This window comes from Schistocerca serialis, chromosome 3, assembly GCF_023864345.2.
Source record: "Schistocerca serialis cubense isolate TAMUIC-IGC-003099 chromosome 3, iqSchSeri2.2, whole genome shotgun sequence".
Lineage (NCBI taxonomy): Eukaryota > Metazoa > Arthropoda > Insecta > Orthoptera > Acrididae > Schistocerca > Schistocerca serialis.
Genome location: NC_064640.1, coordinates 585,954,125 through 586,026,213, shown reverse-complemented (window position 1 = coordinate 586,026,213; position 72,089 = coordinate 585,954,125).

Below are 72,089 nucleotides of genomic sequence, written 5' to 3'. Positions count from 1 at the left end.
TGATCTCGGGTAAGCTACTAGCTCGTCTTTTTGTTCTGCAGTAAACATATTTTTAATTTTCCCATCTTATTTGTCAACTCTGTATTTGGAATTATTCTCAAGTTTACGAAAATATCTTTTCAACGCTGATCTGGGTACATTTTACTCATTAATGCTTTCTTAACTCCCCTTAAAGAGAATAAATTGCCTGAAACTGTCATTTCCGTTGATTTAATATCCGATTGCTATTTATTTGTCTTTCTTAGGCAAGTTCACTTATAATGGAAAAGCTAGGTAAAGAATACATAGTTTGAAATGTACTTGTATCAAATGATGACACGGCAGAATGGGAGACAAACAAATTCTGCCTAATTCAGTTCCGCCCAGGATAACATTTCACGTTAACAGTTTTTATAAATCGTAATAACCGACGTAGTTAGACGTGTTATGTAAACAGCATGTAGTGAATGGCATGCACTTCAAGATTACATGACGTTTACGGGCGTAAATTAATAATTAACTTATTATCTCGCAGTGAAATGCACCAAAAGTTATAAAAACATTACTGGAAATGTAAACGACAATCTCCAAACCTAGTAAAAACGGCTCTCGTGCCTTTCCATAGATTTAGAGGCATAGTTATATGTCATTAAACTAGATTGCAGCACTCTCCAGTCTAGAAAACAGCACAGGCCCATTGTGCTCTGCTGTCTCATTCTGTCCTGAGTTCCCCTACAAAATAAAAATTACACTTTATGCTGTAGTGGTTGGAAACAGATCATAAGTATGAAAATACAGGATAGTGTAGATATCGAAGAAAACATTCTTATTTGAAATGATCATAAGAAGTCTACTGTTCGCCACGGTGTTCAAATGACTTGGAGTAGCTGACGTATCACAAGCTAGAACAAATGGATATTATCTTTGCCAAAAATTCTGGCCGTCTGCCGTCCACCATCTTCCGTAGAGACAAGGTTTTAGTAATTGACTTAATGCGACAAAGGAAACGGCCACTCGGTCGAAACTTGAGTCCGTCCATCTTCATGAACTGTCAACAATGCGAGATGTGAAACTTTCTGGATGACGTATTGCCTGTTGCTTGGGCTTCTGTGGTGCTGTATTTGTTTGTGATAAAGTGGTAACCTTTGCAGAGTGTAAATGCGAAGTCGAGAGTTTGGACCCATTACATCCCAAATTTTACGAATCGTCTTTCGTCTGTCTGCTAAAGCTAACAGTCTGATGAAAGCCCAAAGATAATTTACTTCACCTTCTAATCCCCAAGTAATAATAAGATCTTCCAAAAACATTTCTATGAAAGAGCTCGTGACTTGTGTCGAGATCAGAACAATTTTTGCTCGAGAATTTCCTCTCGATGCAGGGCTACCGACATCAAACATCGGCCACATGACGTCAACTGACGATGCATCGCACCTTGGCCTATGATATACAGCGTACTCGCATTGGCAAGCATAAAATTGTGGCTTATTTTAGTTTGATTTCCCGTACAAAATATCGTTGATGAGCCAAGTCAATGCTGTGCATTAGGTTTGTGAACATTGCTCGCACAGTATATGGAATACTTATGTGTGTAATCTACCACTGCTGACTAAATAAAACTGAAAAAAATTTGTTTGATTCATATATTAGTGGCGTTCTTGTCTAGTCTCTTGGCACACGGGTTTCTCTAAGCGTATTTATCAATCACCATTTTTTATTTAAATTTCTATTATAGTTCCTGTGGTGATGTATCGAGTGTAACATAATTGAAGGATAGAAGGTCTGTCGTTTAAGCATTAAGAAACTGAGTGCCAAATGTAAAAGTAGAATATATATGACGCTTTGTTCACCTTGGATTTGATAGCAACGGAGACAGCTCGAAACATTTGCGCCAAATATGGGGAAACTACCATAGAGAAATCATGTTAGAAATGTTTTTTTTTTCTTTTCATGTGAGTGCCTGACATTTGGCAGTTATGATGAACTGCTACTGTTTAACATGCATGTGACAATTTCATTCAATGTCCCAGGTTAAGAAGTATGGTGTAGGGATACTGCACGCTCTAATTCAAAGTAACTCAAATCAATGGGGTGGTTAAATCTGTATTATATCATTAGCGTCATCAGTTCGTTTATCGAACATCCCTATTCTATACCGTTAGTGGTGATGAGATATGATGCATTTCTGTTGATTCCATAAAAAATTAACAGATAACCTCTAATACAGAATATTTCCTCAAGCAAAGGGAAATGTGCGTTTATAATAAACATTAGTTTGCTGATTTTAGATTTGGCAGCTCGGTCAATAAATAGGTAAAAATCTGCCAAAGTATCTGCATCTACAGTGAGGTAGGAACTGACGGTAGAGGCAGCTTCCACATCAGAAAGGAACTTCGTTATAACAGAGTTAACGCACCAGAGCTTCATGAGCCCATTGAACATTGCGATAATGATAGATAACACATACGATTCAGAAACAGCCTGAAACAGTTGTTTGGTAATCCATTCCATACAATCAGCACCTCGTTACATCTGAAACTCTGCATTTTCGTTGCAGTAATTACGGTATGCATAGAATTCAATACCATGTGATTTGTACGAATGAATTTCGTTACTAACACCTGGTTCCAGCCATCATTCGATGTCTGCATATATGAGGAATTGGGCATGATACTTATGACTGGTTTGAGTTGTGAACAATCAACTAAATACGCATCTAGCTTAACTTTATAATAAAACATTATAAACATAAATTATATACCTCGATTAATTGTTTATAACATGTAACAGAAATACGTGCCAGTCTCGAAAGGTTTATATTGTAAGAGATATTATAAATTTCTGTGTCTTCAACAGACAGGATTACGAGATGCACATGTTTCTCGTGTTTTTACTGTTCTAAAACATGCAATGGAACCACTGAAACTTGTTTTCTTCTTGTTGCTCTTCTGTCCCACCTACACTGCGGGAAAAATGTTACTACACATAGCAAGACAACGTCGGGTTTGATCCGATTACGACATATGACGTCTGAGGAATAGTAGATGTACTGATAACAGTTTCACGTTTGTCCGAGACCAGATAGCATAATGGCATAGCTACCTGAGCACCATCTGAGTGTACTCTTTAATAATGCTCAAACCCAGAAGAATCAGTGAAGTGCAAACGTGTGAAGCAAGCAGGCAACCATGCCAAGGAGACTAATTCATACTTCCTACAGCCAAATAAGAGAGTCTAAAAGGCATCAAATTGCGACCTTCCCAATGGCGGGATGGTCCTTTGGGAAAATTACCAGACAAGTTGGAGGTGGTGCGTCCGTTGTGCAGCGATGCTGGTATCAGTGGTCACGTAAACATTCTCACACCAGCAGACGAGGCTCTGGACGTGCACGCAGCACAGATGCCTGTCAGGATAGTCGTATTGTAGGTGGCAGATCGTACAGCTACCACTGCACAGGTAAGAGGGCTTTTATTAGCAGTGACACTGCGGACACACACACCTCTAGCCCGTCTTTCACTCACGCTACAGCATTGACGGGCTAGGCTTGACTGGTGCCGTCAGAGGATCACTTGGAAGATGGAATGGCGAGCTGTGGTCTTCAGCGATGAAGGCAACAAATTCTGCCTGCAAGGAAGTGATGTTCGTTTGACATAGACCTGGTGAGAACTGTCCCAAGACGGAATGGCCCCACCCCAAGCCTTATGGTCTGGAGAACTATCAGCTACAATTCTCGTTCACCTTTGGTCCTTCTGGAGGGGACGCTAAGCTGCGCTCAGTACGGGCAGAATACTGTTGACACGTTCTTTTGCCGTTCTTGCAACAAGAATGTGACGTGTTGTTGCAAAGAATAACGCTCTCGTACACAGTACCGCCGAACTCAACGTGCTCTGCAAGAAGTGTAGAAACTTTCCTGGCCAGCACGACCTCCGGACTTGTCTCCAATCGAGCACGTGTGGTATATGATCAGACGAGATGTGACTCGTGCGACTCGTCAACCAACAACTCTTACGGAACTGGGTGAACAGGTCGAACAGGTGTGGTATAACGTATCCCAGGACAGTATTTGCCACGCGGACGGTCGACTGAATACCATTGTCAGATTCTACATTGCCACTTGTGGAAGCTACACCACGTTCTACTATGAATGTTTCACACAGATCGTTACCTAGTACCACTGAACCGTTTGTGCTATTTATCTGTAAATGTAACCATTTCTTGCACCCCATATGCACTGCTGCAACAATAATTTTGAGCGAAATTCAAACGTCTAAAAGGGTACACTAATTTTTTCCGGTAGTGTATAACCATCTCTTCATGCTTAGAGTACTGAATTCTGTACATATTAATAGATACATTCTCATTTTGGTTTGTCCGGTACTCCCACATGACTCAGTTCAGTTGTAGACGAAACGTTCGCAAAGTTTAATACATCTCAATAAGGAACATACTTAGAGATGCGGCTCATATTGTTATTTTCTTGATACAATCCAACTATAATTGATCATCTGAAGGAATAATCAGCGTTCTTTGAGTCAACATTTATGACAGCTAGATTGTCTGCATTTCCTTTTGTCAGTTTTCTGTGTGTTCACACATAAAATTCTGTGCTTATGTTAGCGATAATGTCAAGGTCCATGATTTCTTATTTCATCCGCCCAGAATCGTGAACTTGGAAAGCTTTCAGTTTTGTTTTAATTGGTAGAATACGATTCACTGATATCATCAGACAGTGAGAGACGTTGCGTTATTGGTGATCGTATGAATTTACCCAACCTCACCTGAATTGGACAATAGGAATTTACAGTCTAGACAGACATTATCTGAACTCGCTGATTCAGCTCCTGCACTCTCTTGATGAAAACCAGGAAGCATACAGTGTGAAATTGTTCGGGATCCTAAAGCGCATCATGAGTAACACGCCATTACATATACGATTTTCAAAAGCAGAATCCACACATACCCATTCTACATTATTATCATTGATTTTAATACACTTCGTAGACGGCTCATACATGTGTATAATCATACGAAATACTCCATTACCTAGACTCACGTTGACGATGATCGTCCTACCATAAGCATTAGGTCTTCCACTGCTCCAGTCCTCCAATCACTGCAGATGCTCCACTACTCAGTCGAGTGTGCTTGCAGATTCTGTACTGTAGAATGAAAAACACGAAAGAGTCGCATTTATAGATATGACAAGGAATGCGGTAGACTTCATAAGCAAAAGAATCAGGAGGTGAAATACCTCAGACTTACATATTTTTGGAGGAGGTAGCCACACCCGTCGAATTTTGACAATAGTTGCTGCTTTTCTTCGACTACATCTCTTATTGGGTTCTATACATACGCCAGCTGGTGTAGATACTACAACACACAATAAAAAGAATTTCTGCAAATAATTAGAAGGCAAAAAAATATTGAAATTGTTAACAGTAATATTCATGTAAAACTCACATTTCTGGAGAGTTGCTCACGTTTCCAAGAAGAAGGAGAAGAAAACAGTGAAATGACAACTATGAACCTTTGGCAACAAATAATTCACCACAAGTGTGTCATCCCCGATTTTATGACCCTCCTTCCAGACCAAACACTTCCAAAACTTCCGAGTGGTTCTGAACTTTGTCATTGAATCAGCAGCGAAAATTGTAGTTGATCAACATTGATGAAATTTCTTATTTCATCAGCATTACAAATCAGGACCAACTGAGACTTGAGAAATGTGTGGTCTGTGATTTCAGGCTTCTCAGTGCGTAAATTTCATATCCCACTGACTGGAGAAGTTCGAAAAAAGTTGGAGCTGGCAAAACGTTTTCTCAACGAGATCACGCTTGCTGCTATCTATCAACATCTATGTGTCTCGCATTACGGCAAAATGAGAGTCAAATTCAACGGAGAGGCTACAGAAACACCGTACTTAATGCTGTCTTGTTATAACGTCCTACAGATAGTTCACTAATTTATGCAAGCCTTTAACGGAACGTAAAACTATGAAGAGAAAGACACACGGGTAAGGGAATAGAGTTGTTACACTATTGTACTAGATTTTAATATATCATCTAGTCTCCGTTTCCATATATTTTCCTGTAGTGACGTTTACAGTACCTTACTAGTATGTGAAAGTAATCTCGAAAGTCAGTTTCATTTTGTCCATGATATTTAGTAAGATGTATTGCCTTTGTATCACGTAGTCAATTAACCATCAATGCCTCCCATCCCCTAAACTGTTTTTCTTCCTGCCTTCCCTATCATAGTATCCATCATGTGCCTGCAGGGTGATGTGGGTGTCTTTAGCGCGAAAAATTTGCGATCATTTGCGTAATGTAGGTAGTATGAGTTACAGATATGCGGGGATCCACCTCAAAGTATCCTCACCAGACAGCTTTGTTTTGAAGCTATTATACCCCAACAGACACTGTGCACCGTCCCCAGGCTTTAAAAGAACACCAACCGACAAATATCTCAAGCAACATGCAGTTCGTAGAAGACGCACACTGCACAGACAGAGTACACTTGCAGAAACTAAGTCTCACAAGACGTGCTGCCTGTTCCATCGGTTCTATAATGAAGTTTAGAATTTTTTCGTCGGATAAGCAATCATATAAGTATTAAGACACGATGCGCAGAATGTTCGATCACGTAAGTAACTTAGACAAGGTGGAGACGAAAGAGAATCGCTAAATTTGGTTGCTGAGGTGATAACTTAGAAGTTAGACGTCACTAACCATATGTGATATTATTTTGTAGCTCATGTGGATAAATATCAGCTCATAATTTCAACTGCGCGAGAATTTTAAAATGTGTGCAGCTATATGAATTTAATACTTCGCTGTTAACGATGGAAAGCTGTCGATATCAGCGATGTGTAAGTGAGCTGACACTTTGAGTGCTGCAGTAGATACAGATTACCAGCGACAGGGAACATTCTAGACTAGAGCATAAACATAAGGTGCTAGGTTATCGAATGCACTGTATGAGTGTCTTGATAAGATTCTATAAGCTGGTACTTATTTGTGCGATATTTCTCCATCCAACTCTTTGATACTTATCTTAAAAGCTTAAAATCCAGTAATTCTCACTCACCACACATACACGCTCTCAGCTTCTTCTATCGGGTTACTATTTAAGATGCAGTAACAGGCATCCATTGCAAAAAAACACTGTCAGCTTCTGACGATACAACACTATCTGAAATTCAGTTTGTGACATCCAACTGGTGTATCTAGCACCTACTGTCAGGTTTTGGAACACGAAGGCGTGGATAGTTAGCTTCACGGGTACAGTTTTTTTACAGCATATTCATGTAAGATGAAGGGTAGCATTCGACGGAAAGGTCCAGTTCAGCATTGACCATATTTCTCCACTGATCATAATTCTCCACAGACATCACTGACTCCGTTGACAACCATTATCTGATGAGCATCATTCTCCATTGACTGCCATTATCTATTGACCATCATTCTACAATGACCATCATTCACAGTTGACTTTGTTTCTTCATTGACCATAATACTCCATTCACTATCATTTTGCACTGAGCATAATTCTCCACTGAGCATCATTCTCTTCGTTAACCATTACTCCCTCCCTTCACGATAATTCCCCAATGAGCAAAATCCTCCATTGACAATCAGTTTCGATTGACCACCGTTCTCTATTGGCCATCAGTCTCCAGTGACCACCATTCTTTTCATCGCCCTCCAATTTCAAAGAATAGTGATTGCAACTGGTGATGGAGACCACTGGATTTGACTTTCTACTTAGCGTAATGTGTTAGGCATGACAGACATCAGCCGACTTGCCGACTATTCATTTTTTAAGCCTCAGCTAGTCCTGAGAAAAGCACACATTCATTTTGTACAGTCGGTGATACATGACAGGCTTCGACTCACAGGCTCGCAGACTTAGTACTTCTGCTTGTTAGAGGAAGTTGTCAGTTGATGCCTCACAAGGAAAATGTGCTATTCCATATGACTGTGTGACAGCAGAAGATAGAATTAACATAACATAGCGTTGGAATATGACATTTTATATAAATATCTTTGATTTTCACAGAAATAATACCTATATTTCACTTGGGTGTGTGTGTGACTGAGTACGTGGCTGATGTGTATGTGTCCCTGGAGGTAGGCAACGCAAAGGTCAAAAATTGGTATCCAGAAGCCCCATAGCCTTCCTACTCACACACTAAACAGAATCGTTGTTTCATTTTGCCCCCAAGCGAGTTTGTAGTATGGAATCGAGGCCATAGACGATATTAACTGAATATAAGCCCAGCACAGGGTAAGGCTGCGATCATAAACAGATGCACTAGGCAGACTCCATGAATCCGAATAAGGTCGAAGGTACAGCGGATATGCATCCAGTGTGCTTACTTCCATGAACATAGCGTCCTGACTGAATTGTATTCTTGACATTGTCTTTCTGCTGGACCTTGATTCAGACATGATTTGGACTCTCAGCGCTTTGCTCCAACGATTTCGGCTTGCGTGTAGAGATAGTTTGGCTCGCACCTTCCATTTGACGTACAAAGCCCTCTTATTCGAGTTTGTAGTAACTATGAATATTGTCGTATGGACTTAGACCCATATCAGCAGGCGCGGATCCAAATGCAGTTTTTAATATCTAACTTCCGTCTGAGTGCGTTGCTGCAGCGAAAATACAACGTAGTGCGACCCCGATGCGGGTGTACGAGCACTGACATCTAGATAAGAGATTAGTGTGGTATTCGTGTCATTCCGATGAGCGTGCGTAAAATGCAGACGCTTGAGCTACAGCGAAGCTATTAGTAAATGCATTCAAACAGTAACAGAGTGCTGTTATTCTTTTCTTGGCTGCCGAAGGACAAACACCGATATACATCCATCGAAGAATGACGAATGTATATGGGATATAATTTCTGTCGAAGGCCACCGTTGTGGAATGGTACACGATGTTCCTGGCTGGTCGCGACTCGACACAAGACGCCGATCTATTTGGGGGACCAGCCTCACCCACAACGGACAACGAGCGAGCGGTTGGTGCTACAACTGGGACGCACTACCGCAGAGCCACGAATGTACGTTATCAAAGGATCTAGACATCAGCTTCGGCAGCGTGCAACACATCATCTGGCAGGAGTTAGACTGCCGTTAGGTTTGCAGCCAGTGGATACACCGGGCGTGAAATGCCTAACAAAAGGCAAACCGGATGGCTGTTTGCTGAAGCACCTGATGCGATCTTCCAGCGCGCTGTTGCAGGCGACGAAAGCTGGTGCCTCCTCTGGGAAGCAGAGTTGAAGGTATCAAAAAATATTCAAATGTGTGTGAAACCTTATGGGACTTAACTGCTAAGATCATCAGTCCCTAAGCTTACACACTACTTAACCTAAATTATCCTAAGGACAAATATACACACCCATACCCGATGGAGGAGTCGAAACTCCGCCGGGATCAGCCGCACAGTCCATGACTGCAGCACCCTACAGCGCTCGGCTAATCTCGCGCGGCTTTTGTGACTATTCTGTGGACCAGTGGCTCGATAGTGAAAATATGACAAGAGAGATGTGGAACTGCACTGGAAGACCCCATAGCAGTAATAACGCCTCAGAAGGTTGGAACCGAAGAATAAATACATTAATATCAAAAGTTCATCCATATGTTTACCCATTACCAAAATTTTTTACAAAAGATGTAGAGAACCACAGTCACATGCTTGATCGACTAATTTTAAACTTGGGTGAGAAAAGAAGAAACAGTCACCAACGAAGAACGACGAAACGATTACAAAGCTTTAATGAAACTCCAAACTGATGGGAAGTTAAAATCATTTCTGACTTGTGCAGACTACGCACAGAAGTTACAGCGACAAGATGTGCTGCTGCTTCATGACAGCGTCGGCAAATGCCGTAACGCTGAATTTACCCCAACTAAATTGGGAGGCACTTAAGCACCCGCCTTCTAATCCAGATCAGCCCTCATGCAATTATCACACTTGCGGTCCCTAAGAAAGGCCTTGAAGTGTCCGCGGTTCCTGTAGGTCGATGACGTGCAACAGTCAGTTTCGCACTATTTCAAGTAGTAGGAAACCCAACTTCAATGCTAACGGCTCTTTCGCTGACTGCCTTACCAATTCTGGACTATACGGCCTTCGAATGGAAACTTTTTTGATCGGATCTTGTAGCCTACAATATCCTGCCACTTTCAGGATTCTTAGTTCCATACCAATTTATTCTTCGAAACTCAGCTCAAAATTTAGAAAATTACGTATGTAAAGACATAAGCGCGTTTACAAAAATCTTATAGAGATGGGGGTGTCATGCACCGCATTAACCCCTGTTCGCTCCTCCCATATCTCGGTGGATCCTCGTCTTAATACCCGCGATCCTGAAACAACGGAAATAACGGCTCCGTCAAATAGCCTGTCCACGTGAAGTGGTCAACGACTCTCGTTGCGAAATTCGGATACTCATTCTGTCTGCCCCATGCCCCAACTATTATCACACTTTCAAGCGAAGTTAATATTACGGACTGTTATTTGATTTTGACGCAGAACTAATGTCACTGTTTAAGTTTCGCACGGTAATTGCAGCTTAAGACACATTCACTGAAGGCAAGCAAAGCAGTAATTAGATCGATAAAATACTCTGACAGCCCCATACAACATACATGCTGCTCCAGATTTTGCAATCAAGATAGTGGAACAAGTTGACACTGCTCTAGTAAACACCACAGGTTTTTTTGAGAACAGTAATTTTAAATGTAGTTCTCATAGCAATATGGTCATCAAATTAGTATCATTTCTGATTCTTAGATTACATTTCATGTACCGTACAGGTCAGCAGTGATCAATGCATCACTGTAGCAATATTGATTCTTTCTACGTCGTTGTGAACTAAACAGAGTGCAGACTGAACTCAGCAACACACCACAATACAATAAATCATAAAATGCATAAAAAAGTTTTTTATATCCTTATGTGTGCTAGTGTAAAACGTTACTGGTTTATTTCACTTTAATCGCCACTATTTCAGTGTAGAAAAAAATTCAGTTTTTCCTTTTAAGGTATTATATTATGACGTAGTTTGAACATCTCCAAGAAGTTCCTCACGCTATTTCATTGTTAATTTCATTTCCAAAATACACTAGTAACTTCCAACATCGGGAGTTAATATGTTTCCATAAATGAAACAGTTAACTACAGATAAAAGCTTCAAATGTATTAAAAATGTCAGCCAATGACTAGGGAAACACTGGATTATTAAACACTAATTTGGTTTGAGTATTCATCTGCTACCGGCGAAGACAACACTAACATGCGTAACATCTGAGCGGGACTTTTTCTCTAAAGCCTTCGAGTGGAGATTAAGTGCCAGCATCGTGATGGAACAAGATCATGAGAGCTGTCTGAGCCTTTGCTCGCTCCATGAACCTACCCAACACACCGTGACCACGCCGTCGTCCGCTTGCGGCCACTTCACATCTCCCAGCTCCCAAGTGCCTATATTATGCAGCCCAACAACGCTACTTCTGTGCCTAACTTTTACAGTCGATTTTACTTTCATGTCCTGGCCAGTGCCTCTCACAAAACTGGTTTGAATCTTTTTAACATATTTTACAATAATAAATGACAAAAATTATTTCCCCAAAGATTAGCAATTTTTTAAATGTGAATGGATACTGAAGAAAGGGACAACATTTTATTGCTTGAATGTGGCTCAGTTATTCATTGTAGTCAGATTTCTGCTATATCACCAATATAAGTGAATTTATACACTTGAAATTGAGAGCGAAAGGAATTGCAAGAGCACTGACGATAAAAATAATACAACGAGCCAGAGTTAGACCTAGGAATGAAATTCCGGTTCCACACTGACACTAAGGATTATTTACATTGTCAAAACTTCGAGTGAAACATTGAAATATTTAAGTATTCCCGTTTTGCACTCCCTTATTGCTGTAATACCTTCATTTTTCATCAGCTTTTAATTAGGCACCCAAATAAACTTTCACTCTATACTCAGATTTGTTCCTTAGTTAGAGCTATATCTTCGCACATTATTTCCTCTTTAATAACCCAGACTATCTGTTAAACCGTAAAGAGCAGTACAGTTTGTAAACCAACCATATCTTCGAATACGATACCAGTTTCATACCAAAGTACCTAAGCAACTACCTTTCCTGTAATTACGTTCACACATTATGTTCTCATCTTGTGGCTGTAACGTAGTGTGATTTTATGCAGTTAAATACCTGATGATAACTTAAAAAGTGTGAAATCTTGTGTAACTAAGAAAAATTGTCAGTATACAAATATCGCCTTTATTTAGTAGTGGTGTAGAGCTTTTGATATTTTCAGTTCCTTCTTCAAATATTTTTGACGATAGACGTACGTTACCTCTGTTTTACAGCAGATTTATTAACTCCATAAACACCGTAGCCAATCATACTCGGCCTAGTCAGATGTATAACAGGCCTTAGTTAGCTGTTGAGCTATGTTTGTGAAAACTGTAAAATTTAGTATGCGAACTCGCTTATCGGAGAGTGAAGCAATACGAGCGGTGTGACCGCTATGTATGCATTAATCAAAGAACTACACATTTCATTGGATATCATATAGCCACAAGTTGCCAAGGGGCGGCTGGATCGGATAGATACTCAAGCAGTGAGGAGCACTCCGAGTCGTTGTAAAAAGCAGAGAGGAGGTGGGGTGAAGACCATCAGATAGCAGGGCGGGGGGGAAACCACTAGGAAATTCGGCAGCAGCAAAGCTATACTGTCTGACAAAGTGCTTACGGATGCTAAGCAGTAGGGCGAGGTTCTGACTGTGTTAAAATGTTCACCGGAAACACTAAAATTATCTCCAGAAGCGCTACAGAAAATCTGAAGATACCGTAGAAATAATGATAAACAGATGAGTCCGATAAAATTATTACCATATTTATGCAAAAAATGTTATGGAATTGTCAACTGATTTCAACCATAGTTACAAATGCTACAGACATGATACGAGTACGTACGGAACACCATCTGAAACGGACATTTAACGCAGTACAGAACAGACAGACTAACTATTATATATAAATTATTTAATATGTATTATCTGAGTGACAAAAGGCTCAGTTGTCCTCAAACAGACGATAGATTAACTTCAGCACGAAAGGTTTGTACTAATATTCCAATTTGTTTACGTTTGTTTTATAAGTAAACTTGAAGTCAGTGCTTAGAAGACATCTGATTGAGTAACATGGTGAAGAAGGGGCAAGCTGAATAATATAGTGTATTGAATTAGAACTCGCCATTCCGTTTCGTGCGAAGTGTAAAATTGTAATTTAAAGTTGATTGTCCTACAATGAATAAGGAGTAATGAAGTAACATCTATCTGCTCATTCTTTAAACATGTATATTACACATATCTGAAACATACAAAATTGTAAAAACTTGTATCCATTGAAACGGCGTTGGGACACACAGATACTCACTTGACTGTAATAGTTAGTCATGTAACGGAAGTTGTAAAGAAGAGATCATACCATGTTTATTGGCCTTTTGACTTTGATAGCTGGTTGGATGAGGTTTTTGGTAAGGGTGAGTGACCAGAAAACAGCACATGATCATGTATGTCTGATAGAAATATTTTGATGCGCATATATACGGGAACTTGGTTATTTTTCAGAGTATCAGTTTGTGATTAAGAGAACATTTGAACAGTTAGTGCCACTATAGGTAAAAGTGCCTGAATTTTGCTATGGTGTATTGGTTCCTGTACATAAACTAGGGTGAACTTGTTGAGCATTAGGAAGTTCTTCAATTTAATACATGTTGGTGCACTGCATTGTGCCCTTGGCTTACATTACTCATTCCCCGCGAGTGCTCAACTCGCTGTGCTAGGTCAGTTACTTCATGTTTCATTTACTTCACAGTGTATGGTACCCTGTGTAAGACCAAAATTCAAATTGACTTCTATTTGATCAGAATAATTTTGATAGTAAATGGTAATCCAATAGTTCTGCCACATTAATATCCTGAGGCACACTCTTTTATTTCCTTTATTAAAATAATTTTCATTTTCATTAATGAGTTCTGTAGGTTGTAAGACAAGAAAAGATACGTATTCGGACAGGAACCTCACTGACTGGAGCAGAATTATCTTCAGTGATGAGTCCTGCTTCGAACTGAGCCTCGGTGACAAGCGAAGATGTTTCTGGAGACGCCCCCAATAGCGGTGTGATACCAACCTGACTGTCGGCCGCCCTACGGCCCGAGGACAAGGAGTGATGGTGTGGGGTGCCTATTCTTTTCTTAGCAGGACCTCTTTGGTTGTCACCCGCTGCTCACTTACAGCACAGAAGTATGTTGACGATATTTTATGACCTGTTTTGTTGCCCTTCAAAAAAATGGTTCAAATGGCTCTGAGCACTATGGGACTCAACTGCTGAGGTTATTAGTCCCCTAGAACTTAGAACTAGTTAAACCTAACTAACCTAAGGACATTACAAACATCCATGCCCGAGGCAGGATTCGAACCTGCGACCGTAGCGGTCTTGCGGTTCCAGACTGCAGCGCCTTTAACCGCACGGCCACTTCGGCCGGCGTTGCCCTTCATGGCAAGCCATCCTTGTCTAGCGTATCAGCAAGATAATACCCGCCCCCACCCTGTGAGCCTTTCTATTTCTTGTCTTCCAGCTAGTCAAACCTATGGCCAGCAAGGTCGCTGGATCTCTCCCCAATTCATAACGTCTGGAACATTATGGGCAGGGCCCTCAAACCTGCTAGAGATTTTCACAATCTAACGCGCCAATTTGACAGTATTTGGCACGATATTCCTCAGGAGGACATCCAACAACTATATCATCCAATTCAAAGCCGAATAACTGCTTGCGTAAGGGCCAGAGGAGAGCCACTGCGTAACTGACTTTCTGAAATTGCGGAACTTTTTCTCTCATAAATATGACCTTTTTTTCAAATTCTACTACTTTATTTTTCTGTACATGTACAGCACAGATACCAATTTCCGTCCCATTAGTGCAGTTCCCTCGTGGTGCGCTACTTTTTCTTTTTGGTCATAGAGTGTGTATTATACTTAGATTGTTCTTTACACTTGCCATAGGATTATTTGAGGATTCTTTAACGGCACAATGCAACAGTTCACAGCAGAACCTCATTGTTGCCAAACGAGCCAATACACAGTTAAAGTTTGTAAAATGACTGTCACAACCTCTTAACGATTTTAGTTTCAATTCTGTGACGATTACATGACAGATGCTTGTGTGACCGTCTTATTTTTGATGAAAGTGGAAATTTATTTCATTTTTCGAAGTTTAAGAGTGAGTCTGGAATGCTCAGCAGTACACCATTTGGTCAGTTGAAGGTTTTCACTGTGTCTCAAAAGCAGGGAACAGTAGCCTGCTGGGACACGCCCAGTTTAAGCAAAAAGGTCATGTTTTCTGAAATATTTTGTGATCAGTTTCTGGCTCCAATCTGCTGCCTCAGGCGCGGTGCCTACGGCAGACACAGCGTTTTTCGTTGTGAAAGTTCCTCATATATACTGCAGACATAATCTTCGTACAAAAATGTGGGTCCGGCAGTTCAAGGGTAGCTTATGAAATGCCTGGACAATTCTGCCGAAGTAGGTTTATGAGCAGCCGTATCTGCAACGAAGTAATTGTGCGAGTTCTGCCAGTAACAAGAGACTCCAGAACGTTCGCAAAGTTCGAGACAAAAGTCACGAAGTTGTGCTGGAAACTGCGGAATGGAATCGAGTGCACTAGCATCTCAAGAGGGACACCACAGTCAGCAATGCGCTTTCAGGAGTACTCGGCGTACATTGTTGCTATCTTGAAAAGAAATCAGCATTTAGATCACCCCTAGGCATAACTGGGGTACTGATACACCTCTTCAACAATACAATGCTGACGGAACACAAGAGGTCGCGGCTTTGTGTATAGAAAGGTGATATAGAAGAATTCAGGTTTATTGTACTAGATCCGAGGGAGGGCAGAAGGGAAAGTTGTGTGACCGACAAACACCGGCACAGTAATATACGTGAGGCTGAGTACGTCAGTGAGAACTTTAAGGGAAGGAACAATGGCAACAGGTCCCTAAACCAGAAGCAATTGAGACAATAAGAAGCTAGGAAACAATGGTGATAGATACTGCCACCCAAATGCTGCACAAGGCCAGAGAAGGGAGTGGGAGAATGAATGAGCTCCAAACACAATCAGCAGGCTTGATCGAAACGTGAGCAGCAGAAAACGTATGCAGACGATATCCAAGCGTATCCTCTGAAAGTGCTGAAATATGAAGAGTTCAGGGACGACTTCTGGCCGAGATGGGTGACACGTAAATTAACGGCAGTGTGTCTCATCATAGCGATATGATTAGGTAATAGAGAATTTACTGCTTCTTTCGATTTGGATGGTCTTGTAAATGTAATATCGGAAGACGTGTTTCTCTACTGTACCTACAACATTTGGCGGATTTACCACTACAGAAACCGTGAGTGAGAGGACCAATAAAAGACAATAATATTGAAGTAAAGAAGCAAGTGAGGCTTTCCTTCAAATGTCAGGAGTTGGCCATTGACACAAACGCGATCGTAATTCGACAGTTGACTACAGAAATAATTTTGAGCTTGTAATTTATGCAACAATATGCTGCTGTGAGAGATATACGACAAGGTGAAAATCTTTTCAGTACATGAGAAAGGGAAGTCAGTCTTTGTTTCAACAGGACAGAGGCGACCGTAGGTGTTCTATCGCATTGTTTGGTGAACTCTGCACTGCCACAAAGAATGGTTCGCCACGTCACATCTGCTGCCATCCATGAGAAAATTGACAAGTGTGTTGGGGATATTCCAAAGTTTAATCAGACTCTACAACACAGAGGAAAGAAGAGAAGGTTTCTGAGATACAAGATATCCCTAAAGAGACGCAAGAAGTGCTCGAGAGTACTTTAATCGAGCATGTGTACGTTTTCTCGATAATTCAGTAAATTTCCGTTTGTTTGTGAAGCATTACTCATGAAAACTAAGCTATTTACATAGGTAATTTTAATTCAGTGGTCTTACACGAAAGTATTTACTTCTGAGCCATGTTTGGTATGGCATGACGAAGTTGGGTGCTGAAAATAAGTACACCTCCCATAGCATCTTTTTTAGTAATAACGACTCGAGTGATTTTGTGTGTAGGCAGAGCTACACACATCAAAAATGTTTTGCATCACCCCAGTTCCCAGAACTCCTTAAGATAGACGTCTACTGTGGATATTGTATCACAGACACAGTCCTTCTGACTGTTCAGAGATGTCTCTAAACCGGCCCAGAGATGTAAACAACCATGCATGAGCAGCATCTATTAGACGGAGGGGGTCGGACAGCCGATCAGTTCCAGTCATTTCACCAAGAAGGAGGTACAGGCCTCGTGTTGCTTGTAGTTCAACCATGCCTAGGCGGTCAATGCCGCGGTTAGATCGCGACCGCATTTTTAATTTGTGCCAGTAGGGCTCTCAACAAGGAAGTGTCCAGGCGTCTCGAAGTGAACAAAAGCCCAAGGGCTACTACTTCAGTGGATGACCGCTATCAACGGATTATGGCTAGGAGGAACCCCGACAGCAATGCCACCATGTTGAATAATTTCTTGATGCAATAATTTGAATAACGCTTTTCGTGCAGCCACAGAACGTCCTGTTGGGACTCAAACTGTGCAGTAGCTCGCATGATGCGCTACTTCACTCCCGACGTACATGGTGAGGTCCATCTTTGGAACCACGCCACCATGCAGCGTGGTATAGATGGGCCCAACACCACGCCGAATGGATCGCTCAGGATTGGCATCACGTTCTCTTCACCGGTGAGTGTCGCACATGCATGCAACCAGACAATCGTCGGAGACGTGTTTGGAGGCCACCCAGTCAGGCTGAACGCCTTCGACAAACTGTCCAGCAAGGTGGAGGTTCCCTGCTGTTTCGGGGTGGCATTATGTGGGGCCGACGTACTTCGCTGGTAGTCATGGAAGGTGCCGTAACGGCTGTACGATACGTGAATGCCATCCTCCGACCGATAGTGCAACCACAGCGGCAGCATATTGGCGAGGCATTCGTCTTCATGGACGACAATTCGCGCCCCCGTCGTGCACATGTTGTGAATGACTTCCTTTAGAATAACTATAGCGCTCTACTAGAGTGGCCAGCTTGTTCTCCAGACATGAGCCCCATCGAAAATGCCTGGGATAAATTGAAAAGGGCTGTTTATGGACGACGTGACGCATCATTCACTCAGAAGGATCTACGCCAAATCGCCGTTAAGGAGTGGGATAATCTTGACCAACAGCGCCTTGATGAACTTGTGCATAGTATGCCACGACGAATACAGACATACATCAATGCAAAAGGACGTGCTACTGGGTATTAGAGGTATCGGTGTGTACAGCAATCTGGACCACCACCTCTGAGGGTCTCCCTGTATGGTGTTGCAACATGCAATCTGTGGTTTTCATGAGCAATAAAACGGGTTAAAATGATGTTTATGTTGATCTCTACTCCAGTTTTCTGTACAGGTTCCGAAATTCTTGGAATAAAGGTGATAAAAAACTTTTTTTGATATCTCTATCTTTTTATTAATGGTTAAAAATTCTATGTGTTAACCGTTTCATGGGATAAATAATTTTCTTGCACAGTGCATCATAATCAGACGTACCTAACAAAGCCGTACAGTAAAAGGTCAGTGTCGGATTGCCCGAGTAATTTTTTATTAACCTGTAAAATTATACATAGTGAAAAAATAATGCTGCACTTGTAGGCTGGCATGTGAGTCCTCGTCCATATTCAAGACAGAAATTTATCTAGTAAAATCAGATCGAGTCCATTTTGAAATCACGTATATTAAAATAAGTATCTGGAGACCATGTTACATTGTGCAGCACATCGGAATGTACACTGGAACATATATCACGCCACACCACTACGCACCCATCGTAGCACACTGACTCATTAACGACGGATGGTTTGAATCCTCGTGATGTTCGTTTTTTATGTTTTAGACTTCCGTTCCCGAGTTCTCATTGTTTATAGGCGGGGCATTATTTTTTCACATGACAGTAGCCTATCACATGACAGTGAGATCCATTAATCTGCATGTATATGCCTACCTGGCCTTGTCAAGTTCATGTGGGGCGGCTTCCCGATGCAGCGCACAAACGATGAATACATCGATATGCTTTTGGTGATGGGTGCGTAAGATAACCAAGCTGCTGCTGCTGCTGCTATTGCGTATACTGCACAGTACCCTCAAAGACGCCATACCGATAATAACGTTTTTCTTCACCTGGAGCAACGCCTTCGGAAAAACTGCAATTTTCGTCTGTAAGTAGTGGATAGAGTTCGTCCAAGGACTAGACGTACTCTGCAAACAGAGGACGCCATTCTTGAAACCATTCACCAGTAAACTCGGCGGAGTGCTTATGTTATTACATTCAGTTCCTGATTTCTCAAAGACTGGTTGCTGAAACGTTGCACGATGAAGAGCAGCATCCTTACGTTAACTTTACACTAGCGGTCAGAAGGTCATTATCGACGAGTGCAGTTTTGTGAATGGCTTTTGCACCAAGTGGAAGACAACGAACATTTTATAAATTACCTGATATGGACTGACGAATCTAGCTTCTCTAGTGAAGTTATTTGCAATCTCCACAACAACCATTACTGGCCGGAATACTACCAACATGTCACTCATGAACGATGTTTTCTGGCACGCTTTGACATAAACCTGTGGGCTGGAACTGTGGGAGGAGTACTCTTGGGGGCCATACCTATTGCCAGAAAAGTTTAATGCACCTCTCTGTCATACTTTTCTTTGAAATACTTAGCCAGACGCAATAGGAAACGTTTCACTTGGTGTTCAGCGACAGCTACGGTTTCAGCATGAACCGTCAAACCTTGGAATGACTGTGCATAATTATTCAAATGAAGCGTCTCCAGGGAAATGTATTGGTCGTAGAGGTTCAGTTTGCTGACCCCCACGTTTCTGGGCCGTAATCCACAAGATTTTTATTTGTGAGGACACATAAGGAGCAAGTTTATACTACTCCACCCATGGACGCACACGACCTAATAAGTTGCGACCACTCTGCTTCGGCAGTTGTGGATGCAGGTGTTTTGCATAAATTCCTGCAAGGTATGATCCACAGGCTGCCGAAGTGTTTGCTAATGCAAGATGGTCGCTTTGAACATCTTCTGCAAAGTGGAATTTGCTGGTACATGTACGTACCGCCTCTGAGAAGATAAGCATGGACCTCAAACGGACGTAATGGAAGTATTGTGCGTAGCGTAATGCGTAGTCTAATGTAGCCTGCCTATGTGTTTTGGTACCTCAGCAGATTTATACGATGTTACTGTATCCACTATTTTTTCTGTTGGCTTCACTGATAAACGGTGAAAATACAATTTTTGTATACTTGTATACTGTCGAAGGTGATAAATTGTAGTTGTAAGTTTGATGCTTCCTTGAAGCTTTTAATAACAATTTTCATTCAAATTCTTTACATCTTGTTTTGATAATGTTAGCAGAAGTTTGACGAAGCTGGACAATGGTCCAGAACACTTATACGTTTTACTTAGATCTTTGTTTAATCACTCACACAAATTTGATTCATTTTAAATCATTTTGTAAAGTACCTTGGAAATCAAGCTAGCACTGTCAAAACGGGTTTAGAAGTTACCAACTTTCAGTTGGATTGTATATGGGACTTAAAATTTCTATATATTCCCATACTTGTGTTTTTTACCCTCCCTTTTTTAATTTTTCTTGCGTAAGTCATATAAACAATTAAGAAACTTACCAGTTCAGTTATCTTCTAGGAAGGCTGTTATGAGTCCTTAACTTCACTTCAATTTGGTGCTACGGGTCACTTTTGTTTTGGGGGATACCTAAACCAGGTGATGAACGAATGTTGCTATCTGAGGTTGGAATTTTATTCTCATTTTTGAAGATGGGCCAGGCGACGAAATAACGAAATAACATGAATGTTACATACTGATTCACAGTTCTTGCTTCAGATCTGTTACGATTACTTAATAATCAACTGTGTGAGTTTGGTGCTTTTACTCGAAGTGGAAAGTTTTCGATTTCTCATACCAAGGGAGTAACTCTGGAATGCTCGGTAGTGTACCGCTTCGTCAGCGGAAGGCTTCCCCAGTGCCTCAAAACCAGGGGATGACAACCTTCTGGGGCATATCTAGGTTTCGTGGAAAGGCCCTGTTTCCTGAAATGCTATTACGATCATTTGATGTCGCTGATTTGTTACAACTAGCATGATGCTACCAACTGCCACAGCGTTCCGTTGTGTGAAGTTTGCTTTTCGGTCTGCAAATCAAAAAGAGTCGCCTGCCGGCGCTACCCTTGGATACTTCTCCTCCAGTTTACTGAATCTCCAGCCCTAAGTATAACAGCCGCCACGAAATGTGGCAAGCAATGCTAACCAAATGAGAAAGACTGTTTGGTACCAGTACCAACCGAATGAATTATAATCTGCATTTTTGAGTGGAGTGTATCTGCCACATTCCCATGTTTGTACGTGGATAAAGGACATTCTCGTCGTCACATTGATAGTAGCATCCAGTCACCCCTCCAAATTTAGTTTGGGAACTCAGGGCAGCTAAGGAGAGAGAACTTAGATCTGGTATCTGTTTTCTTCGTAGCTATCTGCACGCCTTGACTGGCGCCCACTCGCTGTACTTGGAACATGAGTCACTCAGGTTGCAGTGCAATCCGTCCTCTCCGCACGTCGCAGTTAACTTACTTTGCTAGGTGTCTTCCATGTCCATTTGCGGTTGTAAACTTAGAAAGAGGCATTTAATTTTTACGCTGTAAACTCGCGCTCTGATGCTTAAGTAGCAACAAACTGATTTCATATCACGATCGGTCTTACAGTATTTATGTGTTTCTTTAGACTACCAGTTACATTACAGAATGTCATTGATCATTAGCTCCAGATCATGAAGCTCAAGCTAAGGTATTATGTACTTCCGAAACCCATCAAGATGAGGCTGTAAAAGAAACCCAGTCTTTTGAAGGAGCTGCGTCAGCGGAATAAACATTTGATGAATAGTCAGCCAAGTGTAAACGGATAAGAATCTGTCAATATCGTTTCCAAGGTGGAAACAGATTAGTGGTGGAGCAATGTAAAGTGTCATTACTGATAACTGCTTCAATATGAGAGCTGATAGAATTTCATCGCTTACACTCCACTAATATAGCATTACTGTGCAGAGTTAACGCCAAGAAAACTTAGCAATAAGTGGAGCTAATAGTGCACCAGTTGTTACATCAAACACGCCAGATGATTGCTGCGAGGGTGCACTATAGGCAGCCGTTTGTGTCACTCAGTAATCGACGACAGCAATGTACTTTCCATTTTACCGATGTTCTGTGTGATAGTTGGAACCTCAAATAAACTGATTCTCAGCCTGTGTAGTCTACATCAGCTTCAGTTCCTGGGATTCCAGGGGCCATCGTAATACACTGGCGCATAAGCTCCTCACTGTTACAGTAACAGCAGTAGTAAATTGTCACCTGCAGATGACCTCACTGAGGGGTCGAACTATCATGCAAGTAAGGAACGGAAACATAGGCCCTCCCTCAAATCGAATATTCTTTGTAGATGATCCCTGTGTATATACTAACACATTAGGCTGTAGTTCTTTTACGGTATATGGTTTCCCAATCTCACAACAAGCAATACTAGTTTCACTGGGTATTTCATATCGTGTTGACCCACCCTTAGATTAAATGACAGCTTCCACTCTCGCAGGTATACGTTCAGTCGGGTGCTGGAAGGTTTCTTGGGGAATCACGGAGTGCTGAACTGAGGAGAAGTATCGATGTCGGTCGGTGAGGCCTGGCACGAAGTCGGCGTTCCAAATCATCCAAAAGGTGTCCTATAGGATTCAAGTCAGGACTCTATGCAGGCGAGTCCATTACAGGGTTATTGTTGTCGTGTAACCACTTCGTCAGAGGCCATGCATTATGAACAGGTGCTCGATAGTGCTGAAAAATGAAATCACCATCCCCGAATTGTTCTTCAACAGTGGGAAGCAAGACAGTGCTTAAAACATCAATGTAGGCCTGTGCTGTGATAGTTCCAAGGAAAACAACAAGGAGTGCAAGCCCCCTCCATGAAAAACACGAATACAACATAACACCACAGCCGCCGAATTTCAATGTTGTACCTACACACGCTGGCACATGGCGTTCACCGAGGATTCGCCATACCCACACACTGCCATCGGATCGCCACAGTGTGTACCGTAACTCGTCACTCCACATTACGTTTTTCCACTGTTCAATCGTCCAATGTTTTCGCCCGTTACACAGGGCGTGGCGTCGTTTGGCATTTCTCAGCGTGATGTGTAGCTTATGAGCAGCCGCTCGACCATGAGATGCAAGTTTTCTCACCTCCCGCCTAACTGTCATAGTGCTTGCAGTGGATCCTGATGCAGTTGGAATTGTTGTGTGATGGTCTGGATAGATATCTGCCTATTGCTCAGTAGAGCCCTCTTCAACTGTCAGCGGTCTTCGTCAGCGAAGAGACGACGTCGGACTGTACGCTTTTGTGTTGTACGTGTCCCTTCACGTTTCCACTTGACTATCACATCGGAAGTAGTCGACCTAGGAGTGTGGAAATCTCTCGTACAGACGTATGACGTAAGTGAAACCCAATCACCTGAACGCATTTGAAGTCTGTGAGTTCCGCGGCGCCCCACACTGCTCTCTCACGATGTCTAATGACTACTGAACTCTCTGATGTGGAGTACCTGGAAGTAGGTGGCAGCACAATGCACCTAATATGAAAAACGTTTGTTTTTGAGGGTGCCGGGATACCTTTGATCACATAGTGTATGTGCGATAGTTGTGAGGCTACAAGCAGTAAATCAGATACATGTATAAATGAATCATGGAAAAGGAGCTTGAGCTGAGTATCACATTGCTGATGAGCTGCTGCGAGGAAGCAAAGTCAGGTTATTAAAAGTTAGTGTGTGCTAAGAGAAGTTAGCTGCCGTCAGGTAACAAGCTAGAGATCCCAAGTTATTAAGTGTTTCGTACAGCCATCCGCTCGCGAGCAACACACAAAAATGGCGAGGATCTAATTGTGTCGATTTTTAAGTCTCAAATATTCAAAAAAAGCATTAAAATACACTCCTGGAAATTGAAATAAGAACACCGTGAATTCATTGTCCCAGGAAGGGGAAACTTTATTGACACATTCCTGGGGTCAGATACATCACATGATCACACTGACAGAATCACAGGCACATAGACACAGGCAACAGAGCATGCACAATGTCGGCACTAGTACAGTGTATATCCACCTTTCGCAGCTATGCAGGCTGCTATTCTCCCATGGAGACGATCGTAGAGATGCTGGATGTAGTCCTGTGGAACGGCTTGCCATGCCATTTCCACCTGGCGCCTCAGTTGGACCAGCGTTCGTGCTGGACGTGCAGACCGCGTGAGACGACGCTTCATCCAGTCCCAAACATGCTCAATGGAGGACAGATCCGGAGATCTTGCTGGCCAGGGTAGTTGACTTACACCTTCTAGAGCACGTTGGGTGGCACGGGATACATGCGGACGTGCATTGTCCTGTTGGAACAGCAAGTTCCCTTGCCGGTCTAGGAATGGTAGAACGATGGGCTTTGATGACGGTTTGGATGTACCGTGCACTATTCAGTGTCCCCTCGACGATCACCAGTGGTGTACGGCCAGTGTAGGAGATCGCTCCCCACACCATGATGCCAGGTGTTGGTCCTGTGTGCCTCGATCGTATGCAGTCCTGATTGTGGCGCTCACCTACACGGCGCCAAACACGCATACGACCATCATTGGCACCAAGGCAGAAGCGACGCTCATCGCTGAAGACGACACGTCTCCATTCGTCCCTCCATTCACGCCTGTCGCGACACCACTGGAGGCGGGCTGCACGATGTTGGGGCGTGAGCGGAAGACGGCCTAACGGTGTGCGGGACCGTAGCCCAGCTTCATGGAGACGGTTGCGAATGGTCCTCGCCGATACCCCAGGAGCAACAGTGTCCCTAATTTGCTGGGAAGTGGCGGTGCGGTCCCCTACGGCACTGCGTAGGATCCTACGGTCTTGGCGTGCATCCGTGCATCGCTGCGGTCCGGTCCCAGGTCGACGGGCACGTGCACCTTCCGCCGACCACTGGCGACAACATCGATGTACTGTGGAGACCTCACGCCCCACGTGTTGAGCAATTCGGCGGTACGTCCACCCGGCCTCCCGCATGCCCACTATACGCCCTCGCTCAAAGTCCGTCAACTGCACATACGGTTCACGTCCACGCTGTCGCGGCATGCTACCAGTGTTAAAGACTGCGATGGCGCTCCGTATGCCACGGCAAACTGGCTGACACTGACGGCGGCGGTGCACAAATGCTGCGCAGCTAGCGCCATTCGACGGCCAACACCGCGGTACCTGGTGAGTCCGCTGTGCCGTGCGTGTGATCATTGCTTGTACAGCCCTCTCGCAGTGTCCGGAGCAAGTATGGTGGGTCTGACACACCGGTGTCAATGTGTTCTTTTTTCCATTTCCAGGAGTGTAGATTCCAGGCAAGCTACAGAAAACCCTATTACAGTTTTATATCCGTAATAAAGAGATAAGTGATAAAAATCACGTCACATGTACAGCCGATACCAACAATGTTACTACCGTTTATGTGTTTTTAGTAAAAGTTGCAGACAAACTACATATACGTAAGATACACCATCTCAAAGATCATGAAGTCAGCTACAAAGTGTGCTTATTTAACATAACAATAAACAAAGAAGTTGTCGTAAATAAAATACTGTATTATTGGTCTAAAATACAAAAACGGAGAATTCTCAACAGGCACACGAAAAGATAAGCCTCTGCATTAAAGGCCTATATTCATGTTCCTAACTGTTTAAAAGAAATTCCAGTCACGTAGTAAGGGGACGACTAAAAAGTAAAACTGCACATTTGACTAGCAATTGCCTTTCGGGTTTGTGCAAAGTTTAAAAAAGGAACTGTGGTCCTTGAAGTTTTCCCCGCGGATTTCTGTCATTTTCCGGGAGAGTATTCGGGATGTTCTTCACTCTAGTGTCGATATATCGGCTCTCAGTCGTTCAAACAGTCTCTTGCAAGATGTTTAAAACATTTAACATTGTGGTGTAAACGCACATGGGTCAAAGAAGCCAGAGTGCTTCTCATAGGTTAAACTTTATCTCTCTAAGAGTAAAACAAAGCAAGCGCAGAGTCAGAAAATCCGCAATGATTACAAAAGTATTTGGTTGATTATCATGGATGTCTTACGTTGGAATGACAAGTAGAGAAGACTTACAGTAGAAGATTGTGAGATCTTAAGCTTTCCCGGCGGATCAATAGCTTTTACTGTTACCAGGTGTATAACCTGGTACAGTCATTTTCGCACCACGATATTTCGACAGCGTACCTTGCCGTCATCTCTAGGTGATACCTGTAGAACGAGCGTCTTCACTACATCCCACATCCTTTATACCGTAATTATTCCCCACAGTTTCCTCCACTATCTGGTCGTACGCCGCGTAGGGTGAAGTACTGAGGAACTGGTGTTCGCGCCCAGCGTACGGCGATCCCGTCCTCCCACCACTCCAGCCGAGGTGGAGCGCGACCGGATATTGGGGGACAAAATAAAGGAGGTGGGATATGCCAAAATGCTCATTCTGCACGTATCAACTGAAGATGACGGCAAGGTAATTTGTCGAAATATCGTGGTAGGAAAACGACTGCACCAAGCTGGACTCCTGAGAACAGTACAGGTACTTAGAACGATATTTCAGTTGAGAACGCAGACGTGAAATGAGCGGTTTACATGATCTGTCGATCTGGATACCCTCTTCTCGGTTGAGCAGGTTATCTGCTAACTACACTCCTGGAAATGGAAAAAAGAACACATTGACACCGGTGTGTCAAACCTACCATACTTGCTCCGGACACTGCGAGAGGGCTGTACAAGCAATGATCACACGCACGGCACAGCGGACACACCAGGAACCGCGGTGTTGGCCGTCGAATGGCGCTAGCTGCGCAGCATTTGTGCACCGCCGCCGTCAGTGTCAGCTAGTTTGCGGTGGCATACGGAGCTCCATCGCAGTCTTTAACACTGGTAGCATGCCGCGACAGCGTGGACGTGAACCGTATGTGCAGTTGACGGACTTTGAGCGAGGGCGTATAGTGGGCATGCGGGAGGCCGGGTGGACGTACCGCCGAATTGCTCAACACGTGGGGCGTGAGGTCTCCACAGTACATCGATGTTGTCGCCAGTGGTCGGCGGAAGGTGCACGTGCCCGTCGACCTGGGACCGGACCGCAGCGACGCACGGATGCACGCCAAGACCGTAGGATCCTACGCAGTGCCGTAGGGGACCGCACCGCCACTTCCCAGCAAATTAGGGACACTGTTGCTCCTGGGGTATCGGCGAGGACCATTCGCAACCGTCTCCATGAAGCTGGGTTACGGTCCCGCACACCGTTAGGCCGTCTTCCGCTCACGCCCCAACATCGTGCCGCCCGCCTCCAGTGGTGTCGCGACAGGCGTGAATGGAGGGACGAATGGAGGCGTGTCGTCTTCAGCGATGAGAGTCGCTTCTGCCTTGGTGCCAATGATGGTCGTATGCGTGTTTGGCACCGTGCAGGTGAGCGCCACAATCAGGACTGCATACGACCGAGGCACACAGGGCCAACACCTGGCATCATGGTGTGGGGAGCGATCTCCTACACTGGCCGTACACCACTGGTGATCGTCGAGGGGACACTGAATAGTGCACGGTACATCCAAACCGTCATCGAACTCATCGTTCTACCATTCCTAGACCGGCAAGGGAACTTGCTGTTCCAACAGGACAATGCACGTCCGCATGTATCCCGTGCCACCCAACGTGCTCTAGAAGGTGTACGTCAACTACGCTGGCAAGCAAGATCTCCGGATCTGTCCCCCATTGAGCATGTTTGGGACTGGATGAAGCGTCGTCTCACGCGGTCTGCACGTCCAGCACGAACGCTGGTCCAACTGAGGCGCCAGGTGGAAATGGCATGGCAAGCCGTTCCACAGGACTACATCCAGCATCTCTACGATCGTCTCCATGGGAGAATAGCAGCCTGCATAGCTGCGAAAGGTGGATATACACTGTACTAGTGCCGACATTGTGCATGCTCTGTTGCCTGTGTCTATGTGCCTGTGGTTCTGTCAGTGTGATCATGTGATGTATCTGACCCCAGGAATGTGTCAATAAAGTTTCCCCTTCCTGGGACAATGAATTCACGGTGTTCTTATTTCAATTTCCAGGAGTGTATATTTCCACAGCTTCCTTGACTACTGAATCTCAGTAGGGTGAAGCTGTAGTGGGAATCTTAACTTTCCCTCAATCCATGTAACGGCCACCGGAAATACAGTGTTCAGCCAATGTAGATTTCTTGGCCTGTAGTAGCGAGTGTGTCGCTGATGTTCGGTACAACGTTTATTTTACAGTGTGTAATGTTTGTCCTATTTACCTTTTATCACACTCACAGTGATTTTAGTATATATCCACCTTTCGTAAGAGCAGGTGGTCCTTAACAGATCGCGGAAGAGCTGCTGTCTCGGCGTTCTAGCGTTTCTGGATGTATTAGTTCGACGAATGGAAGGTGGGTTTTCAGGATATGGTATTTGGCGTAAGCCCAGCATTACCTCTTTATACTTGCAGGCGTCTAGCCGCCACCAACCTTCGCAAACTATGGCAGTACTTAAAACTATAGAACAAAGAACTCATGTAGTGCCCGACACTGACACCTTACAGAGTGAACACTTGGAATAAATATTCGTGAGAATGGATATACAAAATTTAGATTAACAGCGCTCTGCAAGAGCAAACGGCAGACCAGCCAAAAGAAGAGCAAGAGGAAAGAGATGAAAGTCCATGGTCTACCTACCATGTGTGGGAAATATTTTCTGAAAAACTGCAGGAATAATGATGAAGCATGAACTGTATGTGACCTTCCTTCCACTGGCCAACTGCTTTTACGGAAGATGGGTGTATGCTAAAATCCTCGTGTGTGTGGCGAGAGGTACACAGGAGAAGGAATTCGCACTATAAAAGAACAGTGCACTGAATACCAGCGATACTCTCGCCCACTATAGTCTTACAGATCTGCACTCGCTGAGCATTGTATTATCACTGGCAGTTGCGTGGATTGTAGGAAAGATAAGATTCAGTCCACAGCCTCATCATACTGGGATTCCGTAGTCAATGAAGCTGTGAAAATCCAATATTAGACAACCTACTCAACAGTGGTGACGTGGGTTTTGTGATAACGATCAAAGATGGGTTGCCCTAACAAAGTCAGCACCTCGCATCGGTACCAAAGAAGTTAACGATGTCTCTCTGCATTCAGCAACGACGAATGGGAGGCTCTGGCAAAGCCACACGCTCTCTCCCAGCACCGCAGCGCCTCCGCACGGAGGCCGGTATACATCCAAGTAATTAATCTCCGATGAAGCAGACGACATCGTCTAATTACGTCACAGTTGATACTCAAGTCGCCTACTGAGCTGTCATGCTCAACGTTGACTATGAACATTATGTCCCACGCTTGAGTTTTGTAAATGTGTGCACCAAGTAATGCTTTAATAGTCAAAGACAGTTGCAAATATTCGGCATATTCCTGTGGCAACGGATAATATAAAGTAAGTAATTTTTTTATGATTCTTGTAATCAAGTGAACTAATATTTCATATGTTGTAGTTCCATTCCACCGCCTTCTAAACAATAAAAGAATCCACAGTTATAACGGAAGATAGTAGTTTCGTCAGATCGTACCAAATACTTCGTAAGAACTGTGGGTTCTCTGATTCTACATTATTTTTGTTTTTCTCTTAGATGTGTAAAGTTTAGTACGTGACTGACGCTCTTGTTTTCAACAGTGTTATCTTTAATGCATTGGCGTTTGCATTGTAAAGTGCTTTAAAAATCTTGCAAGCGACTCACAGTGAGAATGTCTGAAAGTTTTTCAGCCGAAATATCGATACAACAGTTAATAATATCCCGGATGCGCTCCCGAAATATCGTGGAACATAAAAATCAATTTAATGTTGCTTATCTGCCACTATACAACTAAAAGGAAACGATATCCAAAAATGGTTCAAATGGCTCTGAGTGCTATGGGACTTAGCTTCTGAGGTCATCAGTCCCCTAGAACTACTTAAACCTAACTAACCTAAGGACATCACACACATCCATGCCCGAGGCAGGATTCGAACCTGCGACCGTAGCGGTCGCGCGGATCCAGACTGCAGCGGCTAGAACCGCTCGGCCACATCGGCCGGCAAACGATATGCAGCTTAAATTGTTCAGATGCGAATATTCTACAAATTTAGAGTATTTCAAACTTTTAAAGAACTGTATTCATAAAATGATTAGGCATGATGTTACTCTGATGACTAAAGCTGCTTCTCACATGAGAGAGGTTAACGAGGAGAGTAGCCATTGATGTCTGTCGGTGTTCTCTTCTAGCTCGGAAAGTTTGTTGGTAAAGCTGCATGGTCAGAGAGCGGCATGTGTTCAGGTGAATTGGTGTTAGGATTATTTTCATGTGCACTGGACCCCACAGAATAGTTGAACAGCGTGTGACAACAGAGACGTATGTTACTGTTTTGATCATTAGTGAACTGCCTGTTGCAAATGGACTTGAACGAAATCCTTGAATCTTAGGAATTAGTTCAGATTAAAGATTTAGTGCACTACACAATGTCTTTGGCCCACCTCCATAACTCAGCGGTCTATGTGTATGACCACTACGCACAGGATCCGGGTTCAATTCCCAGGATTTTGTGGGATGTTTGCTTGACGGTAGGACTGAAAAGCTGTGTTCTCAGCCTAGGGATGCCAACGGAAAACTTATTTCAGTGAGAAGTACCAGCTCCAAGATCAAGAAAGCCGACAACGGCCGAGAGAGCTGTGTGCTGACCCCATGCCACTCCATACTACAGACAAATCGCGCCACTGGAAGAGCAATACACGGCGGTCGGTAGAACAACACTGTCAATTATGGACTGGAATGTGAAGCTCTATTATTGCTTTACAATGTCTTTGACGAAACTTAGTCGTTGCCTGCATAAGTTCTGCTTGCTCACTTAGATCAGATACTTCAAGTATTATTTGTTTCACTGCGTGTAATATAAGACTTTCTAATGCCACCATTCAAGACAACTTTTTTCTTGCGCTAAACAAAACTATGAGTGCATCTTAATACTGTTTTCAGTGTACATCCATGTCCCAACAGACTATTTCTATACCCTCATTTTCCAGTATTTCACATTTAGTTGTGCCCTGAAATTTATTTATTAATTGTTCGTTACATCTACATCTACATCTATACTCCGCGAGCCACCTTACGGTGTGTGGCGGAGGGTACTTATTGTACCACTATCTGATCCCCCCTTCCCTGTTCCATTCACGAATTGTGCGTGGAAAGAACGACTGCTTGTAAGTCTCCGTATTTGCTCTAATTTCTCGGATCTTTTCGTTGTGATCATTACGCGAGATATATGTGGGCGGTAGTAACATGTTGCCCATCTCTTCCCGGAATGTGCTCTCTCGTAATTTCGATAATAAACCTCTCCGTATTGCGTAACGCCTTTCTTGAAGTGTCCGCCACTGGAGCTTGTTCAGCATCTCCGTAACGCTCTCGCGCTGACTAAATGTCCCCATGACGAATCGCGCTGCTTTTCGCTGGATCATGTCTATCTCTTCTATTAATCCAACCTGGTAAGGGTCCCATACTGATGAGCAATACTCAAGAATCGGACGAACAAGCGTTTTGTAAGCTACTTCTTTCGTCGATGAGTCACATTTTCTTAGAATTCTTCCTATGAATCTCAACCTGGCGCCTGCTTTTCCCACTATTTGTTTTATGTGATCATTCCACTTCAGATCGCTCCGGATAGTAACTCCTAAGTATTTTACGGTCGTTACCGCTTCCAATGATTTACCACCTATGGCATAATCGTACTGGAATGGATTTCTGCCCCTATGTATGCGCATTATATTACATTTATCTACGTTTAGGGAAAGCTGCCAGCTGTCGCACCATGCATTAATCCTCTGCAGGTCCTCCTGGAGTACGTACGAGTCTTCTGATGTTGCTACTTTCTTGTAGACAACCGTGTCATCTGCAAATAGCCTCACGGAGCTACCGATGTTGTCAACTAAGTCATTTATGTATATTGTAAACAATAAAGGTCCTATCACGCTTCCCTGCGGTACTCCCGAGATTACCTCTACATCTGAAGATTTTGAACCGTTAAGAATGACATGTTGTGTTCTTTCTTCTAGGAAATCCTGAATCCTATCACAAACCTGGTCCGATATTCCGTAAGCTCGTATTTTTTTCACTAAACGTAAGTGCGGAACCGTATCAAATGCCTTCCTGAAGTCCAGGAATACGGCATCAATCTGCTCGCCAGTGTCTACGGCACTGTGAATTTCTTGGGCAAATAGGGCGAGCTGAGTTTCACATGATCTCTGTTTGCGGAATCCATGTTGGTTATGATGAAGGAGATTTGTATTATCTAAGAACGTCATAATACGAGAACACAAAACATGTTCCATTATTCTACAACAGATTGACGTAAGCGAAATAGGCCTATAATTATTCGCATCTGATTTATGACCCTTCTTGAAAATGGGAACGACCTGCGCTTTCTTCCAGTCGCTAGGTACTTTACGTTCTTCCAGCGATCTACGATAAATTGCTGATAGAAAGGGGGCAAGTTCTTTAGCATAATCACTGTAGAATCTTAAGGGTATCTCGTCTGGTCCGGATGCTTTTCCGCTACTAAGTGATAGCAGTTGTTTTTCAATTCCGATATCGTTTATTTCAATATTTTCCATTTTGGCGTCCGTGCGACGGCTGAAGTCAGGGACCGTGTTACGATTTTCCGCAGTGAAACAGTTTCGGAACACTGAATTCAGTATTTCTGCCTTTCTTCGGTCGTCCTCTGTTTCGGTTCCATCGTGGTCAACGAGTGACTGAATAGGGGATTTAGATCCGCTTACCGATTTTACATATGACCAAAACTTTTTAGGGTTCTTGTTTAGATTGTTTGCCAATGTTTTATGTTCAAATTCGTTGAATGCTTCTCTCATTGCTCTCTTTACGCTCTTTTTCGCTTCGTTCAGCTTTTCCTTATCAGCTATGATTCGACTACTCTTAAACCTATGATGAAGCTTTCTTTGTTTCCGTAGTACCTTTCGTACATGATTGTTATACCACGGTGGATCTTTCCCCTCGCTTTGGACCTTAGTCGGTACGAACTTATCTAAGGCGTACTGGACGATGTTTCTGAATTTTTTCCATTTTTGTTCCACATCCTCTTCCTCAGAAATGAACGTTTGATGGTGGTCACTCAGATATTCTGCGATTTGTGCCCTATCACTCTTGTTAAGCAAATATATTTTCCTTCCTTTCTTGGCATTTCTTATTACACTTGTAGTCATTGATGCAACCACTGACTTATGATCACTGATACCCTCTTCTACATTCACGGAGTCGAAAAGTTCCGGTCTATTTGTTGCTATGAGGTCTAAAACGTTAGCTTCACGAGTTGGTTCTCTAACTATCTGCTCGAAGTAATTCTCGGACAAGGCAGTCAGGATAATGTCACAAGAGTCTCTGTCCCTGGCTCCAGTTCTGATTGTGTGACTATCCCATTCTATACCTGGTAGATTGAAGTCTCCCCCTATTACAATAGTATGATCACGAAACTTCTTCACGACGTTCTGCAGGTTCTCTCTGAGGCGCTCAACTACTACGGTTGCTGATGCAGGTGGTCTATAGAAGCATCCGACTATCATATCTGACCCACCTTTGATACTTAACTTAACCCAGATTATTTCACATTCGCATTCGCTAATAACTTCACTGGATATTATTGAATTCTTTACTGCTATAAATACTCCTCCACCATTGGCGTTTATCCTATCCTTGCGGTATATATTCCATTCTGTGTCTAGGATTTCGTTACTGTTCACTTCCGGTTTTAACCAACTTTCCGTTCCTAATACTATGTGCGCACTATTTCCTTCAATAAGAGATACTAATTCAGGAACCTTGCCCTGGATACTCCTGCAGTTTACCAATATTACGTTAACTTTTCCTGTTTTTGGTCTCTGAGGACGGACATTCTTTATCAACGATGATAATGTCCTCTCTGGTAAGCCGTCAGGTATTTTATCGTTTCGCCCAAGGGGGGGTCCCTCTAACCTAAAAAACCCCCGTGTGCACGCCACACGTACTCTGCTACCCTAGTAGCTGCTTCCGGTGTGTAGTGCACGCCTGACCTGTCTAGGGGGGCCCTACAGTTCTCCACCCAATAACGGAGGTCGATGAATTTGCAACCATTATAGTCGCAGAGTCGTCTGAGCCTCTGGTTTAGACCCTCCACACGGCTCCAAACCAGAGGACCGCGATCGACTCTGGGCACTATGCTGCAGATATTAAGCTCAGCTTGCACTCCGCGTGCGATGCTGGTTGTCTTCACCAAATCAGCCAGCCGCCGGAAGGAACCAAGGATGGCCTCAGAACCCAAGCGGCAGGCGTCATTCGTTCCGACATGTGCTACTATCTGCAGCCGGTCACACCCAGTGCGTTCAATAGCTGCCGGAAGGGCCTCTTCCACATTACGGACGAGACCCCCCGGCAAGCACACCGAGTGCACACTGGCATTCTTCCCCGACCTACCCGCTATTTTCCTGAGGGGCTCCATAACCCGCCTAACGTTGGAGCTCCCTATAACTAATAGGCCCGCCCTCTGTGACTGTCGGGACCTTGCCGGAGAATCGGCCACTGGCCCAACAGGCGAGGCACCCTGTGGTGGCTCGGAAACGATGTCATCACCACTAGGAAGCACCCCGTACCTGTTGGAAAGGGGTAAGGCAGCTGCCACGCGGCCAGATCCCACCTTCGCCTTTCGGCCAGGCACGCGCGAGCCCACCACTGTCCGCCATTCACCCTGGAGTGATGGCTGACCGGTTAGCTTGGGCATTTATTATTTTGTAGGATTCATTAGGGGATAATGCGTCAGTGCACAATCAAACCCTTAGCTTAGCATTAAAGTCGCTAAATTAATACAATGCGTCCGCCAAATCTCTCCGGATTGGCAAGCTCCGCGTTTCTCGCCTTGCGGGGCGTGTAAGGTTGGCAGCAAATTCATGTCGCTGTGTAAACTAGGGGCCAGGATTCACTCCTAGGGGCTACAGTTACATTGGGAGATGTGTTTCAACAGTATTACAATTAAAACAATAAAATTAATTAACTATATTAATTAAAATTAAGTGCACTGTACTCACCAAGTATCACAGTAGGTGTTGGAAATGTTTTCCTCTTTCTTGAAGGCATATTTCAATGTGCCATGTAATGGAATGCAGTGAATCAATTATCTCTGTCTGTGACGCTAAAAAGCAGTCCTTGCTATGAATTTTTTCGGTTACTCAACACATGAAACTGTTTGTATACGATGTTTGTCTAGTGTAAATATGTATTGTAAATACTATGTTTCAATCATGTCATATTTAACACTGGCAAGTCAGGGCATATTTAGTTAACGTTGAAGTCAGAGAGATAGTTTTGTCGCGCTTCTGGGCGCGGGAGCGTGCCAGCGGGTAGCAGTAGTAGTAACGCCGCGCACGGAGTAAGAAGTACAGTCGAGTGCTGCTAGTCCTAGCTGTGTTACGTCTAACGGCTAGTGTGTGGATCTAAGTACGACGGGAGAGTAATGGTCGGCATATCTGGAAGCATGGCCGGGGAAGTTATTATCGATTAATGGGCATAGTGCTGAAGATTCGAGGACTTAAATGTGAAGCGCACTGTGGGCCCAAGTCGCAACAGTAAAAGCCCGGTGCCACATTGTGTCGCTGCCGTGGACTTCCGTCGATCCACTGACAGCGAGGGAAGTAAGATCTACGTAATTTTCTTAGGATAAAATTGTAGAAGGCTTGCCAGTGACTGCTTTTCTCTGAAGTCGAACAATTAATAACAAGCACTTTATAATCAAAGTGTTGCACTTACATTCCACCCGACAGTAACAACAAGCAGGTTCCTTCCAATCCTTACCTTATTGAAGCGAGTGTGTCACGCCATTATCAAGAGATAGTATGTTAATTATCAAATTATTTGCATAGACGGTGATGAGTAAATTTCAGACTGGTTATCGTAGTTAATTGTTGCACTTAATAAGCTTACGCCAACCGTAGTAACTTAATAATACACTCCTGGAAATTGAAATAAGAACACCGTGAATTCATTGTCCCAGGAAGGGGAAACTTCATTGACACATTCCTGGGGTCAGATACATCACATGATCACACTGACAGAACCACAGGCACATAGACACAGGCAACAGAGCATGCACAATGTCGGCACTAGTACAGTGTATATCCACCTTTCGCAGCAATGCAGGCTGCTATTCTCCCACGGAGACGATCGTACAGATGCTGGATGTAGTCCTGTGGAACGGCTTGCCATGCCATTTCCACCTGGCGCCTCAGTTGGACCAGCGTTCGTGCTGGACGTGCAGACCGCGTGAGACGACGCTTCATCCAGTCCCAAACATGCTCAATGGGGGACAGATCCGGAGATCTTGCTGGCCAGGGTAGTTGACTTACACCTTCTAGAGCACGTTGGGTGGCACGTGATACATGCGGACGTGCATTGTCCTGTTGGAACAGCAAGTTCCCTTGCCGGTCTAGGAATGGTAGAACGATGGGTTCGATGACGGTTTGGATGTACCGTGCACTATTCAGTGTCCCCTCGACGATCACCAGTGGTGTACGGCCAGTGTAGGAGATCGCTCCCCACACCATGATGCCGGGTGTTGGCCCTGTGTGCCTCGGTCGTATGCAGTCCTGATTGTGGCGCTCACCTGCACGGCGGCAAACACGCATACGACCATCATTGGCACCAAGGCAGAAGCGACTCTCATCGCTGAAGACGACACGTCTCCATTCGTCCCTCCATTCAGGCCTGTCGCGACACCACTGGAGGCGGGCTGCACGATGTTGGGGCGTGAGCGGAAGACGGCCAAACGGTGTGCGGGACCGTAGCCCAGCTTCATGGAGACGGTTGCGAATGGTCCTCGCCGATACCGCAGGAGCAACAGTGTCCCTAATTTGCTGGGAAGTGGCGGTGCGGTCCCCTACGGCACTGCGTAGGATCCAACGGTCTTGGCGTGCATCCGTGCGTCGCTGCGGTCCGGTCCCAGGTCGACGGGCACGTGCACCTTCCGCCGACCACTGGCGACAACATCGATGTACTGTGGAGACGTCACGCCCCACGTGTTGAGCAATTCGGCGGTACGTCCACCCGGCCTCCCGCATGCCCACTATACGCCCTCGCTCAAAGTCCGTCAACTGCACATACGGTTCACGTCCACGCTGTCGCGGCATGCTACCAGTGTTAAAGACTGCGATGGAGCTCCGTATGCCACGGCAAACTGGCTGACACTGACGGCGGCGGTGGACAAATGCTGCGCAGCTAGCGCCATACGACGGCCAACACCGCGGTTCCTGGTGAGTCCGCTGTGCCGTGCGTGTGATCATTGCTTGTACAGCCCTCTCGCAGTGTCTGGAGCAAGTATTTTGGGTCTGACACACCGGTGTCAATGTGTTCTTTTTTCCATTTCCTGGAGTGTAGATTGAAGTAATAAATTTGATTATTACGATTTATTTCAGTGCATATTCTAAGAGCCAATATAATAAACCGCTCGTTTTGGTCAATAAGAGAGACAATAGCTTCAGGATTGTGATCGATGCCCGCGAACTTAACAAAGTAGTGGAGCGTGAGACGGGCCGTCCGGAGTGTTTAGATGATGTGTTGCAGAAATTTCATAATGTACGGTACATGACAACCCTCGATATGACCGCTAGATATTGGCAGATAAGCCTCGAAGAGGAATCACGGAAACTGACAGCATTTCCATTTGCAGGAAAGTGTTATCAGTATAAAGGTATCCCCTTCGGATTGAATACGTCTGTGTCGGTGTTTATCCGAGCGCTCAACAGTGTACTGGGAAAAGAACTGAGTTCCCGGAATACAATCTATGTTGACGACCTGCTGATAGCGACGTCATCATGGGAGGAACATTGCGAGCTTTTGAATGAAATATTTGTAGCATTAAGACACGGAGGGATGACGCTGAAATTAAAGAATTGCAAGTTTGTGAAGAAGGAGATTGAACTTTTAGGCCACATTATAACAACTTCAGGAATAACCAAAGATCCGAAAAAATTGTAGGCGATAAGAAATTGGCCGGCCGGAATGGCCGAGCGGTTAAAGGCTCTACAGTCTGGAACCGCACGACCGCTACGGTCGCAGGTTCGAATCCTGCCTCGGGCGTGGATGTGTGTGATGTCCTTAGGTTAGTTAGGTTTAAGTAGTTCTAAGTTCTAGGGGATTTATGACCACAGCAGTTGAGTCCCATAGTGCTGAGAGAAATTTTTCGATACGAAATTGTCCGCCACCAAGAACCAGAAAACAATTACAAGCTTTCCTGGGTCTTTGCAATTTTTATCGTAAATACGTTGAAGGGCAAGCGTTCAATAATCCCGATTTGTGCGACTTGTTAAAGAAAAACAGTGCCTTTGTTTGGAACGAGACGCGTCAAAGAGCTTTTGAGAAATTGAAAGATGAGCTTGTGAAGGAAATACACTCCTGGAAATGTAAAAAAGAACACATTGACACCGGTGTGTCAGACCCACCATACTTGCTCCGGACACTGCGAGAGGGCTGTACAAGCAATGATCACACGCACGGCACAGCGGACACACCAGGAACCGCGGTGTTGGCCGTCGAATGGCGCTAGCTGCGCAGCATTTGTGCACCGCCGCCGTCAGTGTCAGCCAGTTTGCCGTGGCATACGGAGCTCCATCGCAGTCTTTAACACTGGTAGCATGCCGCGACAGCGTGGACGTGAACCGTATGTGCAGTTGACGGACTTTGAGCGAGGGCGTATTGTGGGCATGCGGGAGGCCGGGTGGACGTACCGCCGAATTGCTCAACACGTGGGGCGTGAGGTCTCCACAGTACATCGATGTTGTCGCCAGTGGTCGGCGGAAGGAGCACGTGCCCGTCGACCTGGGACCGGACCGCAGCGACGCACGGATGCACGCCAAGACCGTAGGATCCTACGGAGTGCCGTAGGGGACCGCACCGCCACTTCCCAGCAAATTAGGGACACTGTTGCTCCTGGGGTATCGGCGAGGACCATTCGCAACCGTCTCCATGAAGCTGGGCTACGGTCCCGCACACCGTTAGGCCGTCTTCCGCTCACGCCCCAACATCGTGCAGCCCGCCTCCAGTGGTGTCGGGACAGGCGTGAATGGAGGGACGAATGGAGACGTGTCGCCTTCAGCGATGAGAGTCGCTTCTGTCTTGGTGCCAATGATGGTCGTATGCGTGTTTGGCGCCGTGCAGGTGAGCGCCACAATCAGGACTGCATACGACCGAGGCACACAGGGCCAACACCCGGCATCATGGTGTGGGGAGCGATCTCCTACACTGGCCGTACACCACTGGTGATCGTCAAGGGGACACTGAATAGTGCACAGTACATCCAAACCGTCATCGAACCCATCGTTCTACCATTCCTATACCGGCAAGGGAACTTGCTGTTCCAACAGGACAATGCACGTCCGCATGTATCACGTGCCACCCAACGTGCTCTAGAAGGTGTAAGTCAACTACCCTGGCCAGCAAGATCTCCGGATCTGTCCCCCATTGAGCATGTTTGGGACTGGATGAAGCGTCGTCTCACGCGGTCTGCACGTCCAGCACGAACGCTGGTCCAACTGAGGCGCCAGGTGGAAATGGCATGGCAAGCCGTTCCACAGGACTACATCCAGCATCTCTACGATCGTCTCCATGGGAGAATAGCAGCCTGCATTGCTGCGAAAGGTGGATATACACTGTACTAGTGCCGACATTGTGCATGCTCTGTTGCCTGTGTCTATGTGCCTGTGGTTCTGTCAGTGTGATCATGTGATGTATCTGACCCCAGGAATGTGTCAATAAAGTTTCCCCTTCCTGGGACAATGAATTCACGGTGTTCTTATTTCAATTTCCAGGAGTGTAGTACTGTATTACCCGGATTTAGCAATGCCATTTCACATGGGGACAGACTAGTGTGATTATGGGATTTCGGTGCACATTGGCCAAGAAGTAGGAGAAGGCGATACCTAGGAGTGTCGGTCCATTGCTTTTGCGTGCAGGACGTTGACTAAATACGATAGAAATTATATCGTTTCAGAGAAATAGGCGGTAGCCATTGTTTGGGGATTTACAAAATTTAAAGCTTTTATATGGGGGCGCAAAGTGATTATGCACACTGACCATAAAGCTTTGACGTTTCTAAAAACGTGTCGTTTATTACACGACCGGCTGAAAAGATGGGCGTTGTACATCCAACACTTTGATGTCGAAATTTGTCATGTGAAGGGAGTAGACAATTGCGTAGCTGACGCGTTGTCAAGGCTACCGTGTGATCCTGGAGGAGTAATAGATAAAGATAGTACAGAAAGTGTGTTTAAAATTATGTATTTCAAAGACGTGGCAGGGCAAAAGAAGGTGGAGAATCTGGGTGAAAACATGCGACATTATCAGAATGAAGACGAGTGACTGAAATTGGTAAAAACAGGATACGACGCAAAAGATGAGAAAGGTGAGAAGTTGAGGAAATATTATAGGATATATAAGGAATTTTATATTCACGAAAGAATACAGAAAGTGAGGATTGGCGTGTCAGATGGCCAAGTAAATATGTGTGCGAAGTAATTGACTATATCCACTTAGCGTTTGGTCATTGCGGGGCAATGAAATGTGTTGACAAAATATCAGAGTCCATTAGTTTCGATAATATGAGTAGGAAAGTGGCTGACTGAATCCGTACTTGTGACCGATGTCAGAAGGTAAAAGTAAAGAATGCAGCCAGTCGCGGCCCTATGCAAAGTATTCAACCAAAGGATAATTTGGAAATTCTAGCAACGGATATTTACGGTCCTTTATCGAAGACATCTGGTAATTTTGCATACATTTTGGTCGTGTTAGACACGTTTTCAAAATTTGTAAAGCTATATACTTTGCGTAAGGCTACGGCCAAGGCAGTATTCAGTAAATTCAGTGAAGATTATTTCGTGAAGATAGGTGTACTGAAGGCGACATTGTCTGATAACGGACCACAATTTATTTCCAAACTTTGGAATGAGGGGATGAGAGAAAGAGGAATAGAGGTTATTCACATATCGGCATACCACCCCTCCAGCAACCCTTCGGCGCGGTAAATGCGAGAATTAGGACGATACTTTCGAACTTACTGCCACAACAACCACTGAGCCTGGGGCAGGTATGTAGAAGATGTTGAAAGGATTATGAATACATTATCTCATGAATGTACAGGGTTCACACCAGAGGAAATTATGTTGGGTGTTAAATCCAAGAGTGTAGTAGAGGAAATAATTGATTTTCCACCCAGACAAGATGTAGACATTATTCAGAAGAAGTAAATGGTGAGAGAAAAGATGAGGAAACGTGCTGAAGCTCGGATTAAGAGGAACAATGAGAATCTGAAGCCAGCAAAATTTAAAGTAGGAGACCAAGTCATAGTGAAAACTCACGAAAAATCGAGTGAAATCGACAATCTAATAGCGAAGTTTAAATTTGTTTATAATGGGTCGTTTAGAATTGAAAGTATTCCCCATCCTAACGCTTTCTACCTAGTGTACCCACAGTCAGGCAAAAGGTTAGGAGTGAGGAACATAATAGATTTGAAGCTCTATCAGAGCAGAAATGATAAAATTTTTTGCGTTGATGTATTCATACACTGTTTGATTAAGAATGGCTGAAGTAATTGATGTGGTATGAAAAGTATGTGCGTACGCAACGGACACTAATGTAATAGTAGAGTATAGTAATGAACAAGATAATTAGGTTTTATTTACTAGCTATAGGATATACTTTGTGATTTGTAAAGTAAAATGAAAAATGACGTCTAATGTAATTAATATTAAGAGTGTAAACTGTGTATTGGCAGTAAATGCAAATGGACTAAGACTGATTATTTAAATGACAGGTGGATATATACATTAAAGTGGACACTAGTTAAAGTGCAGGGAATGATAGTGGTGAAAGAGGCACCTATTGGACGTGGATAACATGCGGGCACCCAAAAGATAAAATTTCTGTAACAAAAGGAGTGCACAAGGCAGTGCATTATCAATGTCATTTTCGTTGCTAATGGAGGTTCAGAAAAGTTGTGGGCATACAACACCGACTATCACAAATGTGTGTGCAAATTATACAAGTGCAAATATGTGTGTTGTAATTCTGGTTAACCTCAGGCTGTGTGAGTTAGTTACTATGTTCTTTGGTGTAGGGATAATTTTTATTGTTGTTGAATAAACACAGTTATGCACAGGCTTTGTGAATTAGTCGGTATATTCTTTTGTTGTTTACGTGATAATTGGTTATAACGGACACAGGTATGCTCAGGCTGTGTGAGCTAATTAAGATGTGTTTTTGCTTCGTGCCAGTATAGTTGCGTTTAGGTATGGACGCAGATGGTATATGCTGTATGAGCTAATTAATAGGGTTTTTTATCTGGTTGTGGTACAGTCTTACCATTTAATTAATATGAGGTGACGATAAATTACTGTACCCACAGTATTTACTATTGTTTGTTGTAATTTGCAGCTAATTGCTGTACTAAAGAAATTTCGAATGGTGTACAAAATAGTGTACAAGGAAAATAATTAATGTAAAGGATGTTTTTTAATAATTATGTATACAAAAGTATTGAGTGTCAAATGTGTCATAGGTTAAGTTTTACGGAAAGAGTGAGTAACTACTGTGAATTTATGTAATGTTTTGAACGCGCAAGGGGTGGTTGTTGCGTTCTGGGCATTTCGTTGAGTCTATATCTGCTGATAAAGATCAACGAAACGTGGGGCATATGTGACGCTGCAACGCAGTCCTTGCTATGAATTTTTTCGCTTACTTAACACATGAAACTGTTTGTGTACGATGTATTGTCTAGTGTAAATATGTATTGTAAATACTATGTTTAAATTATGTAATATTTAACACTGGCCAGTCATAGTAGTAGTAGTAACGCCGTGCTCGGAGTACGAAGTACAGTCGAGTGCTGCTAGTCCTAGCTGTGTTACATCTAACGGCTAGTGTGTGGATCTAAGTACGACGGGAGAGTAATGGTCGGCATATCTGGAAGCATGGCCGGGGAAGTTATTATGAATTAATGGGCACAGTGCTGAAGAAACGAGGACGTAAATGTGAAGCGCACTGTGGGTCCAAGTCGCAACAGTAAAAGCCCGATGCCACATTGTGTCGCTGCCGTGGACTTCCGTCGATCCACTGACAGCGAGGGAAGTAAGATCTACGTAATTTTCTTAGGATAAAATTGTAGAAGGCTTGCCAGTGACTGCTTTTCTCTGAAGTCGAACAATTAGTAACAAGCACTTTATAATCAAAGTGTTGCACTTACATTCCACCCGACAATAACAACAAGCAGGTTCCTTCCAATCCTTACCTTATTGAAGCGAGTGTGTCACGCCATTATCAAGAGATAATATGTTAATTATCAAATTATTTGCATAGACGGTGATGAGTAAATTTCAGACTGGTTATCGTAGTTAATTGTTGCACTTAAAAAGCTTACGCCAACCGTAGTAACTTAATAATAGATTGAAGTAATAAATTTGATTATTAAGATTTATTTCAATGCAAATTCAGCTAAAGTTAATTCAAGGAGATTTCGTGAAACTATAAAGCTTATTCCACCTGACAATCCCCCAATTAAGGAATTATTATCATTTAAAACATAGTTAATCCATTATCGGCAATATATTTCATTATCAGTAGATTAAACTGTGCAAAGTACCTAATTTTAAAGACAGAATGACAGTCCATTATTCAAAATCTCGATAGATAATTATCTGTGTTGTCAGCATTGCACTTAGCTGACAAATTATGAACAAAATAAGTGTAGTTAGATTGTTACGACATTGTTTTATATGAGTACTGAACCTGACACAGCACTTACATAAAAGTTTCCGTTACACCTGCTGCGCTACAAACAGGTAAACTTTATTTTTGACACAATTATTCACGTACATAACAGTACTGTAGCTCATCAGTTAGGTTGGCGCCCGATTTTTTATTGCTTTTACAACTTAATCATTTCTTTCGGTAAAATTTCCACTGGCAAAATTTATTCCCACATTATTTCCATTATTTCATTTACCGATCGTTATTGAATAAAATTACTCAGTCAATAACGATCAAGTTATAACGTCTCCTGTTTCCCGCGGAGTAATCATTATTTACTTCGGATTCGGATGCCTTATCCCGACGCGGGGCAAAATTCATAATTCACGGTCATTGTCAACTTGTAACTTCGCAAATCCCGGGAAGCAGGGGGGGGGGGGGGGGGGGGGTGTTATATGTCTTCAGTCCAGTTACCGTCTTTGGGTTAGTTTGATATACAAATGTTGTAGCCGTACCCCAAAGGAAATAGTCGGATGGAGACAGATCAGGTGAGTGAGAGGAGCGAAGGGCCTTAAGCAAATACTTTGTCTCCAAAGATTTCATTTAAAAGTCGTAGGAACTTGCGTGCCGTATGAACAGTAGTGTTGACTTGTTGGAAAAATGAGTAACTGATCGCATTTTCATTCAGCAGGACATGAAATGGAAGAATTATCTGGGAACAATACACATCGGAAATGACTGTAGTATCGCAAAACATCGGCCTATTATTCGCGTTCGCATTAAGGCAATCCACGCTCCCATTTTCTCTGCATCCAATGTCGTTTCTCTTAAGGCATGTGAATTTACTGACGACCAAATTTTGTGAATTTTGGAAATTAATGTAGCCAGATAGGTGAAACTAGCCTCATCAGTGAAAAAGGTTGGATCTAAAACACCAACTCTATGCGGTTAACAAGTCGCTGGAAACATTTGAAGTACGCTTTTCGTTTCGCACGGTCCACGCAACGTATTTGTTGCACAACAGTGATTTTATACAGATACACCCCCAGTTCTTTGGTTACGGCCTTACGTGCTGCCGTACGAAGGAGTTTAGCTTCTTGCGATAATCTCCTCACTGATGTTGTTTGGCTGCGCTACATGATGTCCGAAATGTCGTCAAGCTTCCGTTCAGTTGAAATTGTGGGCCTACCAGTTCGTGGTGTATCATGAACTGAACCTGTTGACTGGAATCTGAGAATTAAATCACGTACAGTGACACAATATGGACACCTCGAAACAGGAAAATGCAATCTGAATTACTGCCTCACATGCTCCGTGAAGTTTCCTCCTGCACAGGAAACATCTTCCACTGAAAACGCTCTGTCTGTAGTAGTAAGCGTTCTCTTCACTACACTCAGCATACACAAGAACTAAACACAGCTAACAGCCGCAACGCATGCGCAACAGTACTACCCCCATCCTACCATTTCAGGTCCACGGAATACGTGCGGGCGAGACTCGAATGTGCTGCCAACCTTTGCGGACATACGGTATATGATTGTGTGCTCATCCTCCAGTTGTCAGGGAGCAACATATTTGTTCGACATGGTGATTAATTTCGTTTCATTGAATTGTTACCATAAACCACACGGTACTTTACATAGGTACAGAAAATTATTCGAAACTATGCCTAGTTGTGTGAATTGCTCGAAAGTGCTTGTGTCACTGAAGATGTTCACAAAATCGAGTAATGTGCAGAGTGGGCAGCACCTTATTCGATGAAGGATACAATAAAAACAGAACTCTTTTAATTATAGCGGTCAGGTGTAATGAATACCGATCACTGTGTCCATTGGCTACCTTCATTGTAGCCAGATGAATGCATGTCAGTTTTATCAACGATCAATATGGCATAGACGAATACCCGATAGAATGGCTGGTTTAAGTATTGGTGAAATTAGTAGAAGACCAATACTTTTCTAAGATTAACTTAGCAGACCTGTACCTACATTACCAGCGGACGTAGAAATGCAGCTTGTTCTGGTAATTAACATGACTTTCAGTCTGCAAAACTGTAATAGACTTCCGTTTGGCGTGGCATAAGCACATACAATATTTCATCACAGCCTAGATCGCCTCAGCCATGATATCCCGAGGGTTCGAATTGACTTGATGACATAATTGTAAAAGGAACTGCTCTGGAGCAACACATGAAAAATTAGCATAAATTGCTTGATTGACTTCAAACCAACGGTATACAATGTAGCCTAAATAAGTGTAGCTCTTTCGAGCCCAGTACTAAATGTTTGGGGTTTAATTTCAGTAAAAATGAACTTCAGTCCACATTCAAATACGATATCACAAAAAAGATGTTGATTCCGGAAAATTTGGAGGAGCTTTAATTCCTCATGGAGAACGTAAATAATGACCAGAAATAAATGCCCAAATTGGCCCACTTTTCGTACCCTGTAAGCTACCTCTACAAAATGTCTGTAAGATTTCTGTTTTCCTAAGTATTTCACAAGGCTTTAATGACTTTAAAAAAACCTTGAGTGAATACTTTGGCTGATAACCTTTACATCAAGAAAAAATGCAGATTAGAAATGGTCGTATCACAATATGGCTCTTATATTGTTTCCTAGCGCAGGGTGATATAGGCATTAGGTTTCATCTCAGAAACATTATTAGTAGCATATACAAAAAATACATGCAAACTGAATATTCCGCTCTAGCAATAATACATGTCATAAAGGTTTTGTTCGTAATGGACCATAAACAGCTGATCATTAAGTTTGCTGGTCAAAGTTCTCAGAAAATCCAACCCAACGGCATCAGAGGTTGATGTTATTTCTCAGTAAATACAATTACGACATTTATCGTAGACACCCCCAACAACATTCAAACCCAGGTGTGTTGCCCCTAATCTCAGTGGGCTCAGATGCCAACTTCAACAGCCTGGAAGCACTTTTTCTGAGCACTGACAACATCAGGCACGACGTAGATAAGTTTTCGATTGTAGCGAGCGAGGTAGCCCATTCGACTAACAGGGTGTTGTTATCGATCTATGGTCAGAGCACCTACCCAAAGACACAGATCGGGCATGTATGACGTGCATATCTTATATCTTTAGAACATTACCATAATGCCATTGATGGTGTCTTACTACTGTTCCACAAAGGAAGCTATTGCTGAAGAAGAAAGCAAGCAAGAAGAAGAGCATGAGTTTAGAAAGAGGTATAGCAAGTTGTCGGGGCCCTCTAGTTCTCCCAAGTAGCCTGTCAACATCTCAGTCAGGGAAATTTGTTGCATTTCTCCCAGGGGGAGAATCGATACTAGTATGGAACAAAATCACCTCCCACCCAGTTTCCTCCCAATCAAGTAAACATGAGAGTAAAATGTTCAAATCTGTGTGAATTCCTAAGTAACCAAACTGCTGAGGTCATAGATCCCTAGACTTACACACTACTTAAACTAACTTAAATTAACTTGCGCTAAGGACAACACACACACCCATGCCCGAGGGAGGACTCGAAACTCCGGCAGGAGGGCGCGCACAGTTCGTGACGTGGTGCCTCTAACCGCACGGCCACTCCGTGCGGAAAACAGGAGAGTTAAAGGCATTATAGTTCTAAATGTCTCAGTTCGTTTTCTAAAAGTGAGTATTTAGTAAAGCATCCGATAATCTGTTCTAGCCCGGAACTACTACATGCGGAAATGCTTACACAGACAAAACAGTTCTTGTGGATTAACAACGCCATGCACCAGGTGTGCTGCCCTTTTGTCATACACACTGATTTCGATTGCCTGGCATACGTTCAATAAGATTCTGGAAGGTTGCTTGGGGAATGGCAGCATATTCCTCACGGAGTGCTGCACAGAGGAGAGGTATCGATGTTGGTCGGTAAGCCCTGGCCGTGCATTATGAACAGGTGCTCCATCGTGTTGAAAGATATCTAAGGGTGGGCCAACACCATACTGAATGCCAGCATTACATATCGAGGGCGCCACGAATTGTATGTCTTTTCAGCCAGTTGTCCTGATACTTTTGATCACATAATCTACACCTGAAATATTAACTGCCATGACACCTACACATTTTTATCCACAGTTTCTGGGGCTATGATAATCACTTCCGTGTTGATCACTTGGAGTACTACTGCTTGGTAAATGACAAGGGTAGCGTCCTGCATGAGAGCGCTGAAAAATACGACTCATTCTCCAAATGAGCGACAAGAAACATCATGTTTCACATCATAGACTCACTCCAGTTTTTACACGCACCGCTTTAGGAACTTGCTGAGACAATACGTCAGGGGTGCATGCACCTCACTAGATCTGCACATCCCAACGATGAGAAGTTTCAGCTTGTGACAAAGAGTGGGTTCTTCCGATACGAATATCTGGATTCCGTGGAGAGACTCAATGAAACCACTCTGCTTGACATAGCAGCATTCGCCAGTACCCTTACAGGCAATGCCATAATGGATGGTGAAAATGGACATTCGTTGAATGATTGTCCAGAATTCAACATCTCTTAGTCAGGGAACTATGAGGAAGCTATATGCAGACACCGATTTATACCTGCTCGAGGATATTTTAGAAAAATTTTTTGGTGTATCCACGACCCCAGACCCGCTGGATCCTGCGTTCTATTATACCACACCAGACCTGTCGTTGGACGCCACGTTGAAAAAGACACATCAAACTACTGACTGATTTTGACATGCTGTTCTTTTCAAAACACGAGATTCGCCGAGGACTTGCAAATGTGCTCATAGATGTTCTACGAATGGATGAGAAATTCAAAGCATCTGAGTATTTGAGTTACATTCTATTCGTCGACTTAAACAACTTATTAGGGCACGACGTATAAGAATCCTGGCCAGTTGGAAGGTTTCGATGACTGTCCAACAAAGAAATCTCCAGCAATGTCGCAGTTTGGGAATGAAATTTATTAAGGTCATCCACGATATCTCCTTCAAGCAGTCACGGTGGTTGACGCAGTATATTAATGTTTATAACGAACAGATGGTTCTCGCGATGTATGACTTCGAAAAAGATATTTTTGAATTCATGAACAACGCAGTTTTCGGCAACGCAGTGAAGAATTTGAGAAACCATCACGAAATTCACATAGTTTACTGCAATAATGGGCTTTATGGCGCAAGGAATTACATCGCCAGGCCAAATTTTAATCGGACCACTTTCGTCAATGAAGGTGGTGTCACTCTGGAAATATCTAAGGTTTTGGTAATGTTTACAAACATGTCCCTGGTGGTATGTGAATATTAGACCAATTCGAGCTCCACATGTACCACTTTCATTATGAGTCGGAGAAAATTCTTTCGCATATTCGAACTTACTTTATACCGATACAGCTAGTTTCTTCTATTGAGTGAAGGGGTATAACCACATAAAGTAATAAGGTACCACCCTGAGAGATTCGACATGTCTGGATATGTAATTCTTATGGAATAATACCGACAAAGAATGAAATCAGCATAATGAAAGACGAGGTGAATGGCTAGCAGATTTTGAAGTTTTTAGATCTCCAACAAAAAAATGTAAGCATACAGTAGGGATACGGGTGCCACCCAATGGCGGGTAAAACGTATACAACATGTGGATTCAATGACACTCTGGATGGATTATTACAACGACTGCCAGTTTGATGGTGCTGACACCATTCCGTGTATGGTGCAACAAGTAATAATTTGATTGTGAGACCATGTGCTACACATTGTATCGCCGCTTTAAGTCGATGTCTCTCACCTGAGGACGAATGGTGAATTTGTGATGGCGGGATTCAGGTCCTCCAAACCTCATGCTACTCACTCAGGTGATAGAAAAATGATGTATTCATTTACAGACAGTGCATGTGTGTGTGTATGCGTGTGTGTGTATGCGTGTGCATGTGTGTGTGTGTGTGTGTGTGTGTGTGTGTGTGTGTGTGTGTGTGTGTGAGTGTGTGTGTGTGTGTGTGTGTGTGTGTGTGTGTGTGTGCAGATGTATGTGGACTGGTACGGACTGTTCGTCGTGACGTAAATATGTGTGCATATTTGTATGAGGAGCAATAAACAAGTAATGAAAGACGTTTGTTGTCTTAAAGCTGGTTGTTTTAATTCAATATTCCAGTTCCATTCATTGCGATGGCCTCATGCTGTGCTACTGGGAGGGCCTATATGCCCACATGCTACCACTGTGCTGGTCGACGTCGGACGGAGCCAACGTCTCACTGCATCAATAATCTCCCCATCGTCAACATATTCCATCTCGCGGAGTGCATCCTTCATTGGGTCAAACTGATAGAAGTCGGCAGGTGCGAAATCCAGGCTGTATGGTGCATGAGGAAGTTTTGTGAGTTCCTCTCAGGTGAGCGGACTTGTTTAAGATCTTGTGTCGTCATGCAGAAAGAGAAGTTCGTTTGCACTTTTGTGGCGACAAAGACGTCGTAGTCGCTTCCTCAGTTTCCTGAGAGAGGCACAGTATACTTCAGAGTTGATTGATGCACCTTGAGAGACGACATCAAACAGGACAAAATCTTCAGAGTCCCAGGAAACCGTCGCCATGACTTTATCGGCTGAGAGTGTGGCTTTGAACTTTCTCTTTAGAGGAGAAGATGTGTGGAGAGAGTTCACGGATTGCCATATTGTTTCCGATTCCAAGTGATGAACCTATGTTTCATCGCCTGTGACGTTGTTTGACAAAAAATTGTTATAATCAGCTTTGTAATGCGCAAGCAGTTCAGCACAGATGGCCCGTGGTTGCTCTTTATGGTCTTCTGTTAGGTAGCGGGGAACCTAGCGGGCAGATACATTTGACGACCCCAACATTTGGACGTGTGTGTCAGCAATAGCAACAGAGACGTCCAGTTGTGCAGTGGGGTGTTTGACTGTGATCCGTCAGTTACCCCGAATGTGAGTGAGTGTCCGCATGTTCCGACACTGCAGGAGTCATAGCTTTGAGCGGCTTACCGGCAAGCTCCAGAACTCATCGTGCTTTTGTTCACTGTCAGGTCTCTGTGGACATTCTCCAAGCGCCTATCAATATATGATATGCTCTGGTTTTTGCCGAAAGAAACTCAGTGACAGCTCTCTGTTCGGAATTTATCTGCACTGCAGACGCCATTTTGAAGACTACAGACAGTGTCGCCACCTATCAGAACTTCATGAAACTATAGAAGCCGAAGCGGAAATATTCTACAATATCCCATAGCAGATTCCCAATTTTTTCATCAGAAATTGGTTGATAAAAGTGTTGCATTACCTATTGGGCTGACTGCACACTATATGTGCATGTAAGTTGTGTTTATTGATGTGTACTGGGTACGTATGTGAGGATTGTGTATAATTGTGTGTGTGTATGTGTGTGTGTGTGTGTGTGTGTGTGTGTGTGTATGTGTGTGTGTGTGTGTGTGCGTGTGTGTGTATGTGTGTGTCTACATTACCTTAGTTCTTACCTGGTGCTATTCTTCAAACTCTTCAGTTTGTAGTGTAACGTGTTTCTGATCCTAAGTCGGCCCTTTTCAAACCAAAGATTTATTTCAAATGTGTAGCAAATTAGAATGTAAAATATTTCTGCTGCAGCAACTGAAAATGAATGACAACTGGAAAGAGTTTCAAGAGAAGACATACTGCATTGTAGTTTTTATTATGTTAGATTTTCATGCAAACTATCATCCTTACTATTATTATTATTTTCGTTATTATTATTAATGTAAGGAAATGTTGCTGTGCAATAATAGTTGCTATCAGAAAATATTATATATTGTAACAAAGAACATAATCTATGAAAATATGGGGCATAAACGCAGAAAATTAGTCAATCGATTCCTTATTGTTACTTATGAAAGCAAACCTTCAACTTCAAACCGAATCGTATTCGAACTGGTATTAAATATAAAAAGACATGACAGATGTACTGCATATAATTGTGGAAAAAGACGTCATGTGAATAAAGGTGATAAAATGAAATGGAGGGTGATAACTAGTAGAACAACACACCAAGTCACTCTGTTCTTACTGTGACTGATGCTCTCACTACAGTGTACTCAACACAAGTGAGGAGTGAATCTGATGGTTAATAAGACCAGGGGACATGTGGCGGTTTCTTGGACTGCTGAGGGAAAAATCCATAGTTTTGGGTAATCAATCATTATAATTGGATGATTAAAGTGACATGTCATTAATTACAGTAAGTGTAGTAGTAACATGACCGCTTGTCTCAGGGAGTGCATGCACCTGTAAACTTGACGATAAGTCGTACAATTGCCTCATAATGGAGGTCATGCACCTCGGTATACATTAATGCCGGATATAGGAACACGACCTTTACCTTGTATGATCTTCATTCCTCCCATACTGGCATTGAACCTCTATGAATCTCGAGAAAAAAAAAAGATCTCGGATATTTTCTGAGTATTATGGTATAAAGGTCACCTGGATTCTGGCATATCGTTACAGAGCAATAATGTAATTATGATTTATTCAGTTTGTTATCTTAACTATCTCTCTTCATCCGATAATATATCAACAACAGCGAAAAAGCTATAATATACTATCATTAAACTGGAAAAAGTAAAGATGCAGAAGTAGTGTAATACAATTACCATTGTTAATCTGGTACGCTGCAACAAAACGTAGTCCAGTTCAATCGAGTAAACAGCCAGGTCACGCAAGTACGGTGTAAGCTAGGTAGAGACTTTACCACAGCATGATTTGCAGTGTCTTTAAGTGGCCAAGTGGCCAGGTGTCATCTACGACTTGACGTCAGTCTCCAGGCCCATTTGACGGCTCACTGCCGCTTCTTAGTGACCGCCATATGAGTCACTGATAGCGGACATTGCAGAGTATCGACATCGCTGTCAGGTGATAAGAGATGTAGCAGACTCAGCATAGCGTCGCTCTGCAGTTCCCCCATTTCATTCATTGAATGAGGTGTAAGTCGGCTAAGTTTTTATCATTAAATCTATCGATACTGCTGTGTATATCAGTGTCACCGTAAATGAAAATTGCTGAAAAAACAAACACGACACTCAGCTGAGCAGCGGGTTCTACACAACGCCGGTGACTACTTTGAAGGACAGTAACAGGTGCAAACATGTAACTCTTTTGTATCAGTTGTGAATAAATAGTTGCCGCTATTTATGTCCCAACCCTTGTACAAACACAAAAATAATATCAGCTACTTACTATACTTATCCTCTTCAGTCCCGAAGATAAACAAAGAATGGAAAAATGTTTCAGTTGCTTTTTTTGGTGCATCTGATGTCAAAGTATCCCAAAAAAACTAATTTTGAAATTTTATTTTATATAATGTTTGAGTAATTGAATGTACACATGTGTGTACATTGGGTCTCAACAGAGAAAAAAATGCCGAACTCATAGTATTTTCATATTTTTATTACCAATGAAAAATGTACACATTACTTCTCATTTTTATGTACACATTACATTTTATGAACACATTACTTCTCATGTTTATGGAATTTAGCAAAACAATTGTTTTTTAATACGCACAAATAAACTTTGCACTTTTTACACATTATGCGGGTACGTGACTTGCACCCTGGTAACCGACACCTTGAGGCGAAACTACTCTCAATGTATTCAGGAATGTGGTCAACACTGTCACATTTGCTTTCTCTAGTTGGCTTTGGTACAATTCGTCTTCGTTTTGTGGGCTGATGCTGCTCATCTTTATCAGAACTGTTGACATGCTCCTGTGTCACACTCGGAGAAATTTCTTTCGACAGTTCCAGTGAGTCTACAATTTTTGAAGACTTTACCAAGTCGTGGGACAACTGAATTCTGAAGTTTATGAGAGACATCCACTTTTGTTTCGGTATCACTTCTTTTTGACAACTCCTTTTGTACACAATCCATGAATTAATTATGGCTAAATCTGTAAAGAGGTTGAATACTCTGACAGTCGACTTTTTTGTTCTGATGTTTGACCTATAGTATGCCATGTATCTATCACAAAGATCAGTGCCACCCATATTGCGATTATAGCTTTTGATGATGGCTGGTTGTTTAACACTCACCTTTGCTTTTTCTGTATTACACCATCGTTTGCAGGTACCCTCTGGTTCGCTCGCTATGCACGAGGACAACAAAGTGACGGATTTATTGTCCTTCCATTTGAGGGCACAAATTTCCTGGTCCTCCCTTACATACTCGTCCCATTGCCCCCGCTGCAGCTCCTGATCTCTCTTGAACTTAGAAAATACTTCTTTTATTCTATTGGCCATCACAGTTCCTGTCTGAAATATATTCCTGTCTAGTAAAAGCTGAACAGATTTTGAACTGGTGAAAAATCTGTCACTGTAAATTACATGATTGTAATCATTGGGTATAGTTCTAGCCAGTAGTTTGAGTTTACCCGCTCCCAGGCCATGTTCTTTTTGATTGCTGTCAGGAATTGTTCCTTTGCCAGTGTATATAGCCAAATCAAAGACAAGTCAATCTGATGACGTTAAAATAAAATTTTTGAGGCCAAGTGGATTAGGTTTGGAAGGTACATATGTTCGCATCTTACACCTCCACGTGAATGGAATCATCTGTTCATCCACAGAAAGGTGTTGAGACCTGGGTAAACTAATACATTTATTTCTAAAAGCATCAATTAAAGGTCTGACCTTCCAAAGTTTGTCATTTACGTCATGATCTTCCAAATTATTTACAAAATGCAGATTATTTCATAATTTGTAGTAGCTATCTCTTGTCATGGTTGATGATACAAGTGGAATTTCCAGTTGCATATACCAGTAAAGTCTTGCCTGGGGCAATTTCAATGTACCCATCAATATCTCAATTCCGACAAGGGACAAAATTTCATTAGTATTTGTATCCAGACTTTTTGAGTTCTTTTGGCAATGATATAAATTAGTTTGTCCTGCAACATTTTTCCAGAAATTTGTATCGAAGTACTCGAAGAAAAACTGTGAAGGGTTTCTCAGTTCACCATCAGTCTGTTCTTCAAAGTTGTCGTCAGAAGGCTGTCGATTACACATCCTGCAAATAAATAGTACCACTGAAAAATACTGATCTAAATCGTGTCAGATGACACACAGAACTACACTAATGTATTGCTTACTTAGATTGCCTCCATCTTAGTGGACGACAGTGAGAAGATTAAGTTGATGCAGGTGCCTCAGGAGTAACATCAACATTGCATCCTTCAACTTCAAGCACACCAATTCGTTCAGGTGGAGTTGGAGGTTCATCAACAGGATTATCTTCGTCTAACAAGGAACTCAAGTCACTCGTCTCGAGCAGTTTTATAATTTCATCGTCTCTTAGAGCTGCGAATCGAAAATTAAATAAAGTGAAAGTAACTGTTGATGTAATGGAATAAAGAAATGAAACTTAACCTAATAACAAAATAAAAAATTTTTAAGTCTTCAGCAGGACTAGAACCCAAAATCTATGTTAACCGAAGCCAACACGCTACCGACTACACCACAACTACCACAATAACATACGTGCACTCCCAGAGTATTAGTAGCTAAACTTTCGACTTTAATTTAGATTACGTTTTAAATTACGATTTCACATTGAGATCAGTCTTAGCGTTAGTACCACTACATTCTGTGAGCTAAGACCTGATGTACACAAATATGTACTTCGAATTCAACAGTCGATGTTTGTAAAACTACGAAACTATCGTTTTCATTGCATACACATATCACTTTCTTGATGTCTTGTTTGGAGTAAGACACGATAAAAACAGTAATACTATTCAAAAAGGATTATTGAAACTGAATTTACCTTTCTCGCGTGTCGCAGATGACGCCATCCTTCAGATCGGAAGTTTCAGGATGCAAGAAAACCCACCAAAACTGACTTGCGCACGACCTAGCGGCAGAAACAGAAACCGCATGATGTGCACAGTCGTGCACATCAGGTCTCAATTCAGGAAAATGTCATTTGGCAGGATGACACTACAAAGACCTGATGTGCACATATGTGTACGTCGGGACTGAAGAGGCTATAGTTACCGAATCTCCAGTATCAGACCGCAGTTTTTTTCCACTTTTTCAACTGTATTTGGAATTTAGAATTGCCCTTCACAGGAATTACGTTCGGAAGACTTGTAGGAGAGATTATAAGGGTTTATCGTCCGGTATATCGACGTCGTTAGAGGCGAAGTATAATCTCGGATTGCAACAAGGGATGGTGAAGGAAATCCGGCCGCATCCTTTAAAAGGAACCATAATAAAGTGTAGACCCATGATAAACCTTTCACTGCCCCAGTAGCGATAAACAGTCTACATCTTTTGATTTTATGACGCTACGGTATTTCAACAGATGCATTTCAACGAAGCACAAACAACATTGGCATTACATCTTTGTGCAAATTGCAGAAATTTCGTTTGTATCAGCATAATCAACGCACCACGCTGGAGTATTTTACCTCGTCCCTGATACTGTGATGGTCGGTATTGACATTGTGGTGTCACCGTCAGACACCACAATTGCTAGGTGGTAGCTTTTAAATCGGCCGCGGTCCATTAGTATACGCCGGACCCGCGTGTCGCCACTGTCAGTGATCGCAGACCGAGCGCCACCACACGGCAGGTCTAGAGAGACGTCCTGGCACTCGTCCAGTTGTACAGCCGACTTTGCCAGAAGGGGATCACTGACAAATACACTCTCCTTTGCCGAGACGATAGTTAGCATAGCCTTCAGCTACATTTGCTTCGACCTAGCAAGGCGCCGTATTCAATTGATAATTAATATTATGAAGCATGTACCGTAACGAGAGATGTTCTACAATTGTGGATTAAAGTTAAGTATTACAAGATTTTCGTACTTTATTGCAATTCTCAAGATATTGTCCTGTTCCAGACCTCACGCCAGTCAGCGTGTAATTAAACGCGTGCATTTCGGCCTCCTCTAGAAAAACAGTGTTGGCTCTTCTGCCAACACTACAGACATTGTCCACCTGCATAGAGCGCCGAACTTGGACTTTTTGGGCAACTTCGTGTGCGAAAGTCAATCTCTGTGCCAACTTACTGAAAATAATGAGGATAATTTGAATCACAGTCACTTCCACATCTCTAGTGGATCATTTCTGTGTCACAGCATGGCAATCTGAGCGTAATATGAGTCTGAGACTACACCCAATTGCAGTGTCACTTAAATGTAATCCAAGCCGTACTGTTGCAGCCCCCGGTGAGCAGAAGCGATGTATTGGATCTATGATGAAGACACGGTCTCATTTCTGAGGAGTGACAATATATCGGCACTGCGGCTGATACAACTGGAGGCGGATTCCAGACCAGGCACGCAGCCGTCGCCCCTGCGCCCCGCCGCCCTCGCTTGGCACAGTCTGCGGCGCGCCTGCGGTCGCAATAACTGTGCTGATTCGATCGGCCGTCTGCCGGAAATTCAGTTAACGGCGTCCCGCTTGCCCCGCACGCAATTTCCAGCTAGCGAGCGCAGGTCACGGTAGCCGAGCCTCCGACCACAGCGTCGCCATCGCCACTTCTGCATACGTTGCACAGCTTGTTACGAGTGTTTGCACAAGCATTTGGTAGCCGTAGGCAAGCGTGTTTCAGGAGAAGTGGTAAATACATACTGTCTGGGAAAGCCTGCAACACTAATGAATGAAATACAAGATGAAGACAATGCAACACGAACAACAGTGAAGTTCTTGAGTACGCACAAAAAACTTCATAGATAGTTTGAAGTGGAAAGTTTGCACATGAAATTTTTTTTGCAGCTTTTCAGTCATGTTTTGTCACAATACTGAAAGGAAGCCTACTCCGATATGTGACATAACAGGCAATTATCGTGTATTACATTTTTTGTTCATAAGCCCTTTTTGCTAAGTATGACTTTACAATCACAGGAATTTTAAATATTGTTATGAAATAAGTCATTAATTGTCAGAAAATCTTTTATAATATTATTTCACATGACAGAATTAGGATATGAGCAAAAATAATAATAAACTTCCAAATGCATTCTTGTCCTCTTCTTCTGGGTATATTTTAAGCCATTTGAAAAGCGTCTCTTAAAACTCACTGTATCTTGCGGGAATATGTTGTGGAATTTCTTGTAGATCGTTCACCTTTTTTATCGTTACTGGAACATTACAAGTAGCGTATGCTTTCTCATTAGGCAGCCTCGGAGTGATATTGTAGTATTTAAGAGAAAATTTGCATTTGGGCAATTTGTCAATATATTCAAAAGACAACAATGCTCTTTGTCGTGTGTGATTTACATTCACTATGCTTCAAAGTGGACAGTTTTCTCTTTTACTCAGGAACAGCTGTTCCTGCAGGCTCATCTAATATAAACACCCTTTTTAGTGCCTGGGCCACGACCTCTTCAAAACTTTAATATCATGCAAATTCATTACTTTGAGGGAGAAATCCTCTCTCTGTGATTCTCTACAACAAATTGTTCTCAGCATTGTGACATTACGAGTAGTTAGTCTGGTATGCAACTGAAATACAAGTTGCGTAAAAGACATATTTACTTTGTAGAAAGTGAACAACTATGCTAGATATATCCAGTCTGCGTCTTTCATGGTAAATAACAGTTGCCATTGAATATACGTGTGACCTTACTGCAGAGTGTATAGCGTTACAGTCCAACTATCTACATCTACATCCATACTCCGCTAGGCACCTGACGGTGTGTGGCGGAGGGTACTTTGAGTACCTGTATCGGTTCTCCCTTTTATTCCAGTCTCATATTGTTCGTGGAAAGAAAGATTGTCGGTATGCCTCCGTGTGGACTCTAATCTCTCTGATTTTATCCTCATGGTCTCTTCGCGAGATATACGTAGGAGGGAGAAATATACTGCTTGACTCCTCGGTTAAGGTATGTTCCCGAAACTTTAACAAGAGCCCGTACCGAGCTACTGAGCGTCTCTCCTGCAGAGTCTTCTACTGGAGTTTATCTGTCATCTCCGTAACGCTTTCGCGATTACTAAATGATCCTGTAACGAACCGCGCTGCTTTCCGTTGGATCTTCTCTACCTCTTCTATCAACCCTAACTGGTACGGATCTCACACTGGTGAGCAGTGGGCGACCAAGTGTACTGTAAACTACTTCCTTTGTTTTCGGATTGCATTTCCTTAGGATTCTTCCAAAGAATCTCAGTCTGGCATGTGCTTTATCGACCACCAACTTTATATGTTCATTCCATTTTAAATCACTCCTAATGCGTACTCCCAGATAATTTATGGAATTAACTGCTTCCAGTTGCTGACCTGTTATACTGTAGCTAAATGATACAGGATCTTTCTTTTTATGTATTTGCAGCACGTTACAGTTGTCTACATTGAGATTCAATTGCCATTCCCTGCACCATGCGTCAATGCGTTGCAGATCCTCCTGCATTTCAGTACAATTTTCCATTGTTACAACCTCTCGATATAGTACAGCATCATCCGCAAAAAGCCTCAGTGAACTTCCGATGTTATCCACAAGGTCATTTATGTATATTGTGAATAGCAACGGTCTTACGACACTCCCCTGCGACACCCCTGAAATCACTCTTACTTCGCAAGACTTGTCCCCATTGAGAATGACATGCTGTGTTCTGTTACCTAGGAACTCTTCAGCCCAATCACACAATTGGTCTGATAGTCCATATGCTCTTACTTTGTTCATCAAACGACTGTGGGGAACTGTATTAAACGCCTTGCGGAAGTCAAGAAACACAGCATCTACCTGGTAACCCGTGTCTATGGCATTATTAACTATCGGTTAATACAAACGAAAATTTCAAATTTTGTTGGAGACGTCCTTTCTGCATCTCGTAGTTCAAATATTCGTATGACTAGAATGAATATGAAAATGGCTAAAGAGCGATTAAAAACATTTTAATGAAAGTGGCTTATTCTCGTGCTTTTTAAAGTACTTAAACATGAAGTAACAAAATTGACATGTCATCCGACAATATTTTACAATTGACGTTTGCTATACAAAAATGATTTTGGCGGTTTTAATTGTACATATTTCAGTTAACAGTGTCTTAATGGAACAGGATGGTAGGGCAAACGATAAGTAGTTATGCACAATAAACGTGTTTGCAATAAAAACTTTTAAGTTTGCAAAGAACAAAATTTTGCCCAGTAACCCCGTGAATCCGAACAAAAATTCTATTATCGCCTCTACACATTAATGAAATAGTTTTGCAAAAGCCTTACCCAAAGACGAGGATTGTTTCAAGCATTTCTGCGTGATATTCCTTCATCTGTCAGAAGCTAAACTGAAAATAATGCCTGTGTGCTGGACTTTACTTTAGGAAAGTTAAGTTCGATTCCAACTTTGAATAAGAAATTGCGCCGTCCGTGGTGACCAAGCGGTTCTAGGTTCTTCAGTCCAGAACCGCGCGACTGCTACGGTCGCAGGTTCGAATCCCGCCTCGGGCATGGATGTGTGTTATGTCCTTAGATTAGTTAGGTTTAAGTAGTTCTAAGTTCTAGGAGACCGATGACCTCAGATGTTTGGTCCCATAGTGTCCAGAGCCATTTGAACCATTTTTTGAATAAGAAATTACTGTGAGGAGGTTTGGGTATCATTCAAGAACGTTATTAATAATTTATTAGGTAATATAATATATTTCGTGAAAGGTATTGGCAATTATATTTCCATTGTAGCATGCATGTTGTGAAAGTTCAAGAAATTCGTTTTGTGAACAGCCACCTTGCTTTTCTTCCCACAATATTTAGGTTACGTCAGTGAGTTGGAGTCCTAGGATAACACAAAGTTTCATTATCGTCATTCCATTATACAGCTGGTGGTTGTCCATATTCGCAACTGCGAATACATATCGTGCATGTATGTCCGAAGGAACTTCGCACGATAACTCGCAATAATACAGCAACTGCAATGTTGTATTTATCATCCGACACCGAACAAGCGATTTTCAAATAAAATGTCTCCCCTATACGGGAATATACATAATGGATGTACGAGTACAGGTTGTAGACACATGGTTGACGACGTACGGAAGTTTAGGTCTGGCTGTGAGTCGTTCTCGGGTAGCCAAATCTGTCGGCCTTTGGCTCCGGTGAGCCGCGCACGGCTTGTTTGCGTCTCGCCTGTTTTACTACGTGCGAGCGAGCGCGCGTTTGGTTACTTCCGCGTAGCGACTTGTTTCACAGTCCGACTTCATTGACCATCATGGCTTTTTCTTACGTCCATCCATAATTAAATTACCTTTTGCGTTGGATCACGAACGACCGAAGGCGTATGATGTTGAACGTTTTATACGGGATGAGATGCGTCTCGTGCCACAAGATGTTTTCAGAATACATTTTTCGATCCTCAGTACTACTGTGCAAATAAGGCTAGCGCATGACGAGCTGTGCGTCGACGTTGTGCGGCACCATGCTAATGATCTCAAGTTCCGAAACCCTGACAGACATATTGGGACTGTCGTAGTTAGTCACGCTGGTTTTGGCCTCCGAACGCTGCGGGTTTTCGAACTCCCGTTTGAGGTACCGTCGGAAGTTGTGGTGGCCGCTTTTAAACCTTACGGTTAACTGAAACGTGGAAGACGTGAGAAACGTACCGTGTCCTCAATGGTGTCCGTCATATAAAAACTGAAATACGTAAACACGTGCCTTCCTACTTGGTTACTGCCGGCTGCAAGGCTGTCGTAATGTACGATGGCCAGCCGCGCACCTGTTGAGGTTGTGACGAAGAATACCATGTCTGTTCTGAATGTCTCGGACATAGGCTGGTTCTGAAGTCGATCGGAGACGTCACTCTTCCTGGGGCGCCCACTGTGTTACCTCTGTCTTATGCGCCTGCAGCGGTGCTGCCTACTACGTCCCCTCTGAATCAGTTGGTACCGATGTCGGCTTCTCTTGACGATGCAATGCACGTTTCGCTTGTCTCTCCTACATCCCGCCGGAAGCAATACAGATGAGCGACGACCATCAGCAGGCACAAGCTGTCTGTCTCGACTCCATGGTTGTTGATCATGGAGCTGTACCAACCTCCGCTTTCTGCCATCTGGCCACATGTCGGACGATACCCGCCCGCTCTCCGACACGGAACACCATGTTAGGAAGCCACGGTCGCCGAGGAAACGGAAAAGACAACGCAGTACCCCTTCTGATGACTGTGTCCATCGGAAGTCTGCACAGGATGATGACCCTGGTACCGATGGTGGGCTGTCCTCTGACACCTGACGATGCGACGTCCTTCCCCGCGTCCGTCTTTAGTCAGCGTCCACCTCCGGACACTCAATTCCCCCGCCTGCATCTGATGCGGTTGCCTCCCTTCCTGTGTCTGATGCTACCCCTGAGCGCACCTCTGATAATGTTTCACTGAACCGGCCCGGTGACATGTCTGCCTCCTGGGCGGACGACTTCGATGCTGAGGATGGGTATTCTTGAGGTGTACAGAACGATGGAGCCCCCTTGGTGGGATCGGATCCTTCCCTGTCACAGTGACGTACCCTTCCATGAGGGCCTAACAGGGACTTCCCTATGCTGCCCTCGTGTTTGAATCGCCTGTCCTGCTGGTTATAGCAGATTTCCAGACTTATCGCATAGCCACGGTCAATATCAACACCATTCGCGTACCCCACAAACTGGATTTACTCCATGACGTACTGTATGTCTCGCACGTTGACGTAGCTCTCCTTCAGGAGCTGCATGTTTCAACTTTCTGTGCTCCCCATGATTTTACAGCACATGTCCCTCATTCTTCCCCTACTGGTAGTGTGGTGGCGATCCTCTTACGTGACGGTATCTTCGCTGATGCAGTTGCCTATCTATCTGATGCCAGAGGTATGGCTCTAACGTTTAGTGGCGTTAGGATCGTCAATGTCTATGCGCCATCTGGTTCACATCGCCGCCGTGAACGTTCCACTTCCTTCTCAGATACAGTCGCGCCTCTCTTTCTGGGTCGGCAGAATGCATTGATCATGGGAGGCGATTTCAACTGCACCCAGGCACTCAAAGAACAACTACCACGTCACTCTCTGTGCGCGGCACTAGCCACAATTCTCCAGCACCTCAGCCTAGTGGATTCTTGGGAGCGTGTTCATGGCGAACTTCCGGGGTTTACGCATTTCACTAACCATTCTTTCAGCCGACTCGATCGTGTTTACATCTCCAGTGATATGGTCACTGGGGAGCAAGCTGCTGAAGTCTGGCCCAATGCGTTCTTGACCATGACGCATATATCTGGGCCATCAATCTCTGCCACCAAAGGGTGTGGCGCGGCCGTGGCCCTTGCAAACTGAACACGGTCCACGTTACTCTAACACTGCCTGCAGCTCATCGAGACCACGTCAGCAGCTTGTCATCGACTTCGTAATACCTGTCAATCTGCCCTGTCATGTTGGGTACTCTGTGCAAAGCCAGCCCTCCGCAAGGCCTTGACTGGTTATGGAAGGGAAGTTACGGCGTGGCGGCGACTCATTCAGGAATACTATTTCACCATTGTCCGCAAATGTACTATGACGCCCTATTCACCACAACGCCAGAAAAGAGCGAATCGTGCCAAGGCAAAGCTCACATCCCTATCTCGCCGCCATCTTAAGGAGTTATGGTCAGGTCGCGCACACACGATGGGTTAGTGGAAGAGCGTACATCTATTTACTCGTACCACGTCATAGCGGAACGACGCCACAGTTGGAGGTATTTGATTAATGACCTTACGACTGATGAATCGCAGGCAACAGGATATCGGGTCAGCTCTCCATGCACATTATGTTACGCTGTACTCTGAACAAAGTCACCGCCAACGTTACAGCGGTCTCCAGACTCTCCTTTGACCCGGTTCCCGTGGATGCGAAGATGGATCTGATTGCTAACGTCACAGAGGACGAAGTCCATGACTCTACAGAGGCGGGTTCTACGAAGAGGTCGCCTGGCCCTGACGGCCTCCCACTGTAGATTTGTCGGACATTTCGTCCACTTCTGGTGCCATTGTGGATGGAAATTTGTCAGGACCTTGTGTCACCTTCCGTGCCGATTCCAGATGGTTTCCTCGATGGTTTCCTCATTCCCATCCACAAGCCTTGGGGTACTTCACGGATATGCAATTACCGACCCTTAAAGTTATTCAACAGCGATACAAAGATCTTTACTCGGCTGTGGGATGCGCTGCTTAAACGGACAGCTTGGTACGTGGTTTCCCCCGATCAAACTTCTTTGGGAGATGTCAATAACATCCGCACTGCCCTCTGTCCCTATCAGGACATAATCGCTCTTCCTCACACTCGTCATATGCCTGTACATTTGGCAGCTCTTGACCTAGCCAGGCGTTGTATCGAGTAGATCACGACTTTCTGGAAGGGGTGCTCTGCAATATGAGCTACCCTGATACTACCATCGACGTCGTAATGCGTCTCCTTCGTGGACCTACGCCTCGTGTACTCTACAATGGCCGTCTTACTCCTCCCATCTCGATCCGTCGATCAGTGCGTTAAGGCTTCCGGCTCCCCGCACTGTTGTATCCATTCGCCATGGAACCGTTGATATGTGGTCTCCGTCAATCCTCTCTGGGATGTCTCTCGGTAATCATGTATTCAACTGCACTGCTTATGCAGACGTTCTCGTCACCGTTCTTCGTAGCGATGCTGAGGTCAGGGAGTCACTGGCATGGGTTACCACCTATGGCGAAGCTCCTGGTAGCTGCCTTAAAAGTCTGCAAATCGAGCGCCATGGCTATCGGTGCAGTCCTCTCTGTGGACAGTACTGATCCTTTGCGTGTAGCTGATACTCTCCGAGGTTTAGGACTCGATTTCGCAAGTGATCTGCGGCGGACAGTTGCCCTCAACTGTCTACTTTTCCAATTACGAGCTGGCCTCTTGGATCATCGTTTACGAGCACTCGATCTTCTGCAACGCACACAATACGTTCATGTATATTTGGCGTCACGTATCCCCCATGTCCACAGACACTTTCTATTCCGCCATCCATGGCCGGCCGCACGCTAGCGGCATTGTGGTCGTTTGTTTGCTACGGCTTGCTGTTCAGGATAAGATACAAGACTCTCACCCTCGCGCGGTGCAGTGGCGGTTTAGGTACGTATCATGTGCCTCACAGAGCGGTATCCCTTTTCATTGGCTCTCATATGACGTTGTGGCGCCGTAGTTCCCCATGCCTTACCAGCCCGTTGCTGGAGGCCCTTGCACCGTACTCTCTCTCAGCACCTATCCAGCTTTCGGAAGTCCCGCCGCCCTTCTTTTACTTCCGCCACTTTTTCCTCGAACTGAGCGATGTCCGTATTGTGACATTGCGGACGCAATTGACATCCACAAAGGTGATCTATGGTTCCCTTCAGCAGCACACGTCATCGAACGTGGTTGAGGAGAAACTTCCCCACGTCGATTGGCGTGCAGTTTGGCAATCGGTGTACGCGCCTTATCTTGACACTGACGTCCAGTCTGCATGGCACCGTACAGTCAATGGGAAGCAAGTATGCTTTTCTCCTTCACCAATGGGAGAGAGTGCACGTGGGTCTAGTGGGTTCTTTCTTGGGCACCATGAGGCTGTTAGCAGCAGGCGTATTGCCCATCTTTCGGTATGTAACTACTCGCAGGCTGTCCTCCACGGCGTCCACACTGCAATTCGGGCGTTAGCTGCCATTTTTGCAACTGAGGATATGCTGCGCACAATGGTCATCTGTGTCGGGATAATATGAAGCGTTCTGCAGGCAAAATGGTATTATCACCCGATCACCACACCATTCAATCGGGCATCAAACCCAAAAGTTGAGCGGTTTGCTACGAAATTAAAATCACAACTAAAAAAATGGTTCAAATGGCTCTGAGCACTATGCGACTTAACTTCTGAGGTCGTCAGTCGCCTAGAACTTAGAACTAATCAAACCTAACTAACCTAAGGACATCACACACATCCATGCCCGAGGCAGGATTCGAACCTGCGACCGTAGCGGTCGCTCGGCTCCAGACTGTAGCCCCTAGAACCGCACGGCCACTCTGGCCGGCAAAACCATAGCTAAAGAAACGTGGCGTTACTTAGCAGTGATGTCTGTTCAGCTTTCTGGCGCCTTACCAAGCAGCTCTAGTCAATGGGCACAATCGAGCAGAGGTGTCACATAGCCGTCAGCCTCGCGGCCTCTTCGACCTACTGCGCCCAATGTCTCACGAGAATGGACTGAGCGCTGTGCCAAAATATCAGCACGGTTTCGCTATGTAGGTGCACTAGACATCTGAATAAATGCAAGGAATGGTGGTGCTGTATAAGGGGCGTCAGCTTCATATAATTTCAAAGGGTCAGCAATACCTGACTCGTCACGCTAACCAGATCCGTCCATGTGCAGCTGAGCGACGGATGCCACCACTAAGAAAGGGAGAAGGCGTTCGTGCATGCGGGAGGAACCGGCAAACCCTAGCACAGGGTTCCGAGTGGCACTCACAGTCCTTCCCATCGCTTGTCTTCTGCTCGCCATATAATTTGCGTCCTCCAATGGTGCAACACTCCAGCCAGGAGAAGTTTTCCAGAATGGACCTGAAGGAGATGGTATAGCTCTCTACAACAACGCAGTAGTTGACGGAGATTGCCGCTCCCCTCTCCTCCCTCCCCCTTCATAATGGGCTCCCCCTTCGACCAGCAGACTCCGACTGAGCATCAGCACAACCCTCAGCGCAGACATCACGTCCCGGTGGAGAGTTCCCAAGAGGAATCCCTGTCAGCATTCCCCGTCACCCTTGTCACTTGCCTCGTGACATTTTAGGCACTACGTGTCTGCTAATGGGGCGAGGGCTTTGGTATCCCCGCCAGACTCCCTTCTGTCGGACGAAAAGTGTTTTGCGGCCGGCAGTCAAAGTGGTTTTCAACTCCACCGTAAGTAGAGTGCGTCTCGGGGTATATCGGCGGAGCCTTTGTAGGCATAACTTCACTGGTGCGAGCTCACGCACTCCGAGCTCAGCAGTATGCTGGCGCTAGCCCGGGTTTCTTGTTTATCGCTGTCAGCGTTCGCTTGGTTACATTGTAAGTAGGCTGTTTATGTTTTCTCTATGTAAGTAGGCTGTTTATGTTTTCTTATTGGCAACGTTACGTAGCGCTCAATATGAAAATCACTGGCTGTGCTGTGTGCGGTCTGTGGCTGGTTTGCATTGTTGTCTGCCATTGTAGTGTTGGGCAGCGACAGCTGGATGTGAACAACGCGTAGCGTTGCGCAGTTGGAGGTGAGCCGCCAGCAGTGGTGGATGTGGGGAGAGAGATGGCGGAGGTTTGCAATTTGTCATGAACTGATATATATATTATGACTTGTGATGATATCAAGGTAAATACATTGTTCGTTCTCTATTAATATCTTTCATTTGCTAACTATCCCTATCAGTAGTTAGTGCCTTCAGTAGTTTGAATCTTTTATTTAGCTGGCAGTAGTGGCGCTCGCTGTATTGCAGTAGCTTGAGCAGCGAAGATTTTTGTGAGGTAAGTGATTTGTGAAAGGTATAGTTTAATGTTAGTCAGGGCCATTCTTTTGTAGGGAATTTTGAAAGTCAGATTGCGTTGCGCTAACAAAATATTGTGTATCAGTTTAAGCACAGTCATGCATAAATAGTACAAAAGGGGACGTTTCATATGTCGACCCTTAGCCTAGGATACCTCACTGGAATCTTCTGATTTTTCTTGTAGTTTGTGTATTTAGTGTAGCTTTTGTTTATTGCTAGCGCGTAATTGTAGAGAGAATCTCCTTTGTAGTTGTAACCTTTCATTGTTGTACAGTAAAACAGTTGTGGCATGCATATAGATTTGCACCAAGTATTTCGCAGCTGTAATTAACTAGATATTATTTTCAGTGTTATGTTAATGTGTTCTCTTATTTTTGCTCTTCAAATTGTGTTTTTCTGTGTTGTCGGGTGAAATATTGTGACAATAATGGCGTGTGAAAAACGTCATACTAGGCTCCAAAGTAAACTGAGAAATGACAGTGAAAATGAAAGCAGTGTGTTAGCGCCACCGAGTAATGAATTAACTGATGTTCAAAGTAGTAGTTTGGTAATTGTGCATAGGGAAATGGAGCGGGCGGCAAACAATGGCGTGGACAGTGAAACAATTAGTGAAGAGGGAAGCATTATCGATCGATCGGTCGGCAACAGCTCGCCTCAGGAATCCGAAATGACAGGACACAATTTCGCAAATACTGTAGATTCAGGTTTTGGGTCATCACCGTTTTCTCAAATAAGTCAAGACACATTTTCTGCTTGTCAAAATGTGAATGTTGTCGGTGCAAATGCACTGCCGAAAAGCGTAGAGAAACAGATTCCAGATACTAATACATTATTATTGCAATTAATGCAACAAATGGAACAAAATCAGAGACAAACACAGCAAAAGCTTGAAAAGTTAGACACCACACTTGAACAAACACGTGAAGATTTAACTAGTGAGTTACATAACATTGAATCGAAATGTCAAAAAGTCTGTAATGACGTAAAATCACAAATTTGTGAGCATTTCCAACCTATTTTTTCGCGGCATGAAAATGCATTACAGAATCATGAAGCAGCCATAAAAGAACTGCAAACTATTTTTCATGAAAATCACAACACCTTGCAAGCTAAAATTGACTCAGTTGCATCTACCGATTCGGTTACGCAACTTGCAAAAACTCAGGAAAACTTAAAGGTTACAGTAGACACGATTGCAACACAAATGGACACTCTGAAACTTGGTTCAGAAAAACATACAGAGGAAATGATTTCACTATCGGATAAAGTAGCCGAACTTTCAGATCAGTTCACTAACTTATCTACAAAGGTAGATGATGATCTGAATGACACAACACCTGTAGCCTTCACTGACACAGAAGAGTATGAACAAATTAGAAAATTCAAACAAAATCAAAATCAAATCAATACACAGTACAAAAGAGAAATCCGGGAAGTGCAAGATCAGTTGGCACAAGTAGTACAAGAATTACGTATTTCAGAGGACACTCACGCCCCAATACGGGAAGAGGGACATACAAATGCGGAACAGCCACAAAATAATAACACAGGGCATTTCGGAAGTTATGAAAGAAATTGGCAACGTGCACCGAATTTTGAGATGGAACGGCCGACACGACCTAACAATGACCGATATGCGACTCGCCGACATGATGATTTTGACTATAAGCTGTTCATTACTACACGTAAATTCAAAACATTTAAGAATTCTGGCAACGACATTCATCCACAAGCATGGCTCCATCAATTCTCTCATTGTTTTCCTCCCAACTGGTCGTTGGAACACAGATTAGAATTTATGTGTGGCTACTTAGAGAATGAACCAGCTGTAAGAATGCGATCGGTAATTCACGATTGCCACAGTGAAGGAGAGTTTTACCATGCCTTCCTCTCAGCATATTGGTCTCAAGCCACACAAGACCGTGTAAAACATAGCATCATAATGATGAAACGTTTCGAACAATCTGAATTTTCCAGTCTTATGAAATATTTTGAAGACATGTTGCATAAGAATCAGTATCTTTCAAACCCATACAGCCCCTCAGAACTCATCCGCATTTGCTTACTCAAATTGCCTGAACATTTACGACATATTATTTTAGCAGGACGTTGCAAAGATGACATTGAAGCATTACAGGGTCTGTTACAAGAATTAGAAATTGACACTGACAGTCGCCGGATGCGAAAACAGGAAAACAATCACTACAGGTCACATACGTCACAATTCCGTGACGACAGAAACAATAACGGGACACGACAAGGCTATTCTTACAACGCAAATCGTGACCAAAACAGACACCACCCGTATGTCAACCGTTGGCAGAGTAGTAATAACTACAGGGAAAGATCACCTCTCCGTGGTAATGACTATCACAGAGACAATAAGATAAACAGACAATACGGGAACCAAAATAAATACTATCAAGGGAGACAGAATAACTTTAGACGCAACGGACCAGCGCGCAGTTACGATTCAGGGAGAAATTCTCCACCATGTGACCGACAAGAAAGAAACTATGGAATCTACCGACATGACGACAGACGATATGATCGTAACGACAGACCTGAATTGCATCAGAACTGGCGGGATTCAAACAGAGCTGGGCCCTTTCGGCAAGGCAAATTTGTGGAAGTTAGGTCTCCTAATCCCAATAACGACGCGCGCCAACAAAGGGACAGACAATGACTCGCACCGCAGGCAGCCGCGTGCGGCCGCTGGCTCAGGGGAAAATAACATAGACGCTAACCTTGTGAAAAATTCCAGTATTCTTTACTGACGTATACTGCATGATAATTGCGTTCAAGCTGAAATTCTGAGTACTTTGAAGAGTAAAAGATTGCACCACACTTCACACGTAAAACCGCTTACTGAGAGATAATCTGCTTTTTAACTTTGTCTTTGCCATAACATTTTTCGCTTCACATTACTTATATGCTTTGTCAGACTTAGAATCTGTTAACATACAACAATGTTTGAAGTTAAATATCCAGCCAAGAACCAAGAGAAATTATTTAAACAGAAATTACGAATGCATTGTTATTGTGGACAGAAGACACAGTGTTATTGTGTGTGTGCATTCTTGCTTGTTTGTTGCACGATTACGTAACGACTATAAGGCTCACATACTTAGAACATTTACCAGTACTGCTAATGAGATTTTAATGCCACATTTTGGTTTACTTGAAAATACATTCCGGATTTAAAGTACTTTCTGTGAGATACCAGATGAGACAATAGTTAGTTTATGTGACAGCTACACGATGTTATCATGACGCTACTAATGAGTGACAATTTACAATGTTGCTTTTGCGGTGTATCTGTTTTATATCTGCACAGTTTTCTGAATTCTTCTGGAAAGAAAAACATGTTTTAGTAGTAACTTTTGTGGTATAGCTACAAGGAGACAGCCTTTTCTGTAGCACAACAATACGTTACAGCACAGTACTTTCCTCATCACGGCAATAAGCGTAATAACTAAGACATTTATACGCAAAGCATTTCACTTTTGTGTATTATGAGGTAAGTACATTGACTTCTGCAGAACTTAGCTTTCGGAGGACGATAATTACGACACTTCCACAGAGATTATGTTGCAGCAAGACGCACATTTAGCGCTACAGGACACGCATTTGAGAGATTTTGTACTTAAGCCATTTATTTTTCAAGATTTTTTAATTACAAAGAAAGTTTTCCGTGATACATTTCATTCCATTGCTGTAATTTGTAACACCTGAGGGTATAATTACATTTATCCTCAGGGGGGTACACGCTTACTTTGTGTACCATGTGTGTGGCAACCACAAGGAACCCTAGCTAATATGGTATTTGCTTATACAACTTTACACATCGGTACCATATTTCTCTAACACACAAATTACACAGCTATCTGATCATGTAACTGAGAGATAAACTTTTTTATTACATCAGTGACAGATGTTTACGCAATACACAGTTGGGTAACTTCACACTTATGAAACTGTATTTTGTCTGTACTTTGTAAACTGTTCATATTTTTTCGGAACCATTGTGATACTATGAGAGATTTGAATGATATATTTGGTAAGGGAGCATGATTTTAAAGTACGTTTGAGGTAGATGACACTATTGAAATGAGCAGAGAATTTTTTTTACGTTTTGAAATTATTGGAGGAAGTTACGACGATTTTAAGATTTGACTGAAGTGTTATGATGTTATTATTACGACGACGATGTGTACTATGCTGTTGAGGTATGTTTATGATAAATAAGCTGATGCTATATGAGGAATCTGATTATGCTATGTAGCTATTATGATGAAATATTGAAGACGTGTTGATGAATATGAATATGTATATGTGTAATAAGGTAAGGAATAAGGAGTAGGGGTTAGGGACTCTGATTTATGAAAAGGATGTTGGAAACCAAGAAACGTACTTTAAGAGTTATGAAATGTGTGACTGTATCACAATGCTGACGAATATTTTTTTTGGACACTTATATTTATAGGATTTTGTTTCTACACATTTGCAAAGTAAATTCTCGACCTGTGAAATTTTGTATATATGACTGCAACGGTAGCAGAAACTGCTGTCGAAAATATTTCCGTACGAAGGTTAGGTGACCACCTGCACATAATGCGTCGTGGGCACCCAGGTGTGTCAGA